At 40.0% G+C, this 70613-nt stretch overlaps 2 protein-coding genes across 12 annotated transcripts; both read left to right on the top strand.

The window, feature by feature from the left end:
- Positions 1-11526: 11526 nt before the first annotated feature.
- On the top strand, positions 11527-46391 carry LOC113573996 (arrestin domain-containing protein 4). Of its 11 annotated transcripts, none has more exons than XM_081715479.1 (11): positions 11527-11859; positions 11952-12029; positions 12108-12251; positions 12375-12441; positions 12660-12807; positions 14713-14815; positions 15528-15784; positions 16399-16561; positions 17140-17228; positions 24571-24701; positions 43868-46391. In XM_081715479.1, the coding sequence occupies exons 2-11, from the start codon at positions 11960-11962 to the stop codon at positions 43950-43952; spliced, it is 1257 nt and encodes a 418-aa protein (XP_081571605.1). In that variant the 5' UTR covers positions 11527-11859; positions 11952-11959; the 3' UTR covers positions 43953-46391. The 11 variants fall into 11 exon arrangements, 10 of the variants coding, with proteins under 10 accessions (XP_081571605.1, XP_081571603.1, XP_081571600.1 ...); XM_081715477.1 differs by having other exon boundaries at positions 12090-12251; XM_081715474.1 differs by having other exon boundaries at positions 11952-12251; positions 43868-43997; positions 45365-46391.
- A 9425-nt stretch (positions 46392-55816) lies between these two features.
- lysmd4 (LysM, putative peptidoglycan-binding, domain containing 4) lies at positions 55817-62255 on the top strand. The gene is made up of 3 exons (XM_027004549.3): positions 55817-55925; positions 57395-57742; positions 59226-62255. The coding sequence occupies exons 2-3, from the start codon at positions 57473-57475 to the stop codon at positions 59775-59777; spliced, it is 822 nt and encodes a 273-aa protein (XP_026860350.2). The 5' UTR covers positions 55817-55925; positions 57395-57472; the 3' UTR covers positions 59778-62255.
- Positions 62256-70613: the final 8358 nt, after the last annotated feature.

Here is a 70613-nt window from a genome sequence, read left to right as displayed (position 1 = left end):
AGACAATACGCACCATAACTTTGTGTCATTGACTTGAACATGTACAAACACAAGTAATGTGGTGTAATAAAAGCTTGAACCCATAACAGGCCCTTGTGGATGAGACTGAGCACTCCAGCTTCTGCTCTTTTGCTTAAAACAGCCTGACACACACCATGCCATATGAGCGCTTAATCTTCTACTGCATAAGAGTTCGGTACTGCAGTCAGAAGCCCAAGCAGTTTGGCGACATCTTTGCGGACCGAAGCCTCTTTCCCTGCTAGCCTCTGTTTCCCATCAATCCATCAGAACAATTTTGTATATGAAAGGCGAGAATTCAAATGGCTGAATAAGCACACACAAGCAAAAAACAAAAAAACAAAACAAACGAAAAAACCCCCCTTGCAAACAGGAGTCTTTGAATGCATACCTAATAATGCCAAGCTGACATGTAATACATCATATTACCCATTAGCAGTTGCCGGGTAAAACAGGAATCAGAAGTCCGGAGGCTGTTGACAGATCAAAGAGACCATTTGCATCTCCTTGCAGTCTTTTCCATTCAATCTCTGCTGCAACAGCCTTCAGCACAACAAATACTTCATTATGCTGTGCTTACAAAAACAAAAACAAAAAAAAGAGAACACCGAACACAAAAGAAATCACAGCAGACAAGCTTTCCACCTGTGGCCTTCTGGCTAAAGCAGCCACATTAGGGAAGAGAGTGAAACATCCTAGAAACCAGGACCAGGGGTGATTTGTTGAATAACCTTTGTATCATTAGTCTGGTAAAGGTTAAAATGAGACACAAGAACCAGATGCAGAGTCTAAACTCTGACCTGCCCTGAAATACCTAAACAAATATATTTAATTGAAAATTAAACTTCATTAAATCTGTACTGTTGACGATTCTGACTGCCCCACTGAGAATATGCACACGGTTACTGCTGAGCACATGTGACCGAACTGTGTTAGGATGAGTCATGTAGGTGATGAAGAGTCACAATTATTGCCTTGTGCAAAGGCGCCATGTGTAGCAGCATGAATTTATGGCACAAAATCCGAGGGATTCCTCTCTAATTCAAAGGTTCAGCATAAGGATGGAGTGACAGGACAGCAAAGTCCTATACCAGGATTACTACCACCTGTCTTATGAGATACCTTATCGCTATGGTACAGGCCACCAAAATGGTCATTCCAAAGGCATCATCACGGAACCTGGCAGATCATTGTGCCCATTCTGTTCAATCCTTTTGTTTGACGTCAAGATAATGAATCATTTTCCAAATCTGGACATGACTTCTACAGTTACCTCTGGAGCAGGAGCTGTGAAGTGCGATTGGAGTTCGACCCATGATTAGAAAATATCATGATCCACAGCGATATGCTCCGATGGCCTTTCACTCCATCTTCAGTCATGCCTGAGCAGGTAGCTGGATGAATTGTCAGAGAGAAATGACTTTTAAAAAAAACTCTCACTACGTTTGCCTCTTAAAGAGGAAGCCTCATTTCAGACTAGTAGTGCATCAAGTCTAGGAGATAATATCAGTTATAAAGGCTACATGAATCATTATTCTCAAAAATGTAAAAGTTCAAGCAAATAGTGTCAGTAACTGACTGAACTGACTCTCTATTTACACAGATGTATGCAGACAGCATTCTTTCAAAGCACTGTAATTATGAATCATATAGCTTGCAAATGATAAAACGATAAGGTTTTATGGAAATTCACAAAAGACAGATTTTGCCATGTAATTCATATCTAATAAAGGCAACAAAAAACTTTCCAAGAAACAAAAAAGGACTGCCCAGTAAGTTACACCGAAGACCTACATAAACCCCCAACCTTTAGGTTCAAAGAGCAAATCCCCCAGGAAGCTAGGTGCCACGAATTATTTGCGAGGGTGAAGGCAAGATGCATCTTTAACTTGTGCAGTCACTTCAAAGTGCCGAGCCGACGAATGTCATGTCCTCTTAAGATCAAAAGTAATTGGTCAGGCTGCACAACAATGCATGGGGGTAACGAGACAGTCTGCCAGTGTAACAGACACAGTGTGCGGGATGACAACGAGCTAATAGAGCCCGTTCCACGGAAAGAAACACGTCTATCACCTGGTGGGCATTTCTACTGCATTTGCAAGTTCCTCCTCTTCAAAACATGAATAAACATTTACCCACCTGACAGGCAGCTTTAACACCCACTAATGATAAATTATAATAACATTCTAAATGTCTAGAAGCATTCTCTAAATGGACAAATATTGTTTTTGCTATGAGCTACGCATGCAAATTTGCCCCTGTGTAAATACAGAGAAGTCTGAATATAGCGCTAACCAGTATAATGGCGCAGAAAAGCAGTGCTCTTAGCTGAAAGAAAAAGACCCTTTCGTGCCTGCTCATCCCCTGTGCTTTGAAACAGGCCACAGGGCATCTGTCTCTCACTACCATGGTGTTGGTGGGGCTTTGCTAGAGGCTGACAGCTGTGTAACCAGTGCTCTGCATCAGAGCATAGAGCACTGGGGGCCAGAGTCAGAGTGAGTGGGAAGGGGGGGGTGGGCAAGGCTGTTTAGGGGGGGGTTGGCAGACACCGGAGGGCATCGGAGGGGGTGGTGCGGCCTGGCAGTTGAGGAAGTGCCGTGGCCTGGAAGGAGGAGGGCCAGAGAAGAGCAGGTGTCGGCCTTTGTGCCCGGCTTCCCAACAGCACTGCGGCGTGCTCTCCAGATTTCTGCTGTCACCTCTGCTGCGCAGTCGTCATTCCATACCCTCTGCACTCCGCGCTCCCATCACCAGCCATCACCTCAGGGCTTTTCAACACCAGCCAGCACAAAATCACTCAGAAACCGGCAACCCAAGTCAGTGAAATTACTGCGCTTGCAATGGGCGAAGCGGTTTTGAAATGAAAGTTGATTGGGCCTGCCCCAGGTGTGGAGTAATCACATTCAGAGATGTCATGTGCCTTGATTGGAAGGGAGTCTTAAGGTCCCACTGTGAGCGATGGACCATGCTAGACTGTACATACGCTCAGACAGAGGCGGAAAGGTCATGTCCCAGAGTAGCACAGAACAACACTATGAGACAGTGATCTGCCTGCATCACCATTCAACTCTGGTTATTTCTGTCAGTTTTTTGTATTATAGTGGTTTTTCAAAAATGTCTGCTGTGATATATTGAATATTGCATATTGAATAGTTTATCTTAGTCATACATAACTGTACACCGAATTAAAACTTTGATTGATTGCAATATAGTAAATAAAGCCAGCAAAACACAATATATTTCAAATGAACACCTACATGTGATGTCAATATAAGTATTCAGTCATAAAATAGTGTAATAAATCAATTAAACAGTTTTTGTGCAGTAGATGACACTAATGAGCAACTGTAGCTCAAAGCTAATGAATAACAGGTTTTTCAATAGTTCTGTTGAAGGCATGATTAGAGGCATGTACAAATATACGGGCTTCACAGATGACGTTTTCACATAAGTGCATGCCTTGACTGGGCAGCCTCATTCAATATGTCTGATAGTCCAAAGATTATTCTCAGCATGGAGGATTTTCTTCACTTTTCCTCTCAAAACACTTAAAATGCCTTAAGGTATATGCCGAATATGTTGCTGTAATTATAACACGGGCATCCTAAAACCAAGGAGAGCAAGCATTATTTGCTTGTTGTGAACTCAGTGGGAGCAAAACTAACCAAGGTCAATCAACTCTAGTTGGATGCAAATTAGATAAAGCTGTCCAGCAAAGCGTGTGAAGATGGGTTGTTATTGTTGGCTATGTACACAGTAGTCTTACCTTTGCAAATAAAATGTGATGATCCAACTACAAGCTGCACACTTCCCTGTCCCATGTCACATATAAAATTAATTAATTGGTATAATGCTTTCCCCCCCCCTCACGTTTAACTAAAACAAAACAACAAAAAAGTAAAACTAAAGAGAATAGGTTGCAGACCTAAATTACTTTTAGGGATATATGCGTGGAAGCCGATACCAGTGTGTTTGTGTGGCTCGCAGGAGAGAAGCTGTCAAGCTCTTGTCACTGGGGAAGTGGGTTCCATGACCTAGACATGAGAGTCAGGCCCAGGAGTCAGGGGTCAGTCAGACATGCCGAACGCCTGGTCTTAAGGCTCCGCCCTTCCCCACCACCCCGCCCAGGCAAGCTCCACTGAGGAAAGCTACAGGGTGTGGGAAGTGTTTGAAGGATCCCACAGGGCTAGTATCGCACATCTGATGGCAAAAAAAGCAAGTCACTTCAGATGAAAAAGCCTAGCCTTCTGTCACTTCTAATGGGGCAGGACTTGTTTATTATTGACTTGGCTATTTTGACAATTGCTTATTTTGTATGGAGAATAACAGATATCTTTTCAGGGGCCTTTATAGATTAAAAAAAATCTATTAGTAGATATGTATTAGTAGATAAATAATGAAACTTGATATTTGTCAAAGAACATGTTAAAGACTTTATCCTCTTTGAGTAAGAATTTGATGCTGGTTGTATTGCAGTCTAGTGAGTTCACAGTGATGTCCACTTCAAATTCCCTGCAGCATTGAGAATAATGCTGTTAATTACTTTGCTCACTGTTCAATTAACTGAGCAGCAGAGATCACTGTAAGAGCCAGTGCAGATAACAGCTATCAGTCATTTGGAATTTATAGAAAATCATTTCAAATGCCAACACCTGAGCAGACTTTCTACAGATCCTCAAGGACTAATTCCATTTCCTCTCTCTCTGTATTTTTTAAAGCCAGTAATTATAGCCTAATACTTACAAAACACACACACACACACACACACACACACACACACACACACACGGATAGTGATCTGTTTCTATATCTGGTGTGTCTTTCTCTAGGTAACAGCACACTCTACAGACCAATTCTATATAACGGATGTAAAACGAGTACAAAGGCCCCAAAACACAGACATACATACACAGACACACATACACACTCCCCTCCACCACTTTTCTGAGAAATGTACTTTCATCCCAAAGGTCAACACGAACTATATAGCAAATAGTCAACTGCACAGCAGAGCAAGCCAGTAAACACTCCAGCTGTTGCATTTACTGCTTAACTATCTTTCTAATATACTTTTGAAAAAACGCAGCAACTTCTATCATATCTGCGCAGGGAAGCCAGGGTTTTATGAGCCAAAGGAGATAACAACTCCATGGAGTGTGTCTCTGGCACACGCAGAGTGGCTGGAACAGTTGAATTTAACTACACAAGGGAAGAGCAAACCACAAGGCCACTTATATTTTTGTCAACTGACATCTCAATTGAGGGGGACCTCCTGCCTCTAGCATGCATCCACAAAGCCAGAGACATGTCTCTTTTGTCTGCCCAGGAGACAAGACTGGGTGATTTAGACTCAGTCTCCAATGAGACCCCTCAATTATTGGCCTCTGATGATAGCATCCTCCCCCCTCCGCACCCTGTAGAATTTTTTTGATGGGTGCATTCATGGAGGCAATAATGAGAGTTCCTGTGTGTTCCGTGTGGCATTTTTGTGTTGCCATGGATACAGAGGGGCGACAGTTAAAAAGCAATTACATGGGAAGAGAGGGAGGAATTCACCCCCTTTGTCAGGATTTCATAACTGCCGCAATAACACGGGGGCTGCCGAGCCACATGAGAGCGCATACTCTTCCTCACGTCCTTTCACCAGATGAGGCACACTCGCTGCCTCCCCTGCATTCCACTAGAAACCTTAAAAATATTGCAGTAGTAACATAAATAAGAGAATCTAGGAGAGAACGAAAGGGATAAAAAAATGCCAAAAGGAAATCAAATGTGGTTCTTAAAAATACTACCAGGTGTTACATAAAAATGGGGCTAAATGCCGTTTGGCTTTAACTTGCGGTCTAAAAGAACCGACATTCGTCTTGTCTGGAAGCAAACAAAAGTGAAAGAAACCCTTTTTCTTTACCTCCCTCCCTCTTCCTTTCTCTCCCTCTCTCTCTCTCTCTCTCTCTCTCCCTCTCTGTCTCTCTCTCTCTCTCTCTCTCGCTTTCTCTCTAGGGGAGATGGACGCTTTAAGTGGGAAATGAGGTGTTGCCTGCTCATTGAGCGAGGCCCTGGCCTTGGCTGTGAGTATACCCCTCACTCGACACCCCCACCCTATAAAAGACTCCACACCTGCCTGGCATGAACTGTGCTATGGAGTGACAGTCACATTAAAATGCCATTAAAGTGTGAAATAGGAACAGGGCGTGAAAATAGATTTAACCTCCAGCCACTGCTGATCTCCCATAGCGTCTGCAACTGGAGAAGCTGGGTTTGTAATCGCTTTTGGTCCCATTCCTTCTCTTTTTTTCATGCTTTTCCATTGTGCTGTGGTTTTGCAAGGCCAGTGGAAAGAGGAGGGAGTGCCTGAAAGACTCGCAGGGCTCGGACATCGGAACTCGGAATGCGTGCTTCTGTCTGCTCCCCTTTGCTTCATTCTCATCAGGCACTTCTCACCTCTACATTCATATTACAGGCAACGCCTGCAACAAGCACCTCATCACACTCACCCTGTGCGCTTAAACAGCTTAAAAAATATGAAAGCAACATGAAAGTGAGGAATCCATGATTGTGCACATATATTCTTTTTCTACAGCAATAAAAGGCAAATCAATCACTGTTTATAGAAATAAATGTAACAAAGCCTATTAATCTATGCTTTTTGTTTTTCAATTTTTATAGCAAAAACATATAACAAATATCTTTAAATATGTTGAAAATACAAGCTTCACTTGGCACCCTTAGGATAGCACCTCCATTAATTCAGTATCAGTTGTGGAGGAATAAGTCTAGCCAAGCCAAAGAAGCCCCACTGTATAGTTTAAATTAGTGATGCTGAGTCTATTACAACAGAGGAGGGGGCCCTCAGCCAGGTGAAGTTTCACCCGGAGCTCATTCGCATACATGGGGCACTGAACTTGTCAACAAAGCTATGACCAGAGTATCTCTTTCACTCTATGGGAAATTGAGAAATGTCACTGTTGTTTATCCTCCTTAGTAGTAGGTGGATTGATTGAAAGATCCTGTTGGGTATAGATAGAAAATATTAGCAATGTTAAGGTGCGAGTGGTATACAGTAAAAGAACCAGTTTGACAGTCAACCATTTTGATAATGGTCACATGTGAGATGTAAATCATAACAGAGGTCCAGAAGCCTTTATCTCAGCCTAACCTAATTTTGGAGTCAGCAGCATGTAACCTTAATATTGGTTCATGAACAATGATAAGTTTAACCATATACCTAACCATATAACTATTTAGCCATATACCTAAAGTATATTGCTTTTGTTTATTTTCTTAACTACATTACAGATCTCATTTAACTGAGGCATGGCAAATACGTAAAAGCAATTTGTTTTTACAGTGAATCTTTTTTTCAGCTGTTTCCAGGACTTTTATCTGGCAGTGCTCTGCAAAGTATTGTCTATCAGTGAGTAGAGAATACGTCTTTATTTTGCACACAACACAAGGCAGGGCACATAATTGCTGCCTTAAATTGGTTTCACTTTTTAGAGCTTTAATTTGCTTAGAAGACAGATGAGACGTCCTTAAAAGAATTAACATGAAAGCAGAGTGAAAGATGATATCAAACCATTTAAAAGCCCCTCTGTCACCCACCCCCCTTCTTTTTTCTGCTAAGAAAGTTGGAGGGGGTGGGGGGTATAAGAATTCCTTCCTAATTAATTCCAGTGCCCCACGTAACCCTCAGACGATTCGTAATCCAGAAGGGAACATCTTTATTGATCTTGGGAACGCTTGACTAGACTCCCAATGCTTATCTCAGCATAAAAAGCATCTCTTGTGACGAGCCACGATTTAATTAGATGACAATCACCGTTAACAATGCACAGCCGACATCACAAAATTTGCACACTGGCGCTGGCAGTGATAAATTTCAGCCGGCCCCGACAGGGACAATTCACATCCTCGAGTTAACTCTTTCTTTGGGAGCCAGCACCTCAAAGAAGCACTGCCGATGTTGCCGGTCACAGAAGCACACAGTCAGGAGCTGCACGGCTCTGTGCTAGAGCCGTAAAGAGAGTAAAGATGGACATGCCTGGCTTTTGTACTGATGGAACATACAACCATTATAATAATTAAAAAAACAAAAAACAAAAAACAAAACAAACAAACAAAAAAAAAACTTCTATTCCTGACAAATGTCAAAATATCATGTGTTAATGTGGCAGCAGTACAGAAATGCAAAGAGAGTCAGTGTTCGATTCTGCCATTCAAAGACAGAGCCACAAGAGGGCAGTATATGTGATTTCATAGAATGTCAAAAATGGCTGCAGGATATACAAGCAATAGGACACCCATCGAAACAGCAGATTCATGAGACCATAATTTGATTCTGACAACCGTTTTTCATTCCAGGATTAAAATCAAAACCAATTTTTGTTAAAATAATATTCATGCTAATTTTAAAGACCATCAATCACTCTCTGAAAGAACCACCAGGTCATAAAATTCACCTGTCGGTACAACATGCACAACTGTGACATACTCGACATAGACATAGGTACACGAACGAACACACACGCACACACACACACACACACACACACACACACACACACACACACACACACACACACACACACACACACACACACACACACACACACACACGCGCGCGCCTGAGATATGTATTTCTAGAACTGCACATACTATGCTATTTCCAGTTACCATCTCTGACTTCTTCATCCTTTTTTTGCACTTACAGCAAGTATGCTCATCACCTAATGTTTCCTGCATCCCATGAAGCATCTTCTGTTCCCCTGCAGTTGGGGGGAACAAATCCAGGGATTCAGTAAACTAAGTTTAATATGGAGAATGGCTATGTGCTCATTTAAAGGTTTCACTTAGAGTTTACAAAGAGTAGGGCCATTCATTTAGCTAGTCATTCATTTACCTGGACTGCGGTTTTTCAACACGGTTTAACAAATGTCTTATAAACTCCTTGAAATGTACCCACTAAAAATCTAAAAATATATCTAACAACAATCTTAAATTATCATGCAAGAAAGGTCTGCAAGATGTTTGAATAACTTTAATAAAAATATAATGTTTCTGTTCTGTCACAGCATTTACTAAGAAATGGACCAGTTTTCTTAGACTGAAAAGCATTCTCAATGCACAAACCCTAGTAATTGAGATAAACCTCAATCTTTATTTGGAAAATGAGAAAACCAAATAGTTGGTGAGTGCCTTATTATGAAAAAACCTGGCAGCATTTAACACCCTAAATGCCTGCACCAAGTCATCTCTATGTCTATGTGCATAGGGGAGGTTCATTGGTCAGCTACAGTGATTCATGCTTGTACAACACAAAGACTAATTTTTTGGCCCTGAACAGACGGTGTTAAACAAGAACACAGCATTGTTGTACGGAGGCACAGTAGTTTCTGGAAAACGGGGCAAAGGTGGAGGCCAGGGGCTAATGGCAATGAGGGATTTGTCAGTCATTCCAACATTTAATAATCCCTGGCTCTCCATTTTCTGCTGTTTGTTTATATTAACCTCTGGTTGAACCCACTTTAGAGGCAGCCTCTGTGCCAGAAAGTTCAGTGAACATTCACCATGGAAGCGGAGAGCATGTCATCTCGAATCTATTAGCCCACAGGGGAGTTTGCAGCAACCCATGTGCTACAGACTCAACACATGGGCACATGTGGACACGCACACACGCGCACACACACACACACACACACACACACACACACACACACACACACACAGAGAGAGAGAGAGACCTCAGTTATTTCACTCATGCTAAATAATCTCATCAAGCCATCACGCTATATCACACTATTTTAACACTCATAATAATGATAGAAATTATTATTATTTTTTAAATAAAACAACTATTCGAGTCAAGCCCTTTGGTATAGCTAAACCAAACTACTTTCAAAACTGTAAATTAACTCCAATGAGGAAACACTCTAATAGAGCCTTAACAGCAAAATCATCTATATGTTTACCACACACACATCTACATAGGCCAACAACTAGGCAACCAGTATAGGTAAATGATCATATCCATGAAAACAGATGTGTACATGACAAGTCACACTTATGTATGCAAGTTTCAAGTCCACACTATTTTGCCATGCAGAACAGCTATCATATATACTCGATACTGTTTCCGTTTGTGGATATCACATTTTCATGTTTTTGCCATGTGTATGTTACAAAGTAAATTTCACAGAATAGTGCATCAAAACACTTCACACACTGCACCATGCAGGTTTGCATATTCACCATTGGGTGGTGATAAAGAGTAATTTCAAAAGGAGGATAATGTTTTAGAATAGATTTGTATTTCCATTTTAGATCATGATTTGGATGAGGAATGGAAGACCAAAATAGGCTCAACAGAAAAGCTATGATAAAGCTGCTCTGGGAACGATGCGGGCTTGAGAGGAATGTATAGGAGCCTGATATAACAGGCATCATCATGAAACTCAGGACACCTGGACTGACATGTTTTAAAGCAATATCTATATCAGTTAAAGTCAATAAAAGCCTATACTATGCTGAAAAGTAATGGAATAACACTGAAGTTAAATAATACTAATGGCCCAGTTTGACTACTGTTTTTCTTACACTTTAGGTAATTCCAGACTATGAATGCTTTCATGAACCTAAAATATGTGGTAATAGAGTACGAAGTTGTCAAGCAGATGCACCATTCACAATGCAGCGTGAATAGAAGCACAGGTGTCGAGGGTGTCAGAACACTCTCCTCACACAGTTTTCCTCTGGAACTTCTCAGTAAACACCAGCAGATAAATGCATAATGTAATTTATTTGGAGATAAGATTGGCCATCTCGGAGAACAGCAGCAACATGCTGATCTTACAGTGCTGAGCTACCCTCTGTTCGTTAACCACTTACGTCCTACCTTATACTAGGCTGAACAATACAAATAAGGGTCTGAACTGTTGCAATCTGAGTAGTTGCTGAAGGGTTGCACAATGCTATTGCCCCTATCAATAGTTCAGAAATGAATACGTCAGGGCATACATATAAATCACAATAGGGAAAATGATAGAGTAGAACAATACTATAGTTTACTGTCATTATAATGGCACATTTCTTTAAAAAAAAAAACGTCCTTGGGTATTGTGCGGCCTATGATTCCATCACTGAAGAGTTTTAGCCATAGGTATCAAAACAGCCAAGATACGAAAATAATATAAAGCTTCAAATACATTTTTGGAAATGTGCTTTCACACATGTGAAAGGCCTGCTACTGCTTATTTACTAACAACAACAAAAAACGGTCAACCGAAACACAAACACACACACACACACACACACACACACACACACACACAGACACACAGCCCACGTTGAGTGAGGTTACGTTTGATTGCCTGTATTTCAGAAACCGTAAAATCATAAAAGTGAACACGCGTCTCCACTGGTCTGTCATTGGTGGGTAACGGACACCCACCTTATTTGCATTTGTTTGTTTCGTCATCGAGGCGAATCGACGGTCTACCGCCCTGAAATCACGTCCCATAACAACTCGTTGGTGGACTTCGACACGGCAGGGAACGGCACTGCAGTGTAATAATGTTACTTGTTTGTGGTACTTCACGGCACTGTTTAAACAGTCCCACGAGAGAACACACGCGTTAGGAAATGAGAGATGCCAGCTAGAGCTTGTGAACGCCGTCACTTAGCTGCTGGTGGTCGAACAAGTTAACCGAATATCGTGTTAGGTAGTTAGCGTTAAGGACTTTATCTTAAGTTACTCACCGCAGCAGACTTACATTGGAGTCTGAAAAAGCCGTCGGTTTGCCTAAAAAGTTCATGATTACTCTTTTGGGGACATCTCCTCTACAGCAGGTAAACTGGCTGTACGTGCAAGACTTTTTACGAGATTTCCCTAACATACATTTGCAATAAACTATTAATATTTATTTACTTATTTTTAACAGTGAACTTTATGATGGTCGACAGCGTGAAAACTTTGAGGGTACTTTTTGACAACGACCAAGGGAATGGGTACAGTTCTGGTGAGCTTGTAACGGGACATGTTTTGATAGAGCTTTCTGCTCACACCAAAATAAAAGCAGTTCAACTCTGTGCCAAAGGATGTGCCCGCGTTAGTTGGTTTGATGGACCACGAAGCCAGCCTTGTCCATTTGGACTTGCTGCAATCACGACTAAGCTGTTATTCCACGCTTTCGAGGAAAATCAGTTAGTCTGCCTGTCAAAAACACTTGTAGAAGCAACAGGTGGGTTATCTCTGCTGTCACTTGGTATATAATTTAAGTGCGATAAATGTGATTTAGCTTAATCTGTAAGTGTAAGGAATCGTGAGATAAAGTGCTGATCTAGAAAAAAATGACTCTAACCAGGTAATGATGGCCTCACACTAGAAGCAGGGCACCATCAGATACCCTTTGAACTAGAGTTGCCTCAAAGGTAATGCAAACCAAAGTGAAATATTTGGTTAGTGCATCAATAATGAAAACATGACATATTTCTACCTGCAGTTATCTGATATTAAGTACTGTTCATTATATGTGTGGACATTATACAGGTCTTATTTATATCCTGCTAGTATAGTTTATGTGAATTTATTATCCTGTCATAAGATTCATTTTCACAGAAAGCTACCCCTCTTTGGCATTGTTTTGCAGACCCCTTGTTTCCTCTTTCACTGGAAAGTATGGCTATGTTTGCTATTTGGTGAAGGCTATCCTGCAGAGGCCATTCCATCGAGATCAGCATGTTTGCAGAGAACTTCCTATCATCAGTCATGTTGATGTCAATTCGCCACAACTGGTGGTGAGAATGCCAAAACAAAACACCATCTGCAGTGCCTGTTATTTCCTTGTCAAGTTTTTTTTTTTTTTTTGAAAGACATAAATCACGTTGGCTGGAAGTGAGACTACCGTGCGGATTAGAGGAAACGTCAGGAAATGTGTTTTCTACAAAAGAGCAGAAGAAACTTGCATCACTTTAGAGCTGTGTGCTCTACTTTTATTCAGATCCCTTTAAGCCATAACCAATTAAAATACTGTTTAGGCACAAATGGAATGCCTGAAAATAATATATTTAATCTGTCTAATCTGTGTACACAGTGCAGTTCAAAAGTAATTAAATAATGACAATTTGTGTTGGGGATGGGGACTGCTAATGATCCAAGCACCCCGTCTGTGAAATATGCTGTCATAGGCATGTTTGGCTACCAGTAGAAGTGCCTCACTGGTATTTACCGATGACATGACTGTTGCTGGGGGTAGCAGACATACCAGTAGTACCTTGTCTGCTCAAGTCTGACCAAAAGCCTCAAACCACATTGTACAGTGCTTCACCTTGCAAAAGGACGATGACCTGAAACAAGCTGGTAAAGCAGTCTGGCGAGTTCCCTGCTCAAACGCACCTGATTCACCTCATCAGTTACTACATTCACTAGAGGTGTTGGCACCCGTGAGTTATTGTTTTTCCAGGTCAAAAAGTACAATCTTCTAATTGGCCAAGTTAGTCAGCCAATTTTAAACTCTATTGAGTGTACATATTGAAGTCAATACTGAAGCTGAAACGCCCCTAAACAAGCAAGAACAGAAAAGCCATGTAAGTCAGGGATGATACCCTGCATCTAGTGGATATGGGCTTCTCTTAGAATAAGAAGTGCTCCGGTTCCAAATTAATTCACCAAAATGGACATAAATTCCATTAAATTAAGATTTTATATTAAGATTCATTATTCAAAACACATTGTAACACACTGGAGATTCAACAGGGTTACTGTAAAAGTGATTTACAGCTTGGAGATACAATTGTGTACATTTAGATCAGAACCTAGAATTATATTAAAGCCATTTAATCTATCAGCATGCGAGAAAGTTAATTGGAACATGCAAGAAAAATAAACAGATCATTATTAGCATTCTTCTCTTTCATTAAAGTGCTTAAAAAGCACTATATTGTTATTCCTCATCCTTCTTCTTCTTAATATTATTCTCCAGTCTTCTGCAATTAATACCGACCCACTTAATGAACAGACTCCATTCAAACTGTGTTTTGAAGGTCTTGGCAGTAGAAGTTGTGCTATGTATACTTGGAGTCGATTGGATTTTTAATAGATTTGAGTTTAAAAATGAAACACCTCCCATAGAAATGACTGACAGAATTAGAACTCCAAATTCTAACTACCATAGATGATGTCACAATAGGCAACTCGGTCTCACAGACGCAGCACATACGCACAGCACCTCTTCTGTCTCTCTCTTGCTCCTCACACTTCTGCCATATACACATGCATGCTAACATGCATGCACACACACATTCATACATACACACTGGAGACTCCATAGCAACCACTTGGTAACACCCTAGCAGCCACCTGGGACTCCATAGCAACCACCTAATAAGAACATAGCAACCACTTGGTAACACCTTAGCAATCACCTGGGACTCCATAGTAACCACCTAACAAGACAGTAGGAACCATGGTAACACCCTAGCAGCCACCTGGGATTCCATAGCAGCCACCTACTAAGACATGGCAACAAACTGGTATACCATAGCAACAAGTTAGCACCTACCTAATATCAGCATAGCATCCACACACACACACACACACACACACACACACACACACACATACACTTTCGGCCTTTTTCAAGCACTATGTATGTATTTCGTGAAATGCAAATCTACTGTGAACTGTGAACTGCTCCCTTTCAGTGTCCCATTTCAGAAAACAGTGAGAAAATGGTTGGCTTCTGGATCTTTGCCTCAGGTCCTGTCTCCCTAAATGTCAACATTGAAAGAAAAGGTTACTGCAATGGTAAGTGACATTCTTTCATTTTTGCTGACCAATGTATGGATGACTTACTACCAAAGCAGAAAGATAGACTGGTGATAATGAAGATGTATAGGTTTAGTATGATAAGTTCAGCATAATTTTAAACCTTGATGTCAAGTAACCACTTTCCCTAATAGATAGTGTTGTTGCATGTTAGTGTGTATGAAGTTACCTTTTAGAAAACATGATGTTTGTGCTATAATTAAGTTATCCTGAAGTGAAGAGTAGAGGTTAAGTATTCACCTTGCAGCCTTGACTCCCATTCTGGTCTATGACTTGTTAAAGTGGATTTAAGAAATTATGCAAAAACAAAGAAAATGCCCTTAAACTTTGGAGGGTTAAATGTCATATTTTTCAAAACTGTGGACGTATAAACAGTTATTGCACATCCTACAGGATTCAACTCACTTGGTCTGCTATCATTTTGCAGCAGTGTTGACTGTGTTGGAAACTTACTGTGATAAATCCGTTGCTCAGGAATGATGGGGGTGTTTTGAATGTGAAGATATAAGGATCTGTTCAGAGATGACTAAACTACAGAAAAAAATATAATACTTTATATAAATATAATACTTTATAATAAATATAATACCACATAGGGCTAGTGAGTAAATGTTTTCATTCTACTTTGTACTTTGGTAAAAACAGCAGCTTAACATCAGTCTGAATGATATTTGTTTTTTGTCCATTTCAGGACAGTCAATTCTGATCTATGCACAGATTGAAAACTGCTGCTCTCGGTTGGTTCTGCCTAAAGCAGTTATTTACCAGATCCAGACCTACATGGCTTGTGGAAAGATTATAAGATACAAACAGGTGGTTGCCAGTGTGAGAGGCAGTCCTATCCCTTCTGGCTGCTGTGCCACATGGAATGGAAAAAAACTTAAGATACCTCTGGTCTCTCCCTCCATCCTTAATTCAGACATACTTAGAGTGGAATACTCTCTAGCAGTAAGTACAATTTGTATTCACGTCTTAATATGGTAGAACGTTGGTTTTCATTCTGCATTTAGAGTGCTAACAGACATTTTGGAATTAGCAATGACTTCAGTGCTGAACTGTATTGCTGTAATTGACATATTAACGTTTTATCCTTAAAAGACCACTAGCCAGTCAGTTCCACAGCCGGTACTACATGGTACTACATTAAGGGTGTAACTGATGTATGTAGAACTGATGTAGGCAGAACAACACAGAATACCACTTATCATGGGTAGCATCACCATGACCATTTTTAGTTACTGTGTGCAGCATTTTATTGGCTTTAATGAATGGATGCGTACCTACTTGATTAAATCAAATTTATGAGGCCTGAACCCCCCCCCCCCCCCAAGTAAAATGCAACGCAAATGCATTGTCCTGATATATCTTTGTGGGGTTTGATTAATGACTAAAACAGCTTAATTGTACATCACTGTTGTCTTGTCATATCTAAGAAAATCAATGTTTGATGGGAAAGGGGAGAGAAAAAATATATTGTTGATCAATACTGCAGATTTGGTCAATGGTTTACACCCCTAGTCTAAATACCATGGTATCTGTGTTTCTGTTGTTCTTTTTCTGAGGTCATAGTTCAGATACCAGGTGCCAAGAAGCTGAAGGTGGAGCTTCCTGTCATAATTGGCACTACCCCTTGCAATGCCTTTGGGAATGAAAGCCTTAGCATGGTCAGTCAGTTCAGTCCAGTCATGAACTGGCTGGCCCTCTCCCTCCCAGATCCACCCGAAGGTAAGGCAGAGATGCATAAAATTAATTAAAAAGTACTTTGCATCTCGGGTAGTTTATCATCTCATGTTACCCAAGCACTATTGTGGGAGCTAGTTTCATCATGAATTCACAAGGGAAATGCATAGTGTTGAGTTACTATTAAGATTTGCTGAAAGATTTTCAAGCAAAATAGCATCACATGTTGCTGCCTTTAAATGTCAAGTAAGGGTGATGTAAACTATATGAAATAATTATGCTACTCTCTGGTGCATAAATAAATGCACTGCACTGCAAAATGCAAACAGATGCTACAAAACAGCATATTTTTAGAAAATCTTAGAGGAGTTAAACAATTTTTAAAATAAACTGTATATTTACAAGATTTTATATTTAACCCAAAAACTGTTGAGCCCACTTTTATAGTGGCTAGCCAAGGAGACTTGTACTGCACAACAAAGTAAAGATCTATAAACACCTATATTGCGAGTTAATGACGAAACATGAGAGAATAACTGTTTTGGTTGACTGACACTTCCTAGCTCTTCAAAATAATAATATTGGGCATTTGACCTAACTGTTGCTATTATTGCTTTGGACAGCTCCTCCGAACTATGCTGATATTGTGTCAGAAGTGGAGAGGGAACAGCATGTTTCCACTGTCCCCTGCTCTCAGCAGGCCTCTGAACTGGTGAGTCGGCTGGGCACCCGGGCTTTCGCTTGCACCCAGGAGTTCCGATTTCAGACCCCTCCCCCGTACTAGGCGGTCAGCTTTCCATGTGCCCACCGTCAGGTTCATTTGTGAATGAGTCATAAGTGAACCTGTTTATCAGCCTGGCTCGAGCGTCACCTGTTTGTGCCTGCTTGCCATTGCACGTTGACATTTTCTGATTGAGGACTCTAAAGATGCCAGTAATGTACATTTTTGCTCTTTTGTTTTTATTGTTTGTTTTGTTTTTTTGCTTTGTTCAAAATTTTGGGGGCATGAAAGATTCATGCAACAGCTTATGCTGTTAGTTATGGTGCAATATGTGATTGTGGTGTGTCGTTTTTGAAGGTCAAGGCTGCTTTGAGATGTAGTCCCATGCAGTCCTTCGAAATGTAGTGGACAGATTATGCATGCACAACCTAAAGAAATATCTTTGGTAAATACAGTTTAGTATGGTAAATACAGTTTATAGCAGCTGTGAGCAGTGAGAGATCTTTGTAAATTTGAAACATGCACAGTGGAACAGCAATGGAATGCATCTCTGTTTACACTTGAACTGTTCAAGCAGACAGTGGTTTAGTTGCAACCATTGTCGAAGAAAAAAGCACTTTCTTTTCTCTTGTTTGTTTTTGTATACTGGTTATGTTGTGGTTGACAATATAAAATGTATACTAGTATACTAGTATACTAGTATTCAGCTTTAAAATCAAGCATTAAGGCTTTTTACAGATTTTAATTGGCCATTACATTGCCCTCTGCAATACATGTTTAGGCATTATTAATTGTTATTGGTAATGATGCCATTTCAGTTTGCCTGAATTATTGCACTGCCTCGTTTGTGTCATTAAAAATCAGAAGTCTTTCTTAAAACCTAAGCTCAGCTGTCATGTCATTACGAACCTATTTTGATAACAGTCAAAACAGTTGTGGTTACTTAAAATCTATTTAATTTAGAAAAAAAATTATTATAAAAGTATTATTACCATGGTTTACATTTTGAATGACATTCCCACAAAAAGAGTATAGTGTATGATAAAGAAATGATAATCAGTTCATTATTCAGTCCATCGCTGCCTTGTGTCCAGTCATAAATTTTGTAAATATTATTACATTTTAAATGTTCTTTTCCACTCTTTAGTTAACATTAACAATATCATTCAGATTATGATTCAACATGCATAGATATACTATATTGTAAATCAGTGATATATTATTTTTACATTGAAAAAATGTTAACTCAATGTTTGTATTATTTTGTACCAACATATTTGTAAATGTGAGCTTAATAAAGTATATGCCAGATATTTTATTAGGTTTATTGAACTGAAAGGGAAAACAAGGAGATTATTATTTACCAACAAAAACACCAAAATAATTCAGCACAGAATATGTCCAAGGTTTTCATTTTTACTAATACAAATCTTAAAAATCTCCTGAAACTTTTCTTTTAACTTTATTCTGACCTGGTCATTCTATGGGATGATTTGTTTTTTACAGCAACAATACAATGTAAGGCTGCCAGAATGAAAAGAAAGTACAATCTTTCAGTTTGTAATTTAATTTATAATAGGCTTGCATGTTTGTGCCCAATGCAACAGAACACAATTATCATTTTTCCATTTTGACATTGTATTTCATTGCTGTGAATGGTTACAGTGTCAACTAAAATATGTTATATCGACGGGATAAACAGCCTACATGTGGTCAGGATTAGTGCTATATTATCTCTTTCTGACACATTTTGGGCCACTACCCATAATCAGGTTGGATAAGCAGTGCCATTCTGAAAGCCTACATGTTTCAGGAACCGAGCAACGGAAATGCTGTGTTTAGATATTACAGCACAGGGGGGAAACAAAAAACAAAAACAAAAAAACCCTGCTGTGGGATTTTCATTTAGGAGCCAGTGTGTCATGTCTCAAGAAAGCAGCTGTATTCCTGTGTTATTTAAGTCAGTGGTGTGTCAATGGTGTACATTAATCAATTCATAGATACTCAAGGGAGGAGTCTATTCTAAGAATAACCATATAAAAGAAGCTGATTTATGATGTGCTTGTCCTAAAAGATCATTTTTGTGTGTTTTTCCAGAGTTGTCATTATATTTCTTAGATGTTATTGAAGCTAGTGGTCAACTGGCTGCTCCAGGGTGAACTCCCATGGGATAAAGCATCTATGTAAACAACTGTATAAATCACTTTACATGTAGGGAACCCGTGTACCACAGTAATATACTTACTGTATCACCAGCCAATACGTCTTTTTACATATTCCAGGTTCACTGTTTACATGATGGCTACATGAATGGATAAATGAGATTTAAAATCATCCACAGCAGATACCTGTCTTTCTGTTTTTTAATCTAGTGATTAAACTGATCTAAGCTTTTCTTCATTTGCCTGACAGTTCTAATAGCAGGAATACTACAAATACCAGCTCAGAAGAATTTACTAGCACCATAATTTATAGCTTAGAGTTCAGCTCATGATCTGCCTCCTCTCAATTTGTATATGCAAAATATAAGTCATACCATTTTGGTACAAAATCCCAAAGGTCCTTGAAAAGTCCTTGAATCCAGTGTTTAAGTGCCTGCTTGATGCATCCATCATGGACATTTGTTCCTGTTGGGGATACACTGGGGAGTTTGAGTCTCAGCTAATGAGAGCCGGTCCAGGTGTGCGCAGACTAACTAGTACAAATCTTAGTAAATCTTGCATCTGTATTAGGCTACATTCTTGGGAATTCAGACTTTTTGTATGAAAACATTTAAATAATTTCCAAGTACTGCAGTCAGATGCTTAACCTCTTACTTTCAGTGTTATTTGGCAAAACTTTGTCATATCATAAAGTCAAAATCGAACACTGAAGTGGGCTGCCAAACAGGACCTTATGTAGGTACTCGCAGACAAAATATAATCTTGAATAGAAAATGTCCATTGTCAGTGCAATCTAATTCTAATTCATCCTGTTCTGATCAAGTATATTCAATCCTGAATACAAAGGATATTTAACTTATACTAGACCAATCAAAGCCTGTGATACTGGTTCTGGTTTGAATCTTGCTTTTAGATTTAACTTTATATGGCTTACACACAAGTCAATTATGTTTCTGGTGTCCAATAAAGTATTTAATATCTAATGCTGTTTAATAGGCATTATATTAAGAGTTGACTTGTTATGACAGAGAATGCCATATCTTAGTTTTGTAATGGTGAAGTCTTTTAAACTTCATGTTAAATGAATTAACCAGCACTTCCAATCAACCTCATTTCTTTCAGAAGCTGCTTTTCAAAAAGGCATTGACATCATACTTTATGGGATAAAGGAATAAAAATGCAGTAGACAATGCTGTAGCTATCCCATCATGCAATATACTAGCCTATACTATTAGTCCTACCACTTGCTCAAAACCAGGAAATGACTTATAACCTGTGAAAGAATATACCTCTGATTCAGTCCAAGAATGCCAGAATTTGATGTGGATGCTTCACAAAGATAGCTACAGAGGGCTCTGGTTTCAACCCTACATTAACTCTGTACATTGTTTATTACCTGCATTGACCCACATGTACTCCCTATAATATTTCATTCACGCAGACATTCTTGAAATGTGGAAAACACCGGGCTTCTCCATCCTCAACAGTTTGGCAGTACTAATAGAACTGCATGCCAGGGCCCAGCGACGTTGCTTAGCAGTGTGGATTTCTGTCTGTGCTCATGCTTATCTTCCTGTGCTCTTGGTATTCGCACCTGCTGTTTTTGGCAGGGGCTGTGGAAAGGCACGCTGTACCCCTGTTGACAGGAGTGAGTGCATACCACTGTGTCCACTTTGTCTCAACCTTGATATTCCCCTTTTTTCCACACCATTGTTTAAACATGTTTAACTTGCTGATCACTGTAAAATTCGAAGCGTAATAACAAAGAGGCATTTGGATATTGGCTGAAAATGCATTCACCGTGTACCGTGAGAGACCCATAAATCATAAAAATCCTGCAACTCCAATAACACTCTGGGTATTTGTAAGCCTCACAGTCTGATCAACACATGCTGAATAACTTCTCATGCTGTTAGCATACCATTACAGCATGTAGTTGTCACTGTATTCCCTTAATACAGTACATGTTTATGATACTACATTTAGGTGTTACAGATAAATAAGCATATCATAGGCTTTGGCAACTATGCTTACTATGTAGTAGATAAACACACAAGTAAATGGTTCATGGTGACATACTGAAAGACAAAAAAATGGGAATATCTGAATTTGTATCTGTTTGGTCGATGTGTGAGTGTGTGTATGTGTGCTTTTGTGGGCGTGCATGTAGCATAGCCCTGTAGTCAGTTACCTTGAACAGGTAGTTTGTTAAACTTTGAGTGCCCAAATTCAAAGCAATACTTTGTGTGAATTTAACTTTTTATATATTATGGTAATTAATTACATGGCATATGGCCATTGCAAAATCAGCTGTTGCTCTCCAAAATGCATCACTGTAAACACACACACACACACACACACACACACACACACACACACACACACACACACACAAAACAGAAGGATAACAGAAGCTCTTTTAAAAGCATGGGTAAAAAAACATTTATTTCTTTTTGATCCCATATAACCTCAAATACTTATGTGCACAAAATAACCAATGTGCGACTAAAGACTGGACAGACACAGAGAGGAAATCTATTCCATTTTCTTTCCGAGAATTTGGTGCATTGTAGAGCATTTGGTAAACATAACATTCAATTACCTCTACAGGGCAGGGTGAAAAGTGATTAGTAGGTTCCTTTGAATAGGCTATTATTGAGCAGATGTGTGCAGCCTTTTGCCACTGCTTATTTGGGGAGTGACAGCTCCATTCACCGTCCATTCAGAACTTAGTATAACTACAGACAGATCCATACAGTAAATAACGTGACTCTACTGATCTACTGTCAAATTCTCTTCTGGTTATGCAGGAGGACATGCTTACAGTGGGAGACAAAAGAGCTTCTTTCTATGGATCCTTGTGCAGTATCTAATCTATATTTGGTGGTAACTGTGTCATTCATTTTCAAGTCTGAGTTCAGTATGACCTCCCATCTAATGTCCTTCGTTGTTAATTGAAGGCACATTATGTAAATGTAGTGTTGCATCTCACCAACATCAATACTCTGACTGTTAGGGTTTATCATTTGCTCTTTATCATTCAGGAAATAACACTGGTGTGTATGTGTACAAATAGTGAAAAATAGAATATAAAGCTGCATTACCTAAAAAGCAGAAATGGACATTCATTCATGAGTTGAAGAAAAAGTAAGCTATGTGGAGCAATACTGACAGTTAACATTAATGAATAAGCACAGTAAAATCAACAGCTGACCATCACCAAATCATCCTTAAACACTTTCTATGTTCTGCTAAGTGTAGTTTTGTATTTCATGTCAGTACAGTAAGTGTTCATTAATCACAGGGAAATTTGACTTGAGCATAAATGTATGGAACATTGGTTAAAGAATCGTAACGTTAATATTGATTCCCATAGCGATGTAGGGTTGCACTTATGACAGCTGTAGTAAGTCCTACTGAACAGAGAATCCTAGATACCTGACATTAGGAAACATTAGCTATCTATCATTATTCCAACAAAATTAAAATAATACTAAATAAATAACATCTTTGAGATGTTATCACAAATGATTACCTCCACCAAGCCAAGTCCATCATCTAAAGTTCTTTTCAACCTTATCTTAGATATTACATCTCAGACATTAATGAAAAATGATTAAAACAGCTTTTTGTCATGCAGGCCTCTGGAATCACCACACATACTCATCCCCTGAGGACTGATACGTTACACTGGTAACGAATCTCAGACTTCCTCATTGCGAAGTATTGCCTCTGTTTCCTTGAACATACTAAGCGTTGTACGTGACTGCTGCTCATCCATGTATTGACCTGCTTCCGTATCTTGTTTTACGAGTATTTCCTTGTTCCTTGTTATACTCGTTTGGCCCAGTTCTATTGCCTATGCTATCTTCTCAACTCTGAGTTGGATTTGTACTTTTGGTTGTGTTTGTCCCTTGGACTTATTCTTTGGATTTTTACCTGGACTGTTTGTGATTTAAATAAACTATTCGCTTTTTATCATCTGCAGGGAATCTTGCTGCGTGACACTTTTATTGTTTTCACCATGTTTTAACTTCAAGTATTTGAGAAAGCCCATGAAATAAAATGCATTATTAAATACAATAATGCATTTTTTGGAATTGCTTTTATATTACATTAATGTCTGAAAATGCCCCCCGTATGATATACAAATCTATATTTCTGGATTTTGTCATGTCAAAAGCTGTTATGGTCAGGTCATGATTATTGCTATAAATCTCCTTGCAGGAGAGGGAAACTAATTTAAACATGGTCATACTTGAAAGAGAAATAATTTTTGCCCTCATTACATACCTCTGTATGTACTCCATTCTACTCTACTCTACTAGTCTACCTATTCTAAAAGAAACCACTTTTTCCAAGTGCAACGTAACATCTGTAATTATTACGCTGACACTGCCCATCTCTTTCATATGCTTCTTCCTGTCCATACAGCAATTTCCTACACTGCATATCCTTTCCTTTACCGATACTAAATTCCCATCAACCGCAAAGGCCTGAGTATGAAGCACTCTTATTCAAGCATTAACATTCATAATCATAGCGAGCACTGTTCTAATAAACATATCTGAATGACACTGTTTACACACTCAACCTTTAACATTGTACTAGTATACTGTACACTGAGCTCATAATGCTAAGCGATCATGTTGTACGTCAAAGCTCATAAGACTAAGTGGCTCACCTTGATGCGGTCATTCTTAATAGAAAAGAACGTGACTGCAATCTGATTGTGTAGGTGAGCGACGAGCGGTTGTTACTGAGTGACTAACTCATACATGTGATGACCACACTGGAAGCACCTTGAAGACCAAAGGGTGATAAATGGCTCAGTACAGCAAGTAACAGCGCTCTACAGGTATGGGAGAGGAAGGTCTAATAACATGATCTGCTGAGACTTTACCCTAGAGCAAGCAAGTAAACACACACACTCTCACTCTCTTTCAGCCTCAGAAATACATGGAAATGAAAGCAAGCTGAAGGATTCTTTGGAGTGTTCCCTGGCTTCGCACACAGGAGGCCTATCTCTTCTTATTTATATGACTGTAATTAGTTTTGTCTCTGCTCACTTGTGATACGAAAACCCTGTTGGCAAGAAAACCAAACATCAAAACAAAAACAATTCAGCTGAATAAAGACAGCAAGCATTATATTATGGTATTGTGTTGCAGATAGCTGGGGCAATGAGCCGACTATCAACTGTCAAGCACACATCACTGGGTTTGGTTCCAGCTGTTTTTAGTGAACTTGAAAGTGGAGCTGCAGCCCAGGACAAAGCCAAAGTCTATATCCTGCTTTGGAGGTAAGTGGAGTGAAGTCTTATTGGTTCCAGGCACCTTAGATGCACACAGATGGCAGCTTGACACCCAACTCACCCATTTTGAACCATGAGTGGGCAGTTATAAAGATTCATTAGAAGCACATAACCTTCTACTCTTAACAACCCCTTCCTTAAATGTTTGACTCTGCTGTGTCAGGGCCATGTTGTCCTTGTTTTTATTTGAAGGGTTAAATTGAAGTCAGCAGAGATTTACAATATGTGTCATCATAGCCCTCGCTTCTAGCACCATCGCAAAACAGCAGCTTCCCCAGGAGCACAGCAGCTGCAGAAGTAAGCTTATAAAAGTTTGAGGATACTCAGGAAACTTAAGTGATCCCCCCACCTCAACTCAGGGTGAGCCCACAGCCTGTAGGATGGCTGCTTATATTAATTTCATGGAGTTTAAGAGGTTACCAAACTCATTTGCAGATTCTTATTCATTTATGAACTCTGCAACTCTCAACACTGCAGCGCTTTGAGCTAGGCCACTTTGGGTGCTTAAATTACATGGAATATTATATAGGAAGGTATGTAAAAACTACTGTAGGTTTTCTCTTAACTTAAAGGCAAGCAGGTCAAGAACAGGTAGCGTAGCATGAAATGACAGCACCCTGCTGTTTATCGAAAAGGCAGCAGGGTCATGAAGGGCATTTGCAGAATTGGTTCACTGAAAATTTCAAAGCTTTTCTAATGAGACAATGAGTTTCATAGAAAGCAGCCTAAGGAGGAAACTTCAAGTGGGCCAGCCAGTGAAACTGAGTAAAAGGCCTTCCAGGCTGATTGGATTTCCTCAGGAACAGGATTCACCTCAGGGATCATATCTAATCCAGCATGCCGCATTCTTGCTGCAAAATTATGGTTGGAGGTTTTTCACTGTTGTATGATATCAAAACTCTGCATTCGCATTTCTCACGTGTAGATACATATCAATTAGCTTCATAAATGGCCTTAAATGGACTTAAATCTAATGAAAATTATATTATGTACATAAATAGATATCAAAGATATCTATAAATGTATGAGATAATAACACTTATACATTTTTATTTTTGTTTATTGACAGTGATGGTTAAAATCAACAGTTTCAGACTCATAAAACTTGCTCCTCTCTCCAAAGCTGATTTAAGACAGAAAGTACATGTTAGCTCTTGGTTTTAGCTCCTTTATTGGGATGCCAACAACCATCAACAGTTTGTCCTACTAAACAGTAACCTCTACCTTGACCTCAAGACCACAAGCTCCTCTGGGTGCTGCCTGTCTTGCTGTAGGAAAGGCTCTCCCCATCTTTGGGAGAGCTCCTCCAAACTAGACCTCTGGGTCTAAGAGTGCATGTGCCCATGTGCAAGTGTGAAGCCCCTGCTTTGGTTGGGTTATGGGGGCGGGGTGTAGATACAGAGTGATTAATTGATGGTCACACCCTGGTGACTAGTGCCCACCCACCTTTGATGAAGAGCGATGGAAGGGCAGCCAGGGCCCTGGCTGATAATGGGGGGCGGCAGAGGGAGCTGGTGTGTCCTGCTTCATGGCAGGGATTTCAATCAAAGAGCCACCTTGCTGCAAAAGCCAGTGCTGCTCAAAACCCCTTGCAGAGTGTCTGTTCTCCTGCAGGAAGAGAGCAGTGCCCCCCGCACACTGTTTACTAGGGCAACTAAATAACGTGCACAAACACTCAGTATTCAGTTACTTCAACACATATTGTTATGAATACCACCTTGCAGTGATTAATTAACCTCTATTCTACTGTATATGTTTGTGAGTTAATTTATAGGTTATAGAGTATGGACAATGGAGAAAATAATTCAGAAGAGTTATTTAAGTGCAGATACTTTTTGCATGTTGAACTTCTTTCCTGAATCAGTGCAACATGTATCCTGCCAAGTTAAACAATCAGAAATCTAAACATATCGTGGGGAAAATTATGACCCCTTTTGCACAAGTACCCACAACAATCCCACGCCATTAACCTAGCGGTGCTATCAAGATTTCTTTCTAAAATATTATTTTTTTCATCTAGAGTATTCTTATATATATACTATGATGAATACATATTTTCAGTTAATGCAAGAGGTAGGTAGTGATTGCTTAGGGCAAGGGCAGGCCTGGGGAGACATGACCTAACATGACATGTAAAAAACTAAATGATTAGGCTCCTTTTTATCGCAGTCAAAATATGGTCCCAATGGGATCGAACTTGGAACATTGCATTAAAAAGTGCAATAAAGTATATTTTATGATATGGGGCTGTTATTAGTGTGATTTGTTCTAATAATAGATTGTTATTAGCAAATAAAAGATTGCAGTACTCTAAGATGCAAATGGAAAAATCAACTGCAGAAGGGGCTGTAATGTTTTGAATGAAACCTGAGAATTGTGTAATTTAAATGCATTTAACGCACCTTTCCTTTCTGTTTCATTATCTAGTCAAATAAGGCCTCAGGCCTTCAACTGTATGTGCCATCAAAAAAAGAAAGAAAGAATGTGTGTGTGTATGTGTGTGTGTATGTGTGTGTGTGTGTGTGTGTGTATGTGTGTGTGTGTGTGTGTGTGTGTGTGTGTGTGTGTGTGCGCGCGTGCGTAAGCAGTTCTCAGAGGGCATGGGGAATCTCATTGTGGTGCAGCTCCTCTGGTGGGAGCACCGTTCCATCCATCTAAGACTTTATTTAGGCCTCTTGTCCTGCCCAAGTTCTGTGCAAGCTGAGATCACTCTGTGTTCCTCCCTAGGGATGACAATAATGTCACACGCCAGCTCGGCACACATACATTTCAGCAGCCGACCTAAACCTATTAAGAATGACTACTTACCATGGAAAAGGTGTGTCCTTCACATCCGCAACCTTCTCATACTTTTTGCATGCGCACATGAATGTGTGTGTGTGTGTGTGTGTGTGTGTGTGTGTATACGCACGTACAGCATGCTCATACAAGGTAACACTAAAGTTAAAATGCCTGTAAAAAGGCATGGATTCTGTACACAAAGATGATAAAACTATAAATACAAGACACTATATTCATGCAAGTATCGTATTTTTCAAGAAGTATAGTTTGGTTATTTACACTATTATGTATCTACTGAATAAATCTTGAAAGTAGAAGTTAACCATGCATTTCTGTTCACAATATCCATATTTTTTAGAACAGCAGTCATTTCAGTGAAAGATTAAAAGTTAGGGAAAAAAATGTGATTCAGAAACATAGACTGTGTTGAGGACCTAGATATGGTGTAAACAGAAACAAACAAACAATGACAAAAAAAAAATAACAAAAATAAAAACACTTCCATATCACACTACCCGAACCTGTTCACTTTCTTCACGCTGCTCACCCATGTCCACCCCCAGCCCCCAAAAAAGCAGCTATGGAACAATCCATTTTTGTCTATGCATTCTCATGGCAATCAGGACTTTCTCATAAACAAGGCGGACATTTATGTTTGTAGCGTGTGATAGTGGGGCAAGGATTATTTGCAAGGGAAACTGGGCCACAGTTTTTAGAAACAGGGTTACTACGAACCCTGCAGATCCTGTCTATGACTCAGAATAGACTCGGAGCTCACTACCTTATCGTACTCCAGGCTCCCCTGTGGAAGCAAGGGAAGCTAACGCCGACTGACAGCGCGGGCCCCAGTGCTGGTCTCGCTCCATGCTGCCGGTGCTTGCGCTGATGAATGCCCTTTCAGGTTGGCATGGAGGCTTTTCAGACTTAATCACTATCCCTGGCATTGGCTGCAACATGAGTCCATCGAACTTTGTAAGTGAAGTTAACAAGAGGTCAGATTGTCTCAATACAAGAATGCCATTTTTACAGGTTAACGCGACAATGTAATTAATCAAGTGATTGGACATAATTATCCTGCTCACTAGAGCTCCTCAGGTATTTGACTCAATTACCCTTTTTATGGTTAAGCACATTATACTATACTGTATACTTTCATGATATTAGAACGGATGTTCCCCAGACAGCACTTTTCTCATAGCGTATGCCTCATGCTGGATCAACTTTTTACATGATTTCATCTAAAATGCTAGAAAGGAACCATGTTTACTAGAGAAACAACACATGGCTTGAGCATTGTTAGAACCAGAAAGGCATTAGAGACTAAGGCCATTTATATTCCACAATGGAAAAAAAAACAACAACATATGATTAACGAGGGTGCCTCTCTTTATTTCTCTTGAACCGTACAAAGCAAAAGCTCCACCTTGACCACTCTATTAAAACCAAGAGCCAAAGTTATCCATCGAGCTGGAGACAGAAGGCACAGGGGCTGTTTTCACAATGCCATGCCTTCTCTCGCCCCTAATGGATTTCAATACACTGCAGAAGCCAGAGAGAGATGTGGCGTCTACATTTTTGACTGATTATGCATTTCTCTCTCTCTCTCTCTCTCTCTCTCTCTCTCTCTCTCTCTCTCTCTCTCTCTCTCTCTCTCTCCCCTTCTCTCTCTCTCTCCCTTTAAGCTATTCATAGAAGATAGATTCATCATTCCAATTTGTCAAGACGGCGAAGTTTTCAATTAATTATGTTGCCAGGGAAGGAAGCAGTGGGTGTATTAGGCTTCTCTGTCAGGCCTCGTCCGAGTCCCCATTTACAGGCCTCAAAATAAAGAGGTATCAGAGAGGTGTTGGGCCGCACCAGTAATTAATTTGATGAATGCCTCAGTGGTGCAAATAGTGGCAGCCGTGCGTCTCTTCATCAGACTGCAGTGCAGCAGCAGCGAGTCACCCTGCCCAACGCTAATTTGAAAGGGGAACCATCTCATCCGGCTAGTGGACGTCCTTACGTGCGGGGCCTATTCTTCATGCCACAGCAGAGTGGGCCAGCAACACCGGGGGGGGGGGGCCTTATGCTTCCCATCAGCTTTGTCCTTGGTGCCAAGCCGACAGCTCCACTCCATGCCCGCTTCTTTGACTTTGTGGCCTGATCCGGGTAATAGCAGGCAGGAGGGATTTACGTGGCGTGGGGGGGCAGTGACAAACCCCTCAACCCTCCCCCACCATCCAGCCCACCAGCCTCTCTCTCCCAACAGACAGATTAGGGAGACAGGCGGTCACCAGCACCTCCAGTCTGGCAGGGGTGTAAGAGAGGGGCCTGAGGGATGGGGGACGGGAATTTCTAGGCTGGAAGTGAGGCAAAATCACAAATCACCCCATAAGATGGCTGGAGAGACAATGTGCTCCTGCCAGGGTGTAAAGACTGGTGGCATCAGCGAACCAGAGGGACCCAAGCAGTGAGGAGGCCGAGAGGAGGGTCCAATCTAAAATGATGGATCATATTATTGTGATTAGGCAAAAGCCTGCTTGGCAGCTGTTTGCGAAGGTGCACCAACAGTGTCGACAGGAGCCAAGGCCTCACTGAGAAATAATTGGGCTGGTGCCACATAATTCAGGTTCTGATTTTCACAAGTGGGGGACCTCATTATAAATCAGGTCATCCTTTGATACAACACCATAAATCAAAGACAGGCATGGCTCAAACAATTAGATAATTACTAGACCCCCATGTCACTGCTGTGTTAGTGCACTGCTTTGTAAATCTCAGGAAGGGAGGGGAAAAAATGCCTGGTAAACTCCACCATAATTAGTCGAGAGCCAAATGAGGGTGTGTGTGTTGGGGTGGTGGCTGTGAAGGCTACTGGGTGGTAAGACAGGAGTAATTGGGAGGAAAGCCCTGGTGGTTTGACAGGTACACAGTAACACTGGAATTTTATTGTGCAAATAACAACAACAATACGAGAGAGAAGCAGAGGAATAAAAAATGTCATATTTGTAGTCTAATAGTTATTCTAGTAATTACATAAATAATGTAACATTTCAGAAAGATGGTAATGAATATTTAACTTTTATATTTTCTTTTAATTCAATCTTAAACCCTTTATTCAATCTTAAACACTTACGGTGATAGGAAATTGCTCGAGCTACCTTTCTCCTAGCTGTTTCATGTAGCAATGCAGTGACGTATTGCTATGGACCGTTCCAAGACTCTCTGGGATGAGTTTGCCTTTCGTGGACCTGCACTGACCCCTAGTGTTGCTCTGCCCTCTTTCTCCTCCCTCCCCACTGCCTGGGCAGCCTGTACCTCCTCAGAGCCAATTATTTCCCCATCCCATGATTACCCGTAGGCAGGGATGCCACCTCAGATCCAGAAGCAGGAGTCCAATTGACCCCAATTGAAAGTGTCATTTTTCAACACTGCCAAGTCAGGAGACGCTTCCCCAGTCTGGGATGCAAGATCAGTGTGAGAAGCTCTACTGAACTCTTCAGCCTGCTCCACACGCTGTCCTTCTCACTCACACAAATGCATGCATGCAAACAGACAGGCAGTGCTGTCACGTAAAGAAGCTCTCAACCACCGTGTTAAAACGGAGGTCATGGTGTGGGAAGGGAACCAAGTGGAGCAGATCGTCGCGAAACCTCCAGGCTTTCACAGCCACGTGTTGATTCCAGCACAGTGTGGCCCTGCCTTTTACACTGCAAACCCCCGCCTTACCTCAGTCCTTACTCCTCACTCGCACAGACATGCACTCACCCTCTCGCCCCGTACTGCAGCCGCTCAGCTAACTCCCCTGACACGCTTAATAGAATAGGAGGCAAATAAGTCCCTCAAGCACGTCATTGCCCCTTGAGTAGCGCTGGCTGCAAAGAACGCTGCCCTTCCAGAAGGCCTAAATGCAGAACCCACCTACACCCCAAAATACTTTGCTCTCACTCCGTTCGCCCCGTTCATGTCTTCCAAGCTCCAAAGTGCTATTTCTTTTCATTTTGTACTAATACACACAGAGACAGAATACAAAAAAAAACCCCACAGTTTTAATAGAATGAGCTATATGTGGCCGATAATTTAATATGTGAAAAACACCAAGAAGGATGATGCAAGCACAATGATTTCAAAACTGCGCTCAGTGTTCATGTGTAGCAAGAATGAACTGGAGAAGAAAAAAAGTTAGTTTTTGTACTGCATATAACAGTAATACGTACACAAATACCCTCTTGCTAATCAGTCCGCCTCCTTGATTCCTGGCAGACCCAGCATTGCCCATAGCTGCCACTACAACTCAGCTTACAGTTGCATCAAAGCCCTACAACAGCTTCCAAATGTAAACCTCTGTAGATAGATATTAAAGCTGCTTGACGATAAGCACCATCTGGCCAAGCATAGCTCTACAGTACCTCTACAGCAATGCTTTCAGGCACAAGTGATCTGTCATGACCATCACATGACCTATTCATCACAAACGTTCCACCATCCTAACGTCCTACAGTGAGATGAGCTGACAACGTCTTTACGATATTGCTGTTCCTTTGATTGGTATCTAGACAGACAATGATCAGTTGGGTTTTTTGGTTGTTGTTGGTTTTTTTTTTCTGTTTCCTGTTTATTTCCTCCCTGCTATCCCCGCAGTGCAGTGGCTGCTTAGATACGAAAGCAAGAGGGGTGGGGATTGGGTACAGGAGAAAACGTCACACCAGTAAAGGCAGCGAGCCGTAACGCCCCGCCCAGACGAGGGGATGGCCAGTTGCTCCTCTCTGTGTGCCCTGGGTAAAATGATTTAAGTGATTCTGAAGCTGTGCCACCAATCTGCCGATCTACCAGAGACCGAGAGAGAGAGAGAGGAAGGGAGAGAGAGAGTATCTGAGAGGGAGAGAGAGCAACGCATTTTAACTAAAGACCCAATGGCCTTTGTTAGCAATACTCAACTAATAGGAATGAAACAATAATAAGTGATGTTTTGTTTGTTTTTGATGGGCAGCACAGACATGATAAAACCTTTGAGCAGACCCCAACCAATATTAAAACTATAAATCTATTATTCCATAGTCGTGTCTTTCAAATGAAGCTTTCCTGAGCAATCCAGAGTCAATTTACATTGAGCTTGTACAAGTACAGTTGGTATTAATTCTGAGACACACACACACACACACACACAGGGAGAGAGAGAGAGAGAGAGAGAGAGAGAGAGAGAGAGAGAGAGAGAGAGAGAGAGAGAAAACACATTTTAACCAAAACACTTTGCTTTCATGGTGTGTCCTCTGCCATAAAAAGACACAGATGGGTTTCTTCATTTCCAGCGTAATGACTTGAAGTCCCTGATGATGAAGTGAGGGGAAAGGTTAAAATTACATTGTTCTGGTAAATTACACTCAGACAAATGGCTGCGAGGCAGAAGATAGATCAAAGAACAGCACCAAACACAAGCGGCACTCCTAAGTGGCTTAGCTTGGCTGCTGGATGCAGGCTCTCTTCTTGTTTCATGATTGTGATCAGTGTTAATTAAATGTGCTAATATTGTCCTCACTTTCCATGTTTGTCTTCTCTCACTTTAGGCAACAGTGGGCTTAAAAGGCCTCTGTTCTCATCTTCCCTGATTCTGTGTGTTGCTGTACGAAAATAATGGTTGGTTTGTATGCAGAAACTGCCATGAATTTCCTGTAATGCTGAAATAAAAAAAACAAAAAAAACAAACAAATCATTATTTTTTGATGGGGGAAAATAGCAAAAGGGAGAGATGGCACAGAGGAAGAGAGAGAGATAGAGAGAGAGAGTTAGCAAGTTCAGTGGCAAACTTGTCACGATGCAGGGTAATAAGGTCAATGTGAAAAACAACCCAGGGGCACATTTCCCAGTAAACGACAGACTGCACGCGCTCTCACACACACACACACACACACACACGCACACACACACGCGCACACACACACAAACACACACACACACGCACACACTCACACACGCACACACACGCACACACACGCACGCACAAACACACTCACACACACACGCACACACACACACGCACAAACACACTCACACACACACACACGCACACACACACACGCACGCACAAACACACTCACACACACACACACACACACACACACACACACACACACACACACAAGCACACACAAACACGCACGCACAAACACAGGCACGCACGCACACAAACGTGCGCACGCACAAACACACACAAACACAAACACACAGGTGCGTACACACACACACACACACACACACACAAACACACACGCATGTACACACACAGACACAAACACACGCGCGCACAAACACACACACACACACACACACACAAACACGCACGCGCACGCGCACTCACACAGACCCGGCCTTATGTTGCAGAATCCAAACCCATCGAGTCAATTGCCAGAAAACATGACATGACCTTTCAGATTCACTGAACATCAAGCGTGAGTAGGACTGCCGTGCTTTCCACCCCCTCCCCCTTCCACCTCCTACCCACCATGCTGCAGAAGCTCCGCCCCACTCTGACACCCCCAGGCCCTGGGTTCACCACAAATAATTACTCACTATCAAGTCTGTGCTGAACAAGACTGCAGTCAACAACTATCTATCTATCTATCTATCTATCTATCTATCTGAATGGATGGATGGATGGATTATTAACAAGTAAGTTATTTAATTAATAAAAACTTGCCTTTCAACTTCACCCTGTGCTGGAAACATATAGAGCAATGTATATTCAAACATGCCATGCTGTTCGATGTTCTGTGAAGGGTGAGGTCATAGGGTGTTGGGGATGCAGAGGGGCTGTGAAGGGTGAGGTCATAGGGTGTTGGGCATGCAGAGGGGCTGTGAAGGGTGAGGTCATAGGGTGTTGGGCATGCAGAGGGGCTGTGAAGGGTGAGGTCATAGGGTGTTGGGCATGCAGAGGGGCTGTGAAGGGTGAGGTCATAGGGTGTTGGGCATGCAGAGGGGCTGTGAAGGGTGAGGTCATAGGGTGTTGGGCATGCAGAGGGGCTGTGAAGGGTGAGGTCATAGGGTGTTGGGCATGCAGAGGGGCTGTGAAGGGTGAAGTCATAGGGTGTTGGGCATGCAGAGGGGCTGTGAAGGGGAAAATATAGCAGTAAAGCATGGAACATGTCAGAAGGGTTGTGAGTAAAATGTGCTTGTCTTTCAGAGTGCATCCGCACAAGTGTGGTTGATTTCTACACAGAGATCACCTCTTCTGACAGACTGAAAATGTGTAGTTCATCTGTCAACTAATATGACTTTCTGTAAAGCATCTGTGTGAATGATGTTTACTCAGCCACTCTCAGGTTCATGCAAGTTTGCTTCAAATGATCATTTATAGAAAATGCTACATGTGTGTGGTGAATAGGTCATAGGATTTGCAAATGCTTCTGTTTCCTCTCCTTAGCACTGTCAAAAAGGGTGATGCCCTGTGCTTAACCCAAAAGCTGCTAACTTTCAGGAACAGAGCAGTTCTCTGCTTTGGGGTTAAATCCTATGGGGGAGGGTGTCATTTCCTCCTCACGGTTGTCTTTCATCTTTCCAGATTGTGCCCCACCATGGCACAAAGATGTAATATGACTACCACCTACTGGTGGAAAAAGAAACCCCGGCCTTGCGGTCCCCGGTCATCCGTGCTCTCGCGAGCTTCACTCTTAATTATTCGGGATGCAGTAGTCACAGTGGGGCCCAGCGGTGGCGAGTTGGGGGGTGGGGGTGCTAAGCGCAGCCGAAGAAAAGCCACTCATTTGTTTGTTTCCACCTCTCAGGCTAAACAAAGCAGAAGGCTGATGGTGTGAGTGTGTGCATAGCACGCTCTTTATGGAACCATGCTGTGCCTTCCTCTGCCCTCTAATTACAGCAGCCAATCATGCACACTTTGCCAACTCCCTGCATGCCACAAGTGCTTGATTAAAGGATTTTTAGAAAAATCCCCAAAAAAGCATTGAGGTGTCAGTGTGGTTGTGGTTTACGTTGTGGTGCTGGCTGAGCGTCACTCTGTGGTCAGTGCAAGTTCGGGCCGTACTGAAAGCAACTTATGAAGCTCTGTTGCGATGACCCTGAGTCTAATGAGGAAGGTGTGTCCAGTCAAGCAGCTGGTTTCCGGAAGCTTCCGTGGTGGTGCCTAAAAACATGCATCCTTGGCTCTCGGCTCCGGCACCATGCCGCCAGTCACAGCATGAGAGTCTAACTCCATCTGAACACTGCAGATGACGGCACCGGTTCACCGGAGGGACTAGACCAAGGTGGTACAGTGATTCAGAGAGGCAGTGAGTACTTGGGTCATGGCTCACTTGGAGGAAACTTCTGGAAGCATGGATCAGTGAGCACCCCACTCTGCAGTTGGAGGGGCCCAACAAAACTATGCATGGCCCATGGGGCTAGAATCTTGTCAGTCCAGTGGCCCACTGGCATTCCATCACGGCAGTGGCTCGCCAACCTCCAGCCATGAACAGCAGGCCTGGCCATACATAAGCACCTATTTTACATAGCTATTTTTTCAGATCAGCATGGCAATATGCTTTAAAAAAAGAGTGCAGTGTTCGGAGCAGGGGAACATTTATTAGATCTTGGATTTGGCTGCCTGATTTGGGTATAATCCAAACTAACCAAAATCCAATAAGGAGATTTTTGGAACATTGCTTTTAGATGGGTGATTAATTGTATGTGCTTATTATTTCTCTAAGCATATGTAAACATTACAGAGCCTTCAAAACAACAGGGACTTAACCAGGTCAATTCCATCTGTTGGATGGGGTAAGATTTAAGGAAAACATGAGACTCTCTTCTTGTGGGTGTGTTGTTGAGGAAACAGGGGTCAAACCCTCATTTACATAATCAAATGCAACAAGATTCTTCATGATTGGAGATGGACTTCATAATCACATCCATAATTCATAATTTGGATTTATCTAAAATATTCCTGCCACAACATCTCTGTCTTTACTACTTCCAAAATCATTATGTTTCAGCTCTGGCAACAAACACCCATTGCCTCGTAGCAAAGGGGACTCAACAAGTGTCTTTTCATTTATCAGAAGAAATGATTGGAGCTGGGAAAAGGGTGCATGTCAGACCATGGCAATCCCATTTCATGGAAACAAAATCCACCCTACCCCCAGCCCCCCATCTTTCCGTAAAGTTGATTTGAAGTCATGGTTAAGTTCTCTCCCTTTGAGCCTGGATCGGTGCAATTTGCCACCTGGAGAGGAGGGTAAAGTTGGGGTTGTCCGCTTTTAATTGGAGGGTCACTCAGTACAGGGACACCACATCCTTTGGGCGCTCTGGCTGTCTTTGTGCTGGGCTCCAACCACAGGAAATCCCCACCTCATTAGGAAAGAAGAAAGATTAATTGACCAGTTCACTAACTTCCAGCCCCAGGACTTGATCAACTTTGTAAAGGAACTCGCCAATTAGACCTTAGCTCAGCATGATTCATTCCTTAGAAAAGTAGTAATACTTTTTATTATCATTAGTCTGGGCAACCATCTGAAGGGCTAAAGGTTTACCCCCTTCCATATTTCCAGACACAATAGAAATGTTGGTTTCAAGCCAAGTTTTTTTCACCAGAGGATGTCTGGCATTGCTCTAAATGAGGCACAGAAAGGCCCTCATGCAGGCATGCATAGGCAGACACCTGCAAAAGCAAATTGATCCAGCAAAAATCAAAGCTATAGACTGGAGTCACAGAGTGACCGTTATCAAGAGCTGCTGCTAGCACACAGCCTTTCGCTTTGACCCCAAAACCCTCTGCTATGTCCACCTTTTCTTTTCAACAAAAAGGAGGGCATAGTGTGCATGCAACATCATACTGGGGAGCTGCTCCTCAACCCAGGAGGCCTGATATATGAATTTTACACAATCTGCAGAAGATCCGAGTCCTGTATGTGCCACGGAGGATTATACATCAGACCAGACCAGACCAGGTCAGCAACACAGTAAGCCCATTACAAATTTAACAACCCAGGGTCTGTAGAAAAACCCCATGTGGTGATCTTCGCCATTTCTCAACAAAAGGCCAGACCAATTTCTACTGGTAAACTGCTAGATTGATGTGACACTTTTGGCTCCAATTAACCTTAAAAGTGAACATTCTCCTCCACCAAGCACCACCCCCACACACACACTTGCTTTTCCAATTTTTATTCCTAAATTATTTTTATATAATTATTTTTCAAAGTGGCAGGTTTTTACAGAAATAACAAAAGAAATTTATGAAGAAATGCATTTCTCCCCAAATAGACCATTCTAAAGCACATACTGCTGCAAGGTGTGAAAACACTGGAACCCATCATCAGATACATTGCACATAAAGTGCAGTATCATGGCCTATATAATGAGTCCATGTTAACTTAGCAATTCTCCAAACAGACAAACATGTGCACAAAGCAAAAAGTAATTATCTTACATTCAGTATTCTTAGCAATAAGTTGTATTATTTAAAAGTGATGCCAGTGCACTGTGATATCAGCCTCTGATCTCTGATCAGCCTCTGCCCGTTGTGTACTGTGGTTAAGAGGTCTTTGTCATTTGGTTCTTTAACCGCAGGCAAAGGGATGTCAAAGGTAGCAAGGTGTTGAGAATATGGTGCCAACACCTGTTGTTTTTCTGTGAGCTTATGTGCTCAGTAGCAGCTCAGATGCAAAAGCACACACACAAACATATGAGAGTGTGCATACACATGTACGCACACACACACACACACACACGCGCGCGTGCACACACACACACACGTTCCTGCTTTTAGGGGAATAGAAAGCTGCATATGTCAGCTTCACTCACTTCAAGAGTCCATTCTCAGCCTATTATAGATCTACTCCAGCATGTGGTGCCTCTCCGTGTTACCCAGGGCTGGTTAGTCCTCATGGGTGAACTGGTACAATTGGTTGACATTTCTCTGGCTCCAATTAACCTTCGATTTGACTCCCAGTATACTATGTCTTCTCAGATTGTCTCTTAGAAAAAGCAGAACAGTAGAGAAGCACATGTATTAGGCAGCCTTTGTATAAATTATGACCATTTCCTTGGTTCTCCTCTGCCTTTCCAAATACTTGCTTTACACTGGACAAAAACAGTACCCTTTTCATTCAAAAACCTGAAATTTCTAAATGCTGTGAACTGTAAATATGTAAACTGTAAATGCTGGAAATGTGTGTAGAACATGTATAGAACAATTATTTAAAATCCTTCCTTAGAGCATATTCTAGGAATGACTCAAATACTGGTTCTCAGGCTTCAATTTCATAATCATGAAATGCTTTACCTTGCCATTTGACTTCCTGCCTCTTAATCAGTGCTCTAATGTTGGAATTAAACTTGCATTATTGTGGATTACAGGAAATGCGATCGTCTACTCCATGGTAGCCTACTGCCCCGCCTCTTTCCACCCTATGCTCCCATGTGCTCCCACAGTTCAATCAGCGGGCATCCACAGCACATGCCTTCATGCAAGCATTTTTTTCTCATTTCGAGCGATTCGGACCACCTGGGGCTCTCTTCCCTTCCTGCAGCTCTCTCTGCATCTCTCTCTCGTCACCCCTGTGTCTGTGAACTGCCATCTACCCTGCCTCTGCAGAACAGGTGTGCAGTGTTGAAAGACTCCTGCCGTATAGCAGGAGTGGTGGCATCGCTGGCCAGGGCAACAGTACAGTTTAGGGAGGGGCAGGGCAGGGAAATCAGAAATGAGGCTAAATATTTTGCCAGGCTTGTGATGGATAAACACAGGGGATGAAATTACACATGTAGTTTAATTAATTGATTTATTTTTAAAATGAGTGTTTCTAGGTGTAAAATCATGACTTTCTAAAAGGATAGTGAGCAATACATAGCTTAACAAAATACAAGAAATTATGAGACTTATTAAATTGTGATTAATATTTTTTTTATATTAATAATTAATATTAAGAATATTTTTATTGTTTAATTTAGCAAAACTGTCCATGAAAGAGCTATAAATACGTAAATGTAGTGCAAATTAAATGTGCAGTAAAGGTCCACATTGTTGTTGCCTTTGCCTAAAGGACAATTATATTAACATATTTCTGCATTTAATTTTCACATTTAACTCTTCACACTCTGAAATGGGATGGAATCAAATCGGGTTTGCAAAAAGAAATGAATTTCCAGGAAAAGAGCAGAGATGTATCTGTTGTAATAGACTGTCGTTTCGTAATGTCGTATGGCAGTAACCGAATGAAGACCCTGGTTAGGAGTTCGATTAATATTTCAAAGCGTGCGCTTTTCCCCAGTTCGGCCCGTCATTTAGAGTCAGGAGTGCCGAGGTCCTGTAGTGGTTACACTAAGGCACGAGTCCTGAGCAGTGAGGAGCTTCACCTTGATAGGCATGCATTATTAAAACCCCCAGGTCACTCACACACATATCCAATCAAATGCAGGAAAACGAGCTTAGTGATGCCTTTGACTCCAGTTTGAACTTGTGCCGAGAATACAAACTGTCAGAAGCTCAAAAGGTTCTCTCCTTAATGTCCGGTGTCTCGCCCCTCCATTTATTTCTCCTTTTTTGTACATTACATGCAGTTAGGGTTCCACCATCGAAGTCGGAAACATGACCTTGCAATCCATTATCCATGTTATTATTTGCCCTAACCAACATTGAGTACTGAAAGTGTAAACTTTATCCCAACACTTGCTTTTTCTTATTCAGAATTATTATTCTTAAACCTGAATCTTCAAACTTTAGCACCCCTGTAGTTTCATTTTATATCAACAAACCTATGGGTATACTGCAGACTACTGGAAACTAGTATACCCTAGGAAGTCCCATTTTACTGCTCTTGTGAAAAAGGACCATGGAGCATGACTCTTGATCTGCTGGACAAATGTTAGAGACCAGTGTTCTGTCATATGTTCTGGAGAGGACAGTGCTCCACAACCAATCAAATCACCCTTTATGTGGTTTCAAATAAAAAAAAAGCTTAACGCTATACAAATAGAAAAACAGTCAAAAATGTATTCATTGGGCAATGACAGGTCAGATGGCTATTAAAAAGTGGTTTTGCCCTCCAGATTTATCAAGTATTATGACAGTGAGCATGATTGAGCTCCAAAGTGCTGAAGAAGAAGAAGAAGAAGAAGAAGAAGAAGAAGAAGAAGAAACAGAAACAGAAGAAACAGAAACAGAAACCTCGGGAAGTAGCCTGGCTAGACCGGGAGGAAACCGTCAGGAGTTTGTGTGGTGGCTTTATAGTGGGGAGAGCAAAGTTACCCAAGACAGCGATGATGGCAAACGGTATAAGTACCCCTCTGGGCCCTTATCGTCATTATTCAGTGTTCGTTCGCACCATCACCCAGTCCTGGGATCTAGGCCACCAACCTTCTGGATACTAAGAGGTATTTCTAACTTCTGGGTCACTATCACTCCCTAGACTCAAATTCACCCATATTTCCCACCCTAGGTGTGAAGTGCCCTCCCAAAAGATCTTTCATAAAAACCTTAAAATGTTCTGAAACCTTAACTTTATTTCTGTTAGTGAACTCAGTGAACCAATTTCTTCTCTGTGAAATCTGTTTCTGTAAGAAATGTTAACAGACGTTACTATTATTAAACATAATAATGAGCAAAGGTGCAATACACAGAATCCATCAGCTTCAGATATTGGCAGTTCTCAGAATGATCAGTTCTGGCATAAATCTGGTACCTGTGGTCTACCTGTCAGAGCTCTTAGTTCACACAACCTTGATGCCTGTTTTTCTCATCATAGATATTTACATGGTTTCTAGTTTCTCTCCTTATTCTAGTTCTCTTCTATATATTCTCTATTTTGTCAAGCCAGATTGCCTTCTCTGATGCATATACGTTCAAGTTTGACAGCTAGGCTCAAAACCCAGCAGTGACTACAAATAAGTTATGTTTACCCCTTGAGTGACACAGTGTCTCCTTCATCTGCCATCTGAGTTAACCGAAGACATCCATGTTTACTGATTTAACATGGACCACAAAAGAATGTAAAGTAAAGTAAAACACAATGGGTGGTCTGGAGCACATCAATGACATATGGTCTGTGCTACTGTAGACTAAAGCAAATTGCAAGCACAATGAATGTGCACATGATATTGTGTCCTGTTCTGTCCTTACGTATATTGTATTGACCTCATGTAGTCTCATAACCTGAGGCATGTTTCACACAATCACTCACACACTGAGTGTAGTGAGGTAGTTTTAAGTTCCCTTTTCAAACACTGGTTTACACAATGAAGCTGTTCAAAGCAGTCGGCATGGATGCCGTGCCCCATGGGAAGATGCAGTTCATGAGGTCAGAAGGTCATAAATTCAGTCCACAGCTCACATAAACTTTTACCCAAACACAAAAAAACCCTTAGTGACATGTTTTTTTCTTTCATGAATGAAGATTCAAAGGAGCCATACCAAACTTCTGCCCGGAACTGTTCTACTAAGCATACTGTTTAGTAAGAGCTGAGTTTTGTTTTGACCTGTTCAGTTACCACAATTATTACCACAATAGATCTCTTCTTATCACCTAAACATAGGTAGACAATTATAGACAAAGTTATGTTAAGACTGAAGCAGGAGAACTTGTAAGGCACTATATTTAATCATTGTAAAAGGCTGCTACAATAGCTCTTTCATATTAATTTAGTTCATATTATTTCCATTTAATTCCTTACTATTATTTTTAAACACTTCACCTCTCCAGGTAAATGCATAAGGGCCACATTAATTAACAACACTATTGCATGTGAAAATTAATGCTTCTGTTACAAAACAAAAGAACAATTGTGAGCAGTTTAATCCTGGCAGGTCAAAGAACAGCATTCCTTGAGTATAAATGAACCCAGTTAACTAAGATCCATGCAGGTAAATGTTGAGGCATTACCAGAAGAGGAGAGCTAAGACACAGCTCACTCCCACCAGATGGACACACCCAGCAAACAGACATGCCCAGCAGAGAGACACACCCAGCAGAGGTCTAAGCAGCAGCTACACTACTTCTAACAGAGCAGGACAGACTGCTGGCAGTCTGCACTGGCCTCTGGGAAGTATTGGGACATTCATAAAGATGAACAGAAAATAAGGAATGAAAATCCTACTACTGTTCACTATATTGTTGATTACTACACTAGATTTACAATGTGTGGAACATTATTAAAAAGCAAGAAAAAAATCTTTATTGGAAAAAAAATTAAAACAAATGTAAAAATGTGAACAAAATGTAAAGCAAGAATCATCTGAATTATTTACATTCTTTTTTTTCTTTTCTAAACAGCTCATACATGACTTTTCATACACTAATTAAAATATTTATATGGATACACATGACATATTACTGCACGTTATTTGTAAGACATGTAGGAAACAAAGCTTTCACTCTCATCGAACTACAAACATAAACAAAAATATCACTGGAACTTCAGCAGTGAGCTGAAGACAGGACCAAGGACACTAAAAACGTCTGAGGAATTCAATCAAAGGTTTGCTTTTGAACAGAAAATATTTGTATTTGAATGAAGAAGATGAGCTGGGATCACCAGATAGTAGCATTATTCATGTATCCACCGACTGACCCCTTTTTGTTAGTACACCATTACAGTGGATGGTTAGATGGGTCATGGGAAGTCTCATAGAAAGTTTCTGTTTGTGAAAAATGAATTTCCTTAATGGTTAAGAAAGAAAAGTCATACGATTACTTCACAACTGCATTTCTTTGACTCATAACCACAATATCACACAGATAAACTGACATTGACCTTTCAGTTTGTCAGCGAAGAGGCCTTCATTGGGTCTGAATACATTCACAGTCATAGTGGAGCAAATTTTAATGGAGTAGGAACATTAGGAAATGTTCAGTGCCCAGGAACTGGGCACTGGACTTAATTGACACGGTCAGTCATATTGAGGATGCAAGCAACATAGAGAAATGAGGAAAGGTGCAGGAAAGACAACTTGCTAACTCATTACCACCTTTATTTTTCTCACTCACTAACTTAGGTGCTTTAAACATCATTAAACTGTATAATGTATCATTAATTTTATAGTTTATCTTAGTAATTGCTATGTGTATAGACATACTAAAATTATGGAAGTCAATCAAAATCAACATGTAAATGAGTTCATATATATTGTGGCATCTGTCATGGACTTGGGCTTATGGTGTGCATTTTGTAATTGGTTTAGCTCAGTTTATTGGTGTTTCAAATGTGTTTACTGTCGTGAAATGTTTTACATTTAGTTATATTCCCCCATCTATCCCCTTAGAGTTAATCCTGTTTTTGTTTGTTTGCTGTGTCTTTTTCTCAAGATTATGCACTGTTAACTAAAAGAGCTTTGGAGTAAAACAGCTTTCTTTCTGTAAAACAGAACAGAAAGAGCATTCTCTGATTCTCCTTCTCTGCCAACACTGCAGCAGTGTCAGAAGTGAGTTGTCGTCATCAAGCTGGAAGCGACTGAATGGTGCATCAATGAGCTTGAAGGTGGGTGATGAAGACTGAGCCCAGTGGAAAGGGATACCAAGCCTTATGTCCACTCCCTCTCAGGTGAGTTACAGTATGTCCTCTCAGACCCATGTGAGTCTAGCCAGCCAAGAATGGGGCAGCTAGGTAGAGAAAATGGTGAAGGAAACTCAGAAGCAGAGCCAAGCTGGTGCCTGCTGAAGGAGAGACAACATGCATGTGCTTACCATGCTAAAATTGATTGAGCACCTGCGCACTGGACTCTGCAAAGCTATGAGTGGTCACATTGAATAAAGGCTGGACAGCAGCTGTCACTATGGTGCAGCTGTGTTCAGTGCTGGAGGGGAACTCACTACAGGTGTTCATGGATCTGCTGTCGGAGCAGCATAACAACCTAGTGGTGTTGAAGACAGCTTTTTGGGCAGGTAGTAGCAGTATTATTAGTCAGGTGGATGCTCCGAAAGACACGGACGCAACAAAGTGAGCAGATAAGTGTACTGACAGAGGAGCCAAGCATGACAATTCGATAGGCGGACCCGGCCTTTGAGAGAGCCGTACAGGAGGAGCATTGGAAGACTTGGCAGTTGGCAGTTGGCACATGCAAGTCACTATCCTGGCCAGCCCATAAGCAGCCACAGCCAAGAGGGCAGAGCTCATCCTCAGCACAGGCACTGTGGCAAGCAGCACAGTGCTATGTGGTTTAGGAGCTCAGGGACGAGGCACTCCTGATAGAGTAGTGATGGTACAACTAGTGTGCTGGCAGGGCAAGAAGCGGAAACACTGTACCAGTCAGTGTTGAGAGCTTGAGTCAGAGAAAACACCCCTCAGTGACAACACTGCAGGTAGGAAGATCAGCTGTTGCTGTAGACTCAGGATTGAGTGCAGTGTAGGTGAAAAACAGCTCAGCGTCCTCTTAGACATTGTCTAAACTGTGTCGCAGGCCAGACGTTCTCCCTCATACTGTGGTGAACAACACACCAGGAGGCTGGGAAGTGGCAATTGTCCAACTCAAACCCGTCACAGGTGGCTGAGTCAACATGAGTACTCACTGGTGTCCCCACGGATCAGTGCATTGTTTACTTAGGCAAAATGCAGAACTTTGATGGTGTACTCGCAAACTTCAACCAGGTATTCCAAGCAATTCGGTCCACAAACCTCCGTTTGCCCCCCAAAAAGTGCAAAGGAAACAGACACAGCAAAGGGGATGCAGTGTGACAGTGGACCATGCCACAGAACATTGGTGATCTGCAGAGCTTCTTGAGTTTGGCTTTATACTACTGGCAAGACAGGTCTGAGAGTATTGTTGCATACTGCAGCCAGCGTTTGTGCAAGCCAGAACACAACTACTGTGTGATGAGGAGGGACCTGTTGGCCGTGGTGGGGCTACAACCTCCATAGTGTTCCTTTCATCCTGCATGCCGAATACGCTTTGCTTTGTTTGGCTCATGTAGTTCACAGAATCTGAGGATCAGGTAGCGAGGTGGATCGTGGCACTGCGGGAATGCCACTTCACCATCAGACACTGTGCTGGGCACCTACACGGTAATGGTGATGCCCTGTCTTGCTGCGCGTGCACCACTTAAGCGTGCCAGTGCTCCCTCAAGGAGAGAGGCGTGCTGCTGCTGTCGTCGCCCCAGGGACTCCCGGCTCACTGCTGTGAGCTGAATTCACTACGCCCAGGAGGAGGATGTAGAGCTCTCTTGGGGACATGAATATCTCAAAGTGGGGCAAAAACAGAGTTTGATGGACATGACGCCACACAGACCCACTGCTATGGTACTTTGCATAGGCTGGACAGTCTCTAGATGCACGTCAGGCTGCTGTTGTATGTGTGGGAAGAACTGGTGCCGGTGCAATGTTATGGCAGCTGTTAGTGCCGTGAAGCCTGAGGAGGACTGTGCTGGGCACGGTGCATGTGCCAGCTGCCATAGACCAGGAGGTGCCTGCTGAGTAGCAGGCACTCTGTGGCACTGGAGCTGGCCAAGACGATGAACTAGATGAGCCTTTGGCTAAAGAGAGTCCATAGTGTGAGTTGCATGCCCCCATGTTCCTTAGGAACTTCATAAGGGCTGCCTGAGTCACTAGTACTGCCTTTCTGGATGCAGTGCACCTCTCCTTTCATTTAGTATGTATGTACTGTATTCTTATGTAGTATTTGATTTGTGTGTGTGTGTGTGTGTGTGTGTGTGTGTGTGTGTGTATGTGTGTGTGTGTAGGTGTGTTTGTGTGTGTGCTTGTGTGTGCGTTTGTGTGTGCGTGTGTGCATTCACATTTTGTACTTGGTTTAGTGCAGTTGTGTCACCGGTTTCTTGGTGTTGGAAATATTACCGTCATTGTGAAATTTATTACATTTGGTTATGTTCCCCCATTTTCCCCCAATACAGTTAATTCCCATTCTGTTTGTTTGCTATGAGTGAATCTGTCTCAGGACTACTCACTGTTGAATAAAATTCAGGCTGCTAAATAAAAGATGTTATCTTTGAGCAAAAATGGGTTCTCTGATTTTTATTCTCTCCACCAACAATACAATATTATAATTTCTTCAACTATAAATATGCAATTCTTATGCCAAAGGTTTGTGGCTCATGCAAATCACTTTTCTTTTTGTGTGCTCTTACTATTGCAGTTGAGGTTTGCCTTGATGCTCATTCCAAACAAACCCAAAATGTGCCTTTTAAATAAACTGGTCAATTAGCTAAATGCGTGCATGTGCAGAATTTTGTTGATGACTTGTATATGTGACCAGACATTGTTCGAGAAAGGTAATCCAATCTACATTGGCTTCTTATGGGAAAATTCACAACTGGACGGGTTTAGATGGTATTTTTTCATGAAGTGGTGTTCTATTACAAATCGCTAAAGTCATATGTAAATGACAAAATGCAGTATTACCATGTGCCAATTAAATATGCCACCAATAAACATTTATGAATGAGGAAAAATGTTACCAAGGAATAATTTGCTGTTATCATGAATCAACAAGTACAGTACCAGAGAATAATTATGTACTATGTACTCCAGTACATTGGATTTGAAAGGGAACAGTGCCTATGAAGTTAAAAGTCCTGAAAAGGGTCTTTACATTGTCTATACTAAGTAAACTATAGCAATTATAGCTCTTTAATAGAGCATCACACCTCTCTGGGGGACCATAATTAATTAGATAAATTAATATATTGCTAAATTATGTTTAGTACAATTAGCAAATCCTTTGTAATCAGAAACTGCCTGGAGTGTACATTACATGATTCCCACATTACATGATTCTCCACCATTATTAAATTATTAGAGAACATACAAATTTAATGATTCTGTGTCATTCAAAAGTCTCATCCACATTTCTCAATTCCATCTTCAGTTATACAGAGTATCTGGACCGAGCTCCCTTTCCCTGCATTGGATGGGTTTTGTCTACCTCTGTACAACCTGCTTTATATTTAGCACTGCATTGTTATATTATAGAAAATCAAGCAGACTGATATTAAAAAATATTCTCAGCACACTGATCTTGTGGAGATAAAAGTTGGCTTCCCAAACATATCTAACAACTGTATTAAATCACTGGTTTGCCACCGTAGCAGTGAGCTCACTAGATTTACTCTGCTTGTCACTCTCTGATATATTACTACTGAAGATGGCCAAAACCCACAGGGATTCCATCCACTCAATTCCACAGTTAAACCTCATCTTTGCAAATGTCCAGATGTCTTTGCAAAGCTCAACATAACTGCAATTAAGATTTTAAAAGGAACGTTCACTGACTAATATGGGGCCAATTATGTTTGCAATTCATTACTTGAGCTAAAACATTCACAATCAGTGCTACTTGCATGTCCTTTAATTTGTACTTTGTATTATGCTGTCATTTGAGTTTCTTTTTCCTAAAACCATATGTGGCTCCAGTATTAGTGCCAAAGCAAATCCCATGGAGACTGAATATTTCAGAAGGAACATTTAATTCAGGCCATGGATTTTGTAATCTGAAAAAAAGCTCTTTGGCAATAGGCTATAGAAGCGAAAGAGGTCCCTACAGAAAAGTGAGCAAAGGAGCTGTAGGCTTGTCGCAGATTAAAAGTCTAACCTTAGTGCAACAGCATCCCAGTCCACCCAGCACAATACCGCACACAACATTAACTCGGGAACTTAATGTTCATGACATCATTTTTGTATGCAGAGCAGGTCATTGCATATTTTAATAACAGACAGGCTGGGGGATCATGGAAAACATCAACTCTGCTCTTTCAGTTGTCATCCATGTTTAATTCCCTTCTCCCTTGGGTTACCAAAGCATCACACTCATTATTATTTTATTTTGAGGCTTTTTACTAGACTTTGTTGTAGCAAAATGAAATAGTAAGAGTCTTAAAATCTGGAAATAAGGAATATGGATATGGAACTGAAATGAGATGACTCCCCAAGGAACTGCAAAAATTGGAAGGACCCGAAAACTAAGCAGCATCACCTGTGATCTCGGACCTCTTCACGAGTTGTTTATTGCTGATGCTGTTTGGGAAGAGGGCAGATTAAGCAGAGAGCTAATTTGTGCATCAGCCTGTATACAACGAACATAGATCTACACATGCATTTGCTCTGTGTCAAAGAAAAAAATGGTTAAAATAATTTTCAACTATCAAATGCTAAAATGTCATTTCAAATTTAGGCAAAATCATAATTAGCAATAATGGATTGTAACCTTAAGTTCGGAGATTTACTTAAATACACTAAAATGCATTCATATTACTAGCTGAAGGATACTGCTTGCTCTGTAATGTACCAGATGCCCAAAAGTTAAATAGTGGATCCAAAAAATAGAGCATCACAAGAAAATTTCAAAATGTCAATTAGTTAACATCCTAACATGCCTACAAACTCTGAATCAGGCACAATGTCACCCTATACCTTTATTCTCCTTTGAGAAACAAACAGCAGCATACACGGGGAAAAAAAAATGGGGAAAATAATAAAGCCATTCCAAAAAAAAAAAAAGAAAAGAAAAGAAAAAGAATTTGCCCAAAAAAGTACAAAAAATGCATATCCTTCCTGTAACTCCCTGAATACTTTCCACACGGAGCACAATCTGCAGCTCATGTTGCTGCTGTGTACTGCACTGCATCACTCCAAACATCCTCGGTTCAGCGAGCCGTCGGGGTGAGGTTGCAGAGAGCCGCTAAACCCACAACGCCCGCACGGCAGGTCAATATCAATCAGCCTGATATCAGCTGACGCACTGGTGATGGTGGTGACAGAGCAAGGTTGTGTGTCACCCAGTGCTCTAGGCTACCACGGAGTCCAGCACTGCCAATACTGTGCCCTCCTGGGCCTTGGAGACCACCCAAATAGAATTGTAAGCAGGCTGTAAGACTGTAACGGTCTTAGCCAATGCCTCATGGCAGCTTTTCTGCCCTCGGTGGATTGCTTACCCATGGCCCTGCAGTTCAATGGCACATAGCTCGTGCTACCTGCAACCCTGCCTCTCACCACTGTCCATAAGAGTCCAAACTCTGAGAAGATGAAGAGTGCTAAAACAGCTGGATACTCATCCAGCATTCCCATTCTAATCTATGGCCTTCAGCACAGTTACCATGTCAACACCATTGTCCTTGAAGAGTAAAGTACATTAGCCCTTACAATATATATAATAAAGATGCCTTGTGTATTTACAGCAGGGGACTTGTTGCTTCTTGATGCTGTATGGTTTAAGAACAATAGTTGTTTAAATCATGTTAATGACCAGTTCATCATATTAACAATATATGACATGTGTCAAAATTTATGTTTATTCCTTACATCAGTTTTCATAGAATCAAAGGTTCTTCACAGTCACTAAGCAATATGCAACTATTTCAGTGCTGGAGGAAAGCAAGCTTTCTTTGATGCATTTGTCATAATATAGTCCATTCTACCAATTTATTTCCAAATGATTCAAACCCAAAAGACAACACATTCATTGGTTCGGAAGAATTTATCACCAAGGTCAAGCCCTTGTCCAACATGAAGTTCATACGTGACAATGTTTAGTGTGTTGTACAGGCTTTAATCTTCCTGTGGATATCTTGAGATGAATCGTCCACCAAGGCCTCCTTGGAGTTATGAATCACGTTCACCTGAGTAGCTGACGTTTAATCAATAAACTCCTGACCTGGTGCCGTGACCCAGAGCCACCAGGATTAATTTTGTTTTCCCCACACTGACTCCCACAGACCTCCTGTGGACATAACGACTGGGCTGAAGTTGATGGGCAAATCACTCGTGCTGTCTAACATGTGGACACAAATACAGAGTATAAACAAAAATGTCTCTGGTCCCACATCCTTATCCTTCACAAATGGAACACATTTCTTTAAATGTTTGGTAAAATATTTGACTTATTGAGAATTCTTAAGTTTATTGAAAATCTTTAGAATTGATGGCTGTTTAAAGGTTGTTAGCCTATGCCAGCATTTGTTATGTCAAATGTAATTCTTACTAAACAAATGCAATAGATATTTGACAATGTTATTTATAGCTGAATATGTTTTCCCCATTCATAAAGCATAACGCACTATTTGAAATTACTTTTTCATTGACATCTCTAGCACACTAAGGGCTTCTGAAGGTCTCAAAGACAATGAAAGGACTATACTGCCATCTAGAGTTTGTTCCAGATATACTTTTACTGATATCCAGAATTTGTTTTTCAGATCCAAAAAACAAATCACTAGTAACATTAAAATATACACAAGATATTAGAATACATCTACAATCTTGTATTTGTAAAAATTTAAATAATAAGATCTTGCTATTATTCTTGCAGGGTATTTGGAAGAAAGGCAGACATGAAGTGACTGAAAATCTTATTCAATTAGTCTCAATGTTTTGCAAATATGTGTTTTACATTAAGACGGAATTCAGACATTTCATAAGTGTACCATTTAAACACACAAGAGTCTGAAGCTATTGGGGCAAAATGTACATGTTATTGTATTCTTCATAATGTACATGCTATTGTATTCCTCATAATGTTCATGTTATTGTGTTCTTCATAATGTACATTTTATAGTATTCTTCATAATGTTCATGTTATTGTGTTCTTCATAATATACATTTTATAGTATTCTTCATAATGTTCATGTTATTGTGTTCTTCATAATATACATTTTATAGTATTCTTCATAATGTTCATGTTATTGTGTTCTTCATAATGTACATTTTATAGTATTCTTCATAATGTTCATGTTATTGTGTTCTTCATAATGTTCATGTTATTGTGTTCTTCATAATGTACATTTTATAGTATTCTTCATAATGTTCATGTTATTGTGTTCTTCATAATGTTCATGTTATAGTATTCTTCATAATGTTCATGTTATTGTGTTCTTCATAATGTTCATGTTATTGTGTTCTTCATAATGTTCATGTTATTGTGTTCTTCATAATGTACATTTTATAGTATTCTTCATAATGTTCATGTTATTGTGTTCTTCATAATGTTCATGTTAGAGTATTCTTCATAATGTTCATGTTATTGTGTTCTTCATAATGTTCATGTTATTGTGTTCTTCATAATGTTCATGTTATTGTGTTCTTCATAATGTTCATGTTATAGTATTCTTCATAATGTTCATGTTATAGTATTCTTCATAATGTTCATGTTATAGTGTTCTTCATAATGTTCATGTTATTGTGTTCTTCATAATGTTCATGTTAGAGTATTCTTCATAATGTTCATGTTATTGTGTTCTTCATAATGTTCATGTTATAGTGTTCTTCATAATGTTCATGTTATTGTGTTCTTCATAATGTTCATGTTATTGTGTTCTTCATAATGTTCATGTTATAGTATTCTTCATAATGTTCATGTTATAGTATTCTTCATAATGTTCATGTTATAGTGTTCTTCATAATGTTCATGTTATTGTGTTCTTCATAATGTTCATGTTATTGTGTTCTTCATAATGTTCATGTTATAGTATTCTTCATAATGTTCATGTTATTGTGTTCTTCATAATGTTCATGTTATTGTGTTCTTCATAATGTTCATGTTATTGTGTTCTTCATAATGTTCATGTTATAGTATTCTTCATAATGTTCATGTTATTGTGTTCTTCATAATGTTCATGTTATTGTGTTCTTCATAATGTTCATGTTATTGTGTTCTTCATAATGTTCATGTTATAGTATTCTTCATAATGTTCATGTTATAGTATTCTTCATAATGTTCATGTTATAGTGTTCTTCATAATGTTCATGTTATTGTGTTCTTCATAATGTTCATGTTAGAGTATTCTTCATAATGTTCATGTTATTGTGTTCTTCATAATGTTCATGTTATAGTGTTCTTCATAATGTTCATGTTATTGTGTTCTTCATAATGTTCATGTTATTGTGTTCTTCATAATGTTCATGTTATAGTATTCTTCATAATGTTCATGTTATAGTGTTCTTCATAATGTTCATGTTATAGTGTTCTTCATAATGTTCATGTTATTGTGTTCTTCATAATGTTCATGTTATTGTGTTCTTCATAATGTTCATGTTATTGTGTTCTTCATAATGTTCATGTTATAGTATTCTTCCACCCCCACCTTTCCCCTTACACTTGGACAAGCTGTTCAGTGGCCCTGAAACATGACACTTTATGCCACCTCACTGCTCCAATCGCAGAGCTGCAGTCTGCTACAGAATATGATGTAAATTATATGCTACGCTGCTGCTACATACATTCACATTTGTTATTTTCTTTTAAGTAGGCTTTTAACCAGGGCAAGGTTGAACTAAGGCAAAGACATCTATGCATCTAGTTAGAGATGAAACATTGGCACAAAGACTGATATATATCATACCAAGAACTCAAACATTCCTGAGGAAACATACCTAAGTACATATATTTATTCAGGATACAGAAAAGTGGATTGAAATGCAAATGAACTGCACTATTAAAAAGGCAAATGAATTGAAATTTTTTTTGATAGATCTGTCACAGATGGTCATCTTAAGGTTAGACCAGAGCAGAAGGCTTGAGCTCTGAGTACAGAGGAAAGAAAGACAGTAAAATATGCAGGACATCAATTAGCTCAGTCTAAAGACAGCCTACCATTAACACAGATGTACTTACAGCATATGTTAAGTATGTGCATGAAGACACACAGGTGTCAGAATGTCAAGCAGAACTGGTGACAGTGTGCTTTATTTGTACAGAAGTATGGATCTATATGCTCTATGGATGGGAACAACATAGAAAATGATGGATTTTTCAGGGCATGAAATCAGAGCCTAGCAATGACCCAGATGACATCTTATATGCTCAGTATGTCATGCCATCTGTGTAATATGCCACTGAGAATGCACATATGCCCATTTTCAGGAAAAAAAAATGAGTAGCAAAGTTTAGCTCTGGTGACTGAATGGCAGATACAGTTTGTACTTCATTCAGGATTTCAGAGAATTATTTGTATAAACTCGTTTAATGGCTGGAAGCCTTTACTTGTATGCCAGACTCATGTGAGTGAAAGTTTTTTTTCCCCTTTTTTTCCCCCTTATCCACTCTCAGTCTTCTAATATATAATTTTTTAGTGGTCTTCACAAGAAAATATCTTTTTAACAGTAGTTTTGCTATTAGGTAAATCTATGTCGTTTTTTTTACATAAGGTATGAAAATATTGTACTTGAATTACAATATTTTGTCATTTTAAATGACTAACCATAGATTTGCAGCGATATTGAATAAGTTGCATATAGACTACATGGCTTCAAAAATTATCATTAGACTATTGTGGATTTTAAAGACATTTTGACACGAACTACATTTGCATGCCACAAATGGCCACAGCTCTCTATATTCATCAAAAGTATAAAACAAATGTTGGGTGACTTTGGTTAAATTCCATTTATAACAGAAAAGCTTTAATCTGCTTCTGTGTCTCAGTTACATTTTTCTTCCTGTGGTCCCCTTAATTGCACAGTGTTGTTTCATCACAGACATTGTTGAGCTCAGTCTTGTACTGTCAGCTCCTGTTTAAACATGCTAAATGTGCCCTTGTAAATGAACCAGTAACAGCTTTATCTTCTTTTCTTGTCTACCGTTACTGTGATGACAATTATACTCCCACAGCAACCTTTCTTGTCAAATATGTAAGTTGTCAATGTTAAGCAATAATACAGATGGTTATGTAATAATAAAGATGTATATAATATAAATGTGGTGGCTGTGATCATTCATTTGCCTTACAGACATTCAGGTTACATAAATTGCTGAGGTTATAAATATAATGAAGTTCACAATAGGCAGTACAAAAAGTAATCCTTTATCTATGAGAAATCATTCTTTGTTTCTTTGATCTCTTAAGATACTCAGCTTCCATTTCGGATTTGGTTTGCGTAAAAAAAGGTTGCGTTCCACTCAATCCTCCTGCGCAGAGAGAAAACCGGACTGACCCTAGCGTGTTCTAGCCCGCAAACACTTTGACCTACACCTGACTCAGTGCTGCACCCCTGGCCATCTCACAGCCAGAGTGCATACATGGTTGGACAGAAGCCAAGCACAGAGGGGTGTGGTGCGCATCCCGCAACTGGATCCATCAGCAGCCGCCATGGATAGGCCCAGGCAGACCCGCCTCCCCCTCTGTAGATGAAGAGGCCTGCTCACTCACTTGTGTTTTACAGAGACAGACTGATACAACCTGATGAGTCTCCACAAGCATTTCCTCTACGTCAGCTCATCTGTCACTGCCCTGACATTGGAATGAACCCTATGAACGCCTGGATCGTGAGAGAACTTAAAATCCACACTGCGCACTGAAGAGTTCTGTCTAAAATTATCAAAAAGATTAAAAGAACTGCAAGTGTCAAAAAGAGGCTTGGCCCATATACGTGTTTTTTTTTTTTTTTTAATCCCAAACCATTACCGTAAATCAGTTATTTCATTTTTTGAAAAATGGTTCCACCTAGATGTCAAACTGAAAGCTACACACTGCTCAACAAGCAGGTTTGATTTAGGGTGAACACAATTCTAGTTATGGACTGAAAATTATTTTTAATGACATGAGTAAAAACAATGAGTAGAGGTAAAGTAGACTAAACCTGTTCTGGCAAGTAAAACAATCCCACTCAGTCAAGACAAGCTTGTATATTTGATCATTTTCTAAACATATGCTAAGGACAAGTAAATAAAGCAGCTGCATTTGTGCAGCCATTAAGAAACAATGTTGGTTGTTGGTACCTGTTTCGAACGGAAAGTGAATGAATGAATGAATGAATGAATGAATGAACACGTCAGCACTTTACAGATGTGAAAAAAAAGATAATTTAAAAAAATGAATGTTTATTAATAATCGCAAAACTGAGTTTTCGGCTAATTAAATAAATAGTCTTCTCAATCCCTTAAAGTAGACCTAACTCGTTTATTCTTCTCAATAGCCAGCGCATTAATAAATTATAAAAAAAAAAAAAAAAAAAAAAAAAAAAAAAACACATTCATACTGTTGACTACAATATTTTGGATTTCAGTTCTATAATGGTATATTCTGAAAAATATAAACGGGAACGGTTTTTCAAACAGTGAGAACTTTCTGGACCTACCCTAGCCTTTAAAAGGTCAGTTTTATTTCTTGTCACGTCGGTCGGAGTCTTTTGTCGTTTCAACCAAACTTAACAGCGGGGTTTAACATAAATAGACGTGCAATGTAGGGTAGTGTTTCAGAATTAGCGGTTTCAAAGTGCAAAGTTCGCCTGACAAAAACGCTTCAATAATACCAAGAACTACATAAATCTGGAATTGGTCTTAATACGGCGCACAGATCAAATTATCTCCAGAAACTATGATTTGGAGATCAGTGATACTGGATTGCACGTAGTGGGACCGTAATACTCGAGAGAGGCGTGGCGATCTTTCTTCAACCACGCAATTGGCTTTAATGTCTGTCAGTCTGACCGCTGCTGGTGTGATAGCCAGCATGTTCGTATGTGACAAAAACTTTCTATGATGAAACTTGTAGTTATTTTTGTCACACTATGTTGCTGTTTTAAAATTGAAAGGTGAGTATTATTCATATAATTTGACCATTCTCTTTCCACGAGGCGAAAATTTTGTCACTTTTTAAAAACTAGGTTTCCTAAAATATAGGAATCGTAGAGTGTAGAGACTGCATGCGGTGTTTCAAAATCAAATGCTTTTCACTGATTTACAGCTACTCAACGGGAATAACCTTGGAGAAACTTTTCAGACTAGGTCAATATAACATAACAGCGCCGAAACGTACACTACGTGTTTCCCTTTTTGTCGCAGAATATTGGCACTGAAATAAACGTCACCATTAATTCGTTAAGCCATTCCTGTATATCTGTTTTTCTCTCAGCATTTAAGTTACCTTGCGCAACGCTTTTAGTCACCTATGAAATATACTTTCTGTAAATGTATTTAGAGCTGTCTTATTTTTATAGCACTACAATACGCTATTTTAAATTATTTTTTAAAGTATTTTTATAGATAACTATAAAACTAGGGACCAATAATAATAATAAAAACAAAAACAAAAAAATGTTATATGAAAAATATAAAAATATGAGAAATATATTCTTTATGTTTCTTTTCTTTGTTATAATTCTGTTTCTAAGTCCTAGGAATGTAACAAGCACAACTTGTGCAATGTTCCAATACTTATCAAACACTGGCCTCAGTGTATGAGAGGTGCTGAATAAATAAACTTGCCTTGCCGTGTTTCCTAGTTGTTGTTCCTCTCCTTGATTAAATCCTCTAGTCTTTGTTTTAACCTTTAACTTTTGTAGCGACCATGCCGATGTGCTCAGTCCTCCTGTAGTGTGTAGTTGCAACATGATCATACTTGATCAAGTAGTCTTCAGAAGACGAATATTAAATGCAGTAATTTATTTGTGCTTAGTGTGCTGCTGAAAATAAGTCATTTGACTCCGGGGGGGAGATGGGCAAAGTGGGTCATATTAATATTTGACCTCACTGCTCATTTTGGGGACAAATTGTGGAAAGCTTTCCTTATCAGTATTGGACAGTGTAGAATTGCGAATGTCTGTCTGCCAAAGGCCCTCTAGGGAGTGTTATATCCAGTCTGTTTCAAAGGCCTTGCTACCCATTGCTAGTAAATACATGATGCACCAGGGGCTTTGTGACAAATTCTAGCACCCAACTGTAACAGTTTATGGCTGCTGTGAATGAAATTATCCATGTTTATTTCATGATTTGTGAAAATGGAGACCCAGAGCACAGTATAGAAAATTGACAAATTTTGATAAAGCTGCTGACTGCTGTAAACCTGTAGCAGTACTGCTGAGCTTAGATTACTCTCTTTGCAACATTAGTCTTGGCCAGATTTGAGTCCATCCTTCCAAGTGCTAGGGCCAAGAACCTAAGAACTCAGTTACCATACTCGGACCAAGAGCATAATTTTATTACAATATGTATTATACAAATATTGTTTATAAATATACTGGTTGCCTTGACTCAAATTGTCATTCTGATTTATGCCATTCAGGTGCCTCCTTAGAACAGAATCCATGGCTTTTAGATTTGCATTGATATAAAATGTGCAAATCTGGTCCCAACTGAAGAGATGCGGCGTGGGGAAGTGTCCCCTCAAGCTTTTCAGGCTCCTGTGGACGTGCACGCCAGTGCCGACGGACAGGTGTATACATTCTGTGGCAGACAGGAAGAACTGGCTGTGTCCTCTGAGGACGAGGAGCTCAACATCATGGAACTCCGTCCACGGAACCAAGAATCCTCCTCCCAGGAGAGAACCAGGGTGGGAGAGCTGTTGCTGCTTGAGACACCCATCTCACAGGAGGACAGTCTCAACAAACTTGCCCTACAGTATGGGTGCCAGGTACCTTAGTAACATTCAGGGCATTTTTGGGTATTGGTTTATACTTGGAACACTGTGTGCACAGTTATTAGGCAAGTTGTGTTTTTGAGGATTCATTTTATTATTGAACAGCTACAGTACTCTCAATCGATCCAAAATGCTAATAAACCTCAAAATTGAATATATAAGAAAGTAAAAGTGAGGTTTTGGCTTTCTTAGGAATATCTTTGTACGCATAACTACCGGGCAACTATTAGTGTGCAGAATTATGCAACTAAATGAAAAACAAGTTTTCCCCCAGTGCACTTGTTTTTCATCTGTTAAAGTGAGAATAACAAAAACCAGCCAACCAATTTACAAATAAACATTTCTGACATTTAATAAGCTTTCCATTCATGGAGTCTGTTAGTTTTTTAATCTGTTGATCAACTTTTTGTGCCTCAGCAACCACAGCGTCCCAGACACTGTTCAGAAGGCTCTATTATGTTCATTCACTGCAAATCTCCCATTTAAGAATGGCCCACAACTTCTCAATAGGGTTTAAGGTCAGGTGGTCTTTTTGAAAGATGCAGACGTTTTTCCTGTACCACTGCTTGAAGAAAGTGTCTTCTAAAAACTGGCAGTAGGTTTGGGAGTTTTGAGTCCATCTTAAACCTGAAAAAGAATTGAGGATCTTTAATAATACCAGCCCATAGCAGTACCCCACCTCCACCTTGCTGGGGTCCGAGTCGAAGTGGAGCTCTGTGCCCGTTACTGATCCAGCCACGGGCCCATCCATCAAGTCCGTCAAGAGTCACTCTCGTCTCATCAGTCCATAAAACCTTTGAAAATCTGTCTTTAGATATCTCTTGGCCCAGTCTTGATCCTTCACCTTTTGTGTCTTGTTCAGTGGTGGTCAGATTTCAGCCTCCCTTACCTTGGCCATGTCTCTGAGTACTGAACACCTTGTACTTCTGGGTACTCCAGGTAGGTTGCAGTTCTGGAATATGACAGCACTGGAGGATAATGGGTTCCTGGTCACTTCATATTTGAATCTTCTAAAAAATGTCTGGCAGTTAATTTGCATCTTTCTTTTTTTTTTTCTCAACACGTTTCTTAAAAATAGTTAAAAAATCGTTTGATGGTTCTGTGATCACACCCCAATATTTTTAAGAGTTTTGCATCTCTCTGAAAGACCTGTTACAATTTTAGACTTTTCAGAGTCAGTTAAATCTGTTTTGGCCTATTTTGCCTGAGGAAAAGAAGCTTCCTAATAATTATGCACACCTTGATATAGGGTGTTGATCTTCTTAGGCCACACCCTCCCTCATTGCACAAATGCACATCACCTGATATGCTTACATCCAATAAGCATTAAAATGTATACAGCTTGGAGCTGGAAAATATGCATACAATTGGTGATACAGTCAAAATGCTCTTGCCTAATAATTGTACACACAGTGTAAGTGGTACAAAATGACCATGAGGTATCATAAAGAGTGAAATATTTTTATTCTGCATTAAGGTGGCTGACATCAAGAGAGTAAACAACCTGATCAAAGACCAGGACCTCTATGCACTTAAATCCATCAAAATCCCAGTGAAGAAACATGGCCTGTTGACTGAGTCTGTGGCCGAGCTGAAGGGTCCCCAGCAGTGTGCTCTGTCCAGTCAACCGCTGCCTGCTGCCCCTCTGTTGGATGCCACTGGGGCTGGTCCCTCCACCAGGCTTCAGGTCCAGGAGTACACAGACTTCTTTAGGGAAATGGACAGTGACATTGAGCACCTGATCCAAAGTACAGAGGCTCAGGAGGAGGTGTACGCAGGTGGCTCTGATGGAGCTTGGCAGTGGGGCTCCAGAGGTCAGCGTCTGAGTAGCTATGGCGCCGACTGGGGCATCCACTGGTGCAATGCAGTGATAGCGATGTTGCTCATTGGTGTTGTCTTGCCAATTTTCTACGTGGTGTACTTTAAAAGTAAAGAGAATGGGGAGTCTTCAGCAGATGATGATACGGTGAACACCACTTTAGCTACCTCAAATAATTCAGGGGCAAGTCCCAGGACAGAGTATAATTAGGAACCACATCCACAAACCAAACACAAATAAGCACAAGACAGTGTTAGGGGGAGTCGTATAATTTGACTGCTTCATAGACTGACAGTGTTTAACAGTTCAGAAAACCATGCCAGTGGTCAAAGAATTTCAGGAATGCTTTAGTTAATTTATCCAGTACACAATTTCTTAATTAAATAAATGTTAACTTGCATTGTTTAAAAACAATTGGCCAGAGATAATAGTATTACAAATATTAAACAAGAGTCCGAACAGGACTGTTGGCATTATGGAAATGAGATAATACTAATCTCTCCCCAACATATTTCATTTACTATTGCCAAGTTAGTGTTTTGGGGTAAAATATGACTTTAGATGCACAGATTGTTATTTTGATGAGTAAACAGTGAAACTTAGAAACAGAGTAACAGAGAAAATTAAACAGTATTGAATATAGGAATCAAACACTTTTCAAGTAAAAAAGTATTTTTAATAATGCCAAAGAATAATAATTCATGAGTCATGAATAGTAGTCAGTGTACAGAACTGAGTTACCACTGGAGGTGTGGCAGGTCAGTCATGTTATGCCTGAATAGACTATGCATGCGCACACATACACACCAGTATACATTAATTTAATTTACAGTTTCTAAAAATCTTTGAAAAAGTTTTTATTTGTACAAAAAATGCTCTTGACTAGATCTTCAGTGGTCTTTATTTTGGTTTATTGCTAACGAAATGGACATTGACACAATTAGAATAATAGAACTGCTCCCTTTCTTTAAATGAATGGGATGAATTTTGGTTAACACTTTTTGGGGGAAAATAGTGTTTTTTTTCAGTGTATTGTCTGAAAATCTAAAACCAGTGGTGCTACATGTATTCTTTGTGCATTGCCATATAAAGTGCAAAAATTATCTTGAAGTGAATGAAATCAAAAGTATAATGCCATACTTTACTACCACAAAATAAATAGATGCTAAAAATAAATCGTAAGCATTTTCAAGCAATATCTATGAAATCTGTTGAAATTTTAAAACATTCTTGGTAATTTAGCCAGTAACGTTCAGTATGTTTTAATAAATTGAGATTAAGTATTCAGTTTTACCAGCCTATATTAACAGACTCGTGTTTTACAGAGACTGAAGGCAATACTGAAATTGCTTGTTCAATTAAAAGACAACTTGCACAATTTGGCAGTTGTGTTGAAACAATCAGTGAGTGGGGACTGTGTTAGAAACCCAGGATGGAAAATATTTCAAATAGCAACCAAGGGACCTGAGTATATCAGAACAACACAAGGATTCAATTTTCAGTCTGTCACCTAATAATTATAAATAAATTACATATAATAAAAAAACACTAATGAGGGTCTTCCTAAGTAGACGTAGTCTGTTATCTTTATGTAGTACCAGTTGTCCATGTCGTTTATCTAAGCCTTCAAAAAGAGGGATTTCTGCACTGAATAATTAAGGCACACTAGCAATTAAAATAAATGTATTGATATTAAAAGACACTTATCAACACATCCATGAGTTTACCTTTCTTCAAAGACAGTTATGCTTTAGTTTGGATTTAATGGCTGTCAGCTGTCCTAGGATTTTAAGTATAAAGTGCTGAGAGGATAAATGTAAATATTATGCTTAATTTTCTCAGCTAGAAATCTCATCACAGAATTTTAACAATTTTCTCATGTCAAACAAGTATTTGCCAACTTTTCAAAACTATATTTAATGTCCTTTAATGCATAACTCCATTTTACAGACTTCTTTTTCTAAATTCAATGGTCTGCATCTGTGGGGATGCTGTAGAGAGGTTCGGCAGCTTCAAATTCCTTAGAGTCTCCCTAAGTGGTAACGTCATGTAGACAGAGCACACAGCACCTGCACATTACAAAGGCCCACCACTGCCTTCACTTCCTCAGGGGTCTGAGCAAAGCTCAAATATCCACTACGGTTCTCACCAGTTTCTGCAGGTGTGCTGTGGAATCCACCCTCACAGGGTGTATTACATCCTGGTACAGTAGCAGCACCACACAGGACAGGAAAGCCCTACAAAGGGTAGATAAATCAGCTCAAAGGATCATCGGTACATGACTCCCGGCACTCCAAGACATCTATATCACGGGATGCGACAGGAAGACAAAGCACATGATGAAAGTCTCTAGCCACCCTGTACTGGCACTTCTCGCCTTTCTGCCCTCTGAGAAGCAGTTCAGGGCTGTCCATATACACACAAGGAGTTTCAGAGACAGCTACTGTCCCACTGTTATATGACTGTTGAACACTCACTGATAGTAAACTTTACACTATATTTTGCGAGTTCTCTTTTGTACTGATTCTTAATTGTCATTGTTTATTCTGTAAAATTGGTACTGCACTATGTATTATAATCCCCATAGTCGATACCCTGACTTTTCATATAGCTGCTTGCTCTGTTATATTTTTTAAAGGTCCTGCACATTTGCACAACTGTGAAAAATAAATATTTCTGCAAAGAAAATGTTATATAGTCCAGTTAGCTTCCAATGTTTTACCCTAAAACGAAATTTATGTTTTTTTGTTTTTCACCTTTTACCATTTTGCTGTGTGGGCGTGGACCCCAGCGGGTTGATTGACAGCCTCAGTGTCAATGTGGCGGAGGTTACAAAGCGGAGCGCATCAACGCGGCTTTGCTTGTCTGAGCCTGAAGCGGTAAAAGACCGTGGAAGCCGTGTCGTGTTTAAACAGAGACTAATCAATTAGAGGACGCCACAATTCATATTTTAATAACGATATCGTCTGTGCATTTCTTACATATTGATTACTTTTACAGTAAAGTGATTAGCTAACGTTAGATGGTTTTTATCCCTCGGGTTAACCAGGTCTAGCTAACCTAACAGGCTTTGACTATACATGACAAAGGGAACGTGGGAAAGTCGATGACTACTGTTAGTTTCAAAAATGTTAGTATCATATAACGTATCATATAAAAATAATTCGTAGCTGAGCTAAGTTACATTGAATTAGCAAACGTTAACCTGCACTAATGTTTTGTTATATTCTCATTGCTTGCTACACTATTAAATTGTCATGAAAACAATGACTAAATAACTAAACAGTTTATCAGTGTCTGGAAATAAGTGTCTGAATAAGTGTCTGGAAAGCTGTTGCTTCAAGTTGTACTCGGCTGGCAAGTCCGCAGTTGTGCTGAGCCAAATTTTAAATGAATTCGCAGTAACATGCCTGCTACAAACGCTTGTATTTGGTGTTACTTCAACCACAGAAATAAATTCGAGCAATTTTGATTTTGTTTTATGGAATAAAATGTAAAGCGTAACCTTCTTGAAATTTTAGAAACAATGAAAGAACTATTCATACATATCTAAAACCTGCTTAGCATTCTTTCCGCTAACTTCATTTCCCCACTTTGACACTGTGAGTCAAACCAGATCCATAAACGTTAGCCTCTCTGATAGATTACTGATGAATCGAGGCGTGACAACTGTGTCTTCTCCACAGGGGTGAATAACCTGTCAATCAAACTTTTAACAACTCATTGCATGTAAGGAAAAATGTAGGCCTATTTAAAATTCAGGTACTTTATAAAGCAATACGGATTAATAATAAAAAGCACGCACACACACACACACACACACACACACACACACACACACACACACACACACATATATATATATATATATATATATATATATATATATATATATATATATATATATATATATATATAGTTTAACCAGCAAAATAATTACAAACCAGTCCAATTTACATTGTTAATATATTTTTGTACATATATAGAATATATTTCTCTATGCACCCCTGTTTTCTTTTTCCTCAGTCTGGACAGAGCACTCAACCATTTCACTGCGAGTTATACTGAGTATGACTACGTATGTGACAAATAAACCAAACTTGAAACTTGAAACTTGAAATTCTGTTCTCCCGCCAAAGCATGTATTTCCCTGAAATATTTCATGAGGCAACATGAGGCAACAATCGGGGACTGAACAAAAAAGATTATTAAAGGTTATTTTATGTTCTCTGCAGTGTCCAATAACTGTTGACTGAAGCAGGAGTATTTACATAATAACACTTCCTGCCGATGTAACATTTTGAGTAAAGAGAAAAAATACTGGGCAGTATTTATATTATTGTAATGTTTCACTACTCTAATGTTAATTGTCTAGTGTGTTGAAACTTTACATATGACATGTGAAGTTACATGCATAGAATGTAAATGTCATTGTATTTCACAGCAAGAGAGTTAATTGTTTGGCACCAAAGTATAGCTGCAGGAAATACTCCTAAGCATACTTTGTTTCTGTCACAAAAACTAAGGACAGGGAGGATGACAAATTTTGGATCTGTGACTCTTAACTGAATTTAAATCTTTTTTGTTCAGTTTAAAACTAGCTAAGGAATGTTTCCCAAATTACACTAAACTAGCTCCATATACTTGGTTTTGCAGGGTGGGGTCTGTATGGAATATAAAACCTGGTAGTTCAGCAGTGCACACTATAAAGTGTAAATTATACCTGCGCTATCTACTGGCAAGAGGTTTAAATAACAGTCTAGTGCAATGAGTTTGTCTTGGCACTGGATGCTGGTTGAGTGACAAATACTTTGTTATATGATGCCAGGCTGAAAATGGAACAATAAAATTCCTTCAAGTAATGCACAACATGTTGCTATATTTGCTATATTGTAGGTTTGCTATCCTTGAGAAATTTTTGTTCAGTAGCAAAGTAACACTGGTGGAGATTTTGTATAAAAATATTTGTCAAGTGCACAAGCTACACAAAATGCAACAAATCAAGACTGTTATAGAAGCTTATTTGGTAATGTTTCCAGGTGATGTCACAGGGTTGATGTTTACCACACAAATGCCATTACCCAAGGTTTCCTAACAGAAGATTGCTCAGCGCATCACACTACCTCTGTCGACTTCTTTCTATAGTACACCCTGGTGCTATTTCCCCATGTAAGTGATGCACATGCACCCAACTGTCCACATGATTTAAAATAATAAATTATTCATCAGACCAGGCCACCTTCTCCTTTTCCAATGTCCAGTACTGATGTTCACATGCCCATTTTAGGCACTTTTAGTGGTGAAACAGGACTCAGTATGGGCACTCTGAGCAGTCGGCAGCAAGGCAGCTTCATATGCAGGATGTTCTGATGCACTGTTTTCTGACTGGTTCTATCATAGCCAGCATTAAGTTTTAGCACCAATCAGTTGTAGCAGAGTGTAAAATGATCATCATAGGCCAAGGACTGTGATGGAGACCATCTCTTAGGAAGGTTAAATGGATGCTCTGGCTGCTATGCCAGAGAGCTGGCCCTTTGGTCTGGTGGTAAGAGCCCTGGTTTTGGGTCCTGGGTAGAGTGGCTTCCTTCAGCCTTTGATACAAGGATGCAATTTGACCGATGTCCCAAAGGACATGATAATAGTGTACCAGACAAAGAGCGGTAGGATTTTGGAAATTGCTAACTTCATGGAATAGTGAAGGTGTACCAAGAATGGACTTGATTCATAGGCTTTCTTATAGTCAATCCCGTTGGTGCACAGGTTGGCCTATCTGGTCTTACAATCTCAAGTAAGTTTTATCCACCAGTAGCTGGTGCTTGGCTCCTATAGTGTTCTTGCCAAAGCATTTCTGGGCCCTGCTCATGTATTGAGCCATGTGCCTACTCATCTAACAATAATTATACCGTATGTTGCTCTGATATTGTCTATAGTCCCATTAGCCCTCCACATTGTATATCTGCTGCTATTTCACAGTCACTTTCATTATGCTCCATATCAGTAGTCAGTGTATATCACTAGGGGGTGGGGGTTATACGTATATATATATAAAGATGTACAGGATATTTGTAGTCCTATCATGTGTATAACTACAATTACACATTTAAAACACCCTGAAAGTAAATTGAGAGATATCATTAAGATGTGTCCCATTTACCTCTTGCTCAGGAAAGAGATGAGATTGACCACCCTGTCTTACATTGACATTTGATGTGATTTCCTGTTTCCCATTAGGGCTGTACAATAAATCATTTGGTAATCATTATCACAATATTAGTTTTGCAATATTGATTTCATTGAAGGCACCTAAATGAGCTCCCTAACAAATCATATTTGTGCTGTGAGTGTCCCAACCAATCTCAGGTGTTCCAGATAAGCGGTGTTCTGTGAGTGTTTTAATGAATCATGGCATTCACATTTGGACAACTGGAAATAATACTGGTCAGCATTAATTAACCATGTTATTCAACTATTCCTTAATCATTGTAACGCGTGCCGGCCCGAGTGCCCAAGGGTGTGGAGCAGGACGCACAGACTTCCTCGACAGGGATGAACATTTAATAGAAACATATAAACACAACGGCACTCACACGTATTACAGAATCGGAACAGGAAACGGTTAACAATAAACAGACACGATAACCGGAAATACATGTAATAATGACACTACCATTTAACATTAATATGCTACATTAACACGTTACATCGACAATGACCAACAACGCTGCACACACTGACGTGAGTTTAAATACAGACAGACAAAACGGAGTACAGGTGTGTGCAGGTGTGGCCACAAAAGTCCTCCCACTGCACGTGGCCAAACCACGTGCCTCGCGGGAGGCGAGCGTTCCGTGACAATCATCACACCAAGGGTTCAAAAGAGTGTTTAAAATGATTGCAAGGCATAATGCAATCACAGTATGAAGCAGTATAGTATAGCAGTATAGTTGCAATAGAGTAATGTGGTCCATATAATAAGACCTATATTGAACTATCCTGAGTACTGGCTCCAGTCCATTATGGTGTCAGCTTTTACAAATCTAGACAGGGATGTACGCATACCTCAAATGGAACACCTTATACTGTTCATGTCTTCATCAGGTACTGTAGCCTGTTGTCTATAGAAAAACAGTTTCACTGTTCTGAATGATAGACAGACTCTGTGATATGGCATCATGAATGCAAATATGCCATTGTTTTTAAAGTTTGAAATGATCATGCTAAGCAGCTACGCTTATACAGATATTACAGGGCCTTCACAGAACAAAGAAGAAGAAGCCATGGTGTACATTGCAGTTACTCAACATAAACCAGGTTAGCATTCATGGAATGCATCAGAAAGTTGTCAGTTTTGCTAAACATGGAAGCAATGCAAACCATTTGCCATCACAATCTCTGATAACAAGTCCCAAACCAATTGAAAAGAACATGAGGGAGTTGTAAAAGAATCTACAGCAGTTACTGTTAGCAGAACATCAGATGACTAGTGCTTGATCTTCTACATGTGTCCAAAGCTCATCTCTGCACCTCTGATGACAATACCATTCTTTCTGACATTCCCTAAGTAGGTGTGTATTTCCTGTAGCCAGAACATCTGTGATGGGTCACTTGCCCAGCAGATTGTTACTTTTGTTCAGGTAACAAAAATGCCATGTGATGAGATTCTTCTCATCCTGTTGAATTTGGATTAATTAATTAATTAATTAATTAATTAATTCATTCATTCATTCATTCATTCATTCATTCATTTATTGCCAGGGTTAGAATGAAGCATGTACAAATAACAGAATGAGGATTTCATCAAATGAAAAATAGTCTATCAGTGCAAACATGTACAAACTCTAATAATGTTGGGTTTGACACTTTGTAGTATAATAGTCTTTGGCTCATGATTTCAACAATGCAGCAAATCTAGGTGATTTAATATGCTGCATACAATGACTGCAACTGTGATAATCTGTCAGGAAACAGCTGTTCTTGTTTGTCAAATTACTGGGAGACCATATACAGATTTCAACTGCCCCAGCCTTGGCAGCTTTTGGCAAAACCAAACTGAGTATGTTTTTTACACAGAATAAAAGATCCATGGTGACAGAATGGTGATAGAAATTTGGATGTGTATTTGTCTTTTAGGCATGAGAAGTATTTATTATCCAGCAAGTTCACAAATTACTGTTGATGTTGTAACAGTGACACTGAAGAAGATACTACACAAGTTCCATGAATTCTTTTGAAAAGCACTTTCTGTAGACCGACTCAGTGAGTTTGGCTAGAATGCCTGGGGGTCTCTGCCTTGTGGCCGGCATGGTCTGCCTCATTCATTTGTAAAATCTAGATTTTGTATACTTGAGTCAGAATGCAAGCAGGAGAGAGTAAAAAAAATAACACTAGTTAGGCGAGCCCTGCTACTACAGTTTACCATACTGACTAGCCTGAAGTTCATGGCCTGACACGGGTTGTTTCTAGAAAACCTGACACGGGTGTTTCTAGAAAATTACTTTAAAAAAAAGAAAATCATCCACCACCATATAAACCAAGAGCACCCAGTAGTGACATGAAAGAGTAGCATGAAATTAAATTAATAGCATGAAATGAAATGAAATCAAATTGAAATACAATTGCTTAGAAATTCATGAAATCCAATGGCTAAAACAGCCTGGAAAGACAGATAAATAAGTACCACTTTTTTTTTTCAATATCAGACATTTTATCTGTGTTCACACCTTTATATTATACAGTTGGGGAAAAAAGTTGGCAAGTATGCAATATGCACAAATTGCAATTTTCCAACTTTGCAACTCTTACTCACTTGTAGAAGTGATACAATGTGCACAACAAAGCAGGATGGAATGAGGCAGCTGTTTGCTTTGGTTCTGCAAGTCTGTGCTTTTAGAGCTTGACAGTTTACAGAAACCCTCTGATCCCACTCCAGCATCCAGACTTATGGCTTAGTGCCTGAACATCTCATCTAACCCTGTACTGCAGCAGCTCCATCAAGGACAAAGCCACTGTCTACCTTCCCAGTTATAGTCAAGCTTACATTAATGCCTCAAGAGCTGCTCCTGGATTGAATCCTTTCCACTTTTCACTGAGTCTGAGTATTGTACACATCACATGATCACATGTCTTGGTCACACTGTTGTAGCTGTTCCATACCTCGTAGATTTAAGAACCCCACTTCGAAAGGTAAATACATGAACCACTGTTCTGACTCGTCTGGGATGCCATAGCTGGTTAACATTTTAACAGTAATATTCCATTGTTCTTTCACTTGGGAGAGCTTAGGAACTACACATCATTGTTGTCAAATACTAACTTGGTGTTTAAACTGACAGAGAGCTTAAACCCAAGGGACGTTTTGCCATAGACACATTGTCAAGTGTGTCATCAATCTACCTCCGGCATTTTGAGGCATGTGTGCTTGGTAGGAGTGTTTGCTTTCTTGTGGCCACTATGAACAAGGCCGAGTCCATCTGGAGCGTCTGGGTGGAGAGCCCTCAAAACCCGGAAATTCACGGCTGACGTTAACCACTGCAGTTTTGCAGAGTCTGCACACTTGTACAATTGGTGGTGATCCACTTGGTCATGTAAACAGTCCTAACCCTTTTTTCCAAGGAGCTTTCAACACTCATCTCTCTGGTACATTCGCCTGCAGACATTCACTTTTCCGCATTTTTCCGGTTCACGGTTAATTATAATACATCCACCAGAGGGCAGCCTTCACCCACTGCATGCCATGTTGTTGACAATTATTCACTGCTTAGGTATGTGCCTTGCTTTCATTTGCTCTCAAAGCTGAAGTCTACTTCATTTACTTTCTCACAGGCAGAAGGCTCTTTTGCGTTATGAGAGTGTATTAGATTCAGCATGTTTCACACAATTCAATAATGAACACAGAATGGTCCTGTTGTATGGGGTTCATTTTCACATTTATAGTTTGAAGGAAGACCAGAAATAGGAAGCATTTGCAACAAGAACCAAAAGCTGTCAAAGCACAAATATACTTGAAAGTCCATGATGGGGATTTCAAATGTATGTAGCTCACTTAGTATCTTAGTAGTGTACTTAGAAGTATTGTACTCCTTGTGATAGTTGCTTATACATAGTGCATTTGTGTGTGTGTGTGTGTGTGTGTGTGTGTGTGTGTGTGTGTGTGTGTGTGTGTGTGTGCGTTTTGTAAGCAGCGTTCCTGTGGGGGTTGGGTAGGTTTGATTTCCTCTGTTCCCAGGGGGTAGGGGGCTTTGTAGATGGAGGGTAATTTGTAGTGAAATTTCCAGGAGGGTTCGCTTTGCAGGTGGCTGGGCACACTGAGCATGGCAGGGAAAGTGCAAAGCAATTTGCAGCTAGATAACATCAATACACTTGTCCAGCAATGCATGATAAACTGTTTTTATATAATCCAAAATACCAAAGGCATTATTTTGCTAGAGAAAATGTATTATGGTGCAGATCAAAAATGGATTATTCCTTTCCCTCTCATTGATTACTCCTTTCCCTCTCACTCCTTTGCAGCTGTACCTTATGACCAGAGAATCAAACCAAGTTAACAGCATGAATGACAACAACAGCAAAAACCAAGAATTCTGTAATATGCATTTGACCAAGCAAAAAAAAAGACTTCCACCATCCTGGGGACTAAAGTATTTTATTGATGTAAAATGTTCACAGAAATAATTTATTTATTTAAAAGAAATTGTTAAATGTCACGCCTCCCAATGCATGTTTGCTTTGTCATTCAAGAGCTAATTATTCAGAGGCCTTGATGTTTTTCAAAAAGGTAGAGGGCCAGATGTGCAGAGCTATTGCAATTTGAAAGGAACAAAGATCAACCTCTTTAGGATGTGTGCAGGAAACCATTATCATTTGAATGGCCTGGTTTCTTTTATTGTATGCATTCTCTTTAAATGTCTTTTCTTTCCAATGATGAAAAAAACATTTTTTGTTAGAAGTATTTAAAATAGAATAATTTTATAACCATATTATATACTATGTTTTTTATACTAGTTATGTGTATGCTTATAACACACTATCAATACTGTGGCAAATATC

Source organism: Electrophorus electricus, chromosome 6 (assembly GCF_041902795.1).
Source record: "Electrophorus electricus isolate QZ-2024a chromosome 6, ASM4190279v1, whole genome shotgun sequence".
Lineage (NCBI taxonomy): Eukaryota > Metazoa > Chordata > Actinopteri > Gymnotiformes > Gymnotidae > Electrophorus > Electrophorus electricus.
This window is presented reverse-complemented; position numbering and strand designations above follow the sequence as displayed.

Coding starts and splice junctions, on each gene's coding strand:
- LOC113573996 (XM_081715474.1), top strand. CDS start 11,960: ATGATGGTCGACAGCGTGAAAACTTTGAGGGTACTTTTTGACAACGAC. Junction 12,252..12,374: donor AACACTTGTAGAAGCAACAG/GTGGGTTATCTC, acceptor GACTCTAACCAG/GTAATGATGGCCTCACACTA. Junction 24,702..43,867: donor GTCTATATCCTGCTTTGGAG/GTAAGTGGAGTG, acceptor CCAACACTGCAG/CAGTGTCAGAAGTGAGTTGT.
- lysmd4 (XM_027004549.3), top strand. CDS start 57,473: ATGCGGCGTGGGGAAGTGTCCCCTCAAGCTTTTCAGGCTCCTGTGGAC. Junction 57,743..59,225: donor CCCTACAGTATGGGTGCCAG/GTACCTTAGTAA, acceptor TTCTGCATTAAG/GTGGCTGACATCAAGAGAGT.